At 40.5% G+C, this 72,089-nt stretch overlaps 3 protein-coding genes across 3 annotated transcripts; 1 reads left to right on the top strand and 2 right to left on the bottom strand.

The window, feature by feature from the left end:
* Positions 1-12,101: 12,101 nt before the first annotated feature.
* Positions 12,102-19,610, top strand: LOC149302361 (ras-related protein Rab-23-like). The gene is made up of 6 exons (XM_089482639.1): positions 12,102-12,256; positions 13,546-13,631; positions 14,374-14,530; positions 18,176-18,258; positions 19,119-19,211; positions 19,471-19,610. The coding sequence occupies exons 1-6, from the start codon at positions 12,102-12,104 to the stop codon at positions 19,608-19,610; spliced, it is 714 nt and encodes a 237-aa protein (XP_089338765.1).
* Positions 19,611-30,509: 10,899 nt separating this feature from the next.
* Positions 30,510-37,501, bottom strand: LOC149302360 (BAG family molecular chaperone regulator 2-like). Its single transcript, XM_089482705.1, has 3 exons — positions 37,377-37,501; positions 31,027-31,136; positions 30,510-30,913 (listed from the first exon to the last, which is right to left on the bottom strand). The coding sequence occupies exons 1-3, from the start codon at positions 37,499-37,501 to the stop codon at positions 30,510-30,512; spliced, it is 639 nt and encodes a 212-aa protein (XP_089338831.1).
* An 8,911-nt stretch (positions 37,502-46,412) lies between these two features.
* On the bottom strand, positions 46,413-71,565 carry LOC149302359 (E3 SUMO-protein ligase ZNF451-like). The gene is made up of 14 exons (XM_089482438.1): positions 71,482-71,565; positions 69,695-69,775; positions 67,513-67,632; positions 66,588-66,699; positions 65,267-65,417; positions 64,676-64,802; positions 64,302-64,450; positions 64,032-64,184; positions 60,577-60,793; positions 60,051-60,397; positions 52,277-53,595; positions 51,353-51,511; positions 50,886-51,016; positions 46,413-46,616 (listed from the first exon to the last, which is right to left on the bottom strand). Exons 1-14 carry the CDS (start codon positions 71,563-71,565, stop codon positions 46,413-46,415), a joined length of 3,354 nt encoding a protein of 1,117 aa, XP_089338564.1.
* Positions 71,566-72,089: the final 524 nt, after the last annotated feature.

Here is a 72,089-nt window from a genome sequence, read left to right as displayed (position 1 = left end):
CCCAAACCACGTTCATTTCAGGCCGGTTGTGCCAATAGACATCACTGTCGCCTTTAGCCAGTCTAACATACACCCATATCACAGTCACCCAAGGCCGGATGTGCCAAAAGACACCACCGTCGCCTTCAGCCAGTCTCTCAACCAACACTACCATGACCGCCTCAAGCTGGTTGCACCAACAGACACCACCGCCGTCATTAGCCAATCTCGCATACACCCAAACCACGTTTAGTTCAGGCCAGTTGTAATCACAGACACCACCGTCGCCTTCAGCCAGTCTCACATACACCCATATCACAGTCACTTAAGGCCGGATGTGCCAAAAGAACCCACCGTCGCCATCAGCCAGTCTCACAACCACCACTACCATGACCACCTCAAGCTGGTTGCACCAACAGACACCACCACCGTCTTCAGCCAATCTCACAAACACCCAAACCATGTTTAGTTCAGGCCAGTTGTAATCACAGACACCACCGTGGCCATCAGCCAGTCTCACATACACCCATATCACGGTCACCTAAGGCCGGATGTGCCAAAAGACACCACCGTCGCCTTCAGCCAGTCTCACAACCAACACTACCATGACCGCCTCAAGCTGGTTGCACCAACAGACACCACCGCCATCATCGGCCAATCTCACATACACCCAAACCACGTTCATTTCAGGCCGGTTAGGCCAATAGACACCACCGTCGCCTTCAGCCAGTCTAACATACACCCATATCACAGTCACCTAAGGCCGGATGTGCCGAAAGACACCACCGTCGCCTTCAGCCAGTCTCGCAACCAACACTACCATGACCGCCTCAAGCCGGTTGCACCAACAGACACCACCGCCGTCATCGGCCAATCTCGCATACACTCAAACCACGTTTAGTTCAGGCCAGTTGTAATAACAGACACCACCGTCGACATCAGTCAGTCTCACATACACCCATATCACAGTCACCTAAGGCCGGATGTGCCAAAAGACACCACCGTCGCCTTCAGCCAGTCTCACAACCACCACTACCATGACCGCCTCAAGCTGGTTGCACCAACAGACACCATCGCCGTCTTCAGCCAATCTCACATACACCCAAACCACGTTTAGTTCAGGCCAGTTGTAATCACAGACACCACCGTGGCCATCAGCCAGTCTCACATACACCTATATCACGGTCACCTAAGGCCGGATGTGCCAAAAGACACCACCGTCGCCTTCAGACAGTCTCACAACCAAAACTACCATGACCGCCTCAAGCTGGTTGCACCAACAGACACCACCGCCGCCATCGGCCAATCTCGCATACACCCAAACCACGTTTAGTTCAGGCCAGTTGTAATCACAGTCACCACCGTCGCCTTCAGTCAGTCTCACATACACCCATATCACAGGCACCTAAGGCAGGATGTGCCAAAAGACACCACCGTCGCCTTCAGCCAGTCTCACAACCACCACTACCATGACCGCCTCAAGCTGGTTGCACCAACAGACACCACCGCCGTCATTGGCAAATCTCACATACACTCAAACCACGTTTGGTTCATGGAAGTTTGTGCTAACAGACACTACCATCAAAATCAACCTATCTTACATTCACCCTTATGACGGTCACCTAAGGCCGGATGTGCCGAAAGACACCACCGTCGCCTTCAGCCAGTCTCACAACCAACACTACCATGACCGCCTCAAGCTGGTTGCACCAACAGACACCACCGCCGTCATCGGCCAATCTCGCATACACCCAAACCACATTTAGTTCAGGCCAGTTGTAATCACAGACACCACAGTCGCCATCAGCCAGTCTAACATACACCCATATCACATTCACCTAAGGCCGGATGTGCCAAAAGACACCACCGTCGCCTTCAGCCAGTCTCAAAACCAACACTACCATGACCGCCTCAAGCTGGTTGCACCAACAGACACCACCGCCGTCATTGGCAAATCTCACATACACTCAAACCACGTTTCGTTCAGGCTGTTTCTGCTAACAGACACCACTGTCAAATTCAGCCTATCTTAGATATACCCTTATGACTGTCACCTAAGGCCGGATGTGCAAAAAGACACCACCGTCGCCTTCAGCCAGTCTCACAACCACCACTACCATGACCGCCTCAAGCTGGTTGCACCAACAGACACCACCGCCGTCATTGGCAAATCTCACATACACTCAAACCACATTTGGTTCAGGCTGTTTGTGCCAACAGACACCACCGTCAAATTCAGCCTATCTTACATACACCCTTATGACGTTCACCTAAGGCCGGATGTGCCAAGACACCACCGTCGCCTTCAGTCAGTCTCACAACCAACACTACCATGACCGTGTGACAGGGCCAGGCTAGCTGGCTCATAGGTCATATGAAGTTTAGCCGGGTCACGGAGCACTTTTGTGTTCGGTTCTGTATCCCGTGACCCGGTAATATATTATATTGTGTTTATTGTGTAACCGGCCCAGAGACTGATGTGGATTCAGCTCCAGCCTTCAAAGAGACGATCCTATAATCTGGCTGGGGCTCTTAATCAGCAACACAGCCCTGTCTGCCCAGACGGCACCCGCACTACAGGGGGGATAACACAGGTGGGGGAACCCATTGTATCCCTTAATCCCCTCACCTGATACATCCCCTGTATACCAATATGGGAGTTGTGATGGGATGGGGGTGATGGGATTGGGGGCTGGGGTTTGTGTTCATTGAATTAAGGATATATATATGTTTGGTTTGTTGTGCAATAAACAGTTCTTCTTGGTTTACTGCGCATGGTGGTCTGGCTGATCTGTGGATAGCTGAGTGCTATCCGTATGAGGGACTGACTGGTGATTCCTCAGCCCTCAAACAGGGGTACCCAGCCTTGGGTACGGTGACCCTGTAACACTTGGGGGTCCCGGTCTGCTATCAAGGAAGGAAAAGCCGCAAACTGGCGACAGGGTCATGGTCGGTCAAGGCTCATTGATGCACGTGTGGGGCGAAGGCTAACTGTCACAGCAGGATATAGTGAAGGAACCGCTTGCAGAAATAAACGGGAGCAGGCAGGAGAATAGTAAGTCAAGCAAATAAGTTGTGCAGTCGGTAATCAGGCAAGGTGAGGATCAGGCACAAGTCAGGAACCAGGAAATATGGATAGGTAACGCAGGAATGCTAGTAAAGGCTTAGAGGCACTATTACAGGAAAGGTACAATGAGTACTGAGGGTTTAAATGTCCCTCCAGTAATTGATGAGTCAATAGCCGCATAGGGAGGAGAAAGAGAGGTTATAAGTATGTCTCTTTAAGATCCTATAAGGGCAAGAAGCCAGAAATGATACTATGCATGCGCAGTGAACCAGCTATGCGCGCTCTGTTCTGCTGGAGGTATGAAGAAGGGGATGCACGGCTGGCAAGCACACAGCGCGGCTGGAGTCCAGGAAGTCTGCTGACCCTGGATGGGTCCGGAGAGAGTAAGGTGAGGGTTCCTGGTTGGGAGGGATAGGTATGCACGATGGCGCCAAGGTGACACTGGCCCATGTGGTCAAATCCAACAGACGAGCTACTGCTGGAAAAGTTAGCCCTTTGCGGTCCAGAATATATCCGACAAAATATTTAACTGTTTGTGGTCCAATGTCGGAATACCGGTAAATTTTACTGTTTGAGGTCCAATGTCGGATTTACTATTTGACCACTAGGTGTCGCTATTATAGAACAATATTTTACAGTTTGTGGCTCAATGTTGGATTTCCTAGTGACCACGAGATACCGCTATTATAAGGAAGAATTAGCCATATTATTAGTACAGAGTGATTCTGAATGTGATATTAGTGAAGATGATTATAAAAAAAGTTTCATACAATGAAAAAATATAGAGACTTACATAATATATCTTTTTAGAATAGTATTTATTAATTGCTTTGTAGTTATAAGAATTAAATAAGTATAAAAATTAAAAGTGTGTGTGTGTTTTTTATTAAATTGGACCTGCTTGGCACACATGGTTAATGCTGGTTCTGATAGAAAGTTGTCAGAACACACAGTGCATCTGACCCCTGTCCAGTGCTGACCCCTGTCCACGGTCGAAAGCACCCACAATGGTCAACTAAGCCTAAGGACTGAACCACGGAGCAGTGGAAGAAGGTGGTGAACACATGGCAAAAGGATGCATTGATGGAGGCCCCACCTCGTAACTTACAGGACTTAAAGGATCTGCTGCTAACGTCTTGGTACCAAATACCACAACACACCTTCAGAGGTCTAGTGGGCCATGCCTTCTCAGGGCTATTTTGGTGGCAAAAGGGGGACGTACACAATATTAGGCAGGTGGTTATAATGTTATGACTGATCGGTATATATTCCAATGTTAGAACTGCCCCTTCGGTCTTGTTATGGTGTATGTTTCAAATCCTAAAAAAAATTGTGTCTGATGTTATTGAAAGTATGACTGGGTCTGTCAGTGTGTGTGAACATGCCCTTTTAAGTGGGCACTTTAGCGTGTGTCTGGGCATTTTATTGTGTGAACATTGGGTATGGTAGTGTGTGTCCGGTTATATTAGTGTTTGAACATGTCTTTTTTTGTGGGTAGGTTAGTTTAAGTGACTGGGTAGGTTAGTCACTGGACCACACTGAGTGCCACTCCTGTCAGCTAAGAACAGGAAACTGAGGCTACAATGTGCACAGGCTCACCAAAATTGGACAATGGAAGACTGGAAGAACGAGATGAGTCTCAACTCCAGCTGTGACATTTAGATGGCAGCGTCAGACTTTGGCGTAAACAGCATGAAAGCATGGATCCATCCTGCCATGTATCAACAGTTCAGGCTGGTGGTGGTGTAATGGTGGGGGGACAGTTTCTTGGCACACTTTGTGCCCCATAGTACAAATTGAGTATCGTTTAAATGTGAAAGCCTACCTGAGTATTGTTTCTGGCCATCTACATCCCTTTATGACCACAGTGTACATATCTTCTGATGGCTACTTCCAGCAGGATAATGCATGGTGCATTATCCTGGAAGTAGCCATCAGAAGACAGTTGGACAGTTTTTTTCCCCTCTATACACTAAATCATTTGAAAACTGCATTTTGTATTTACTCGGGTTATCTTTATCTAATATTAAAATTAGTTTGATGATCCAAAATATTTAAGTGCAACAAATATGCAAAACAGAAGAAAACAGCAGAGGGGGAATACTTTTTGCAGCGCACTGTATAAGTTCCAAGATTTATTGTTAGTTTGAAGAAATTCCACTTAACTCCAGTATTGCCCAGATGCTGGTTAGTTCTTATCACATTCAGACAATTGTCTAGTGACTTTGTGTCACTTAGTGACAGGTGCAGAGTGATGCCCCTGGAAGATATACATCCAAAATGGGCCCCTAAATAGAGAATGCCACTGCTTATCGAGAGCCCAAACCACTGCCCCTATTGCGATTTTATGCCCTCTCGTTATTTATCAAAGGGTCACTACCATGTTATTTCTTTACTGTCCTTTTATACTCCAAGCAGAGCCCCCATTACTGTATTATAGTTTTAGTTCATTATAGATTCCCCCCCTGCTTGTATTTGCAATTCCTTATCTCTTTTAAGGCCTTTTGATTTGTATCTGACTTCCTGGTTCCCCTGGATACCGAATGGTTACTGAATGATACAGCTGTTTTGTTTAAACATTCATCCTTCCTTATGCAGTTTTATAGGTCACCTTGACGATGATATGTTTCAGTAGTGATTATCATATGCTTTCTTGTTGCCCTTTAATTACTCCCATACACCCATAGTTGTCCGTATCTCTTTCCTCCAACTTTTATGTAATTAGAGACTCTCCTTTCATTATGATAATTAACGGAAAAAATCCAGTGTCACCAGCCAGAAGAATGCTATTCTTGACCAAGATTTATTGTCTTTGTAGCATGGAGAGCTTTCACTCTACTATTGTATACCGATACACATACACTGACCCCCAAGACAATCCAACCCTATACTCCTGACACACCATACACACTAACTCTAACACTGTACACCCAAACACCACACTGTACACTAATACACACTCACCATAACACCCAACACAGTATAACACCGTACACTGACACCCCACAGACACGCTCATTCTAACACCACACAGCATTGTACACTAACACTCATACACTCATTGTAGCACTATGCACCAGCACTCCCCTCAAAAAAACACCATACACTGACACACACAGGCAAACACTGTACACTGGCACATACTGTACACGGTGTAACTTGTACACTGTCACCCCCAGACACACACTTATCATAACCCTGTATTCTGACTCACTTACTTTTAACCCTGTACACTGACACACACTCACTTTATTTCCCCTTTCTCCTTATCTCTTTTCCTTTTAATTATCTCCCCCTTCCCCCATCTCTCTTCTTTCTCATTATCTCTTCCCTTTCTCACTGTCTCTTCTTTCTCTTTATCTCTCCTCCTCATTTTCTCTCTCATTTCTCTTTATCTCTCGCCTAGAATCCCCAACTTAAAGCCCTATGCAAGATCTCTAAAGAGATCATAAGGAGCCCCCTCAGCAGTCAATCTGTAAATGGCATGTTCCCTATCCTTACAAGAGGTGTGAAACCGGTGCACTCTTGCACACCACAGGCACAGTGCCACAACCACATACAGGCCTAAACCATAAACCAAAGTCTATATTCACCTGTTGATTATCCAGTATGGTTTATTTTATCATCTATACGTATACATATGCAAAACAGGCCAGACCCTAAGACACATCTGTAGAAGAACATTACTGTCAAAATGAATAAAACCGTGATAATGAGCCATTATGCATATATTTAATATTAATATGATTCAGTTTAACTCAACAAGAGTCTATGTGCCAGATGTTTAAACTCACACAGCCAGTGAGATGTCATACTTTTTCTCCAAACCTGATGCACCAAAGAGTGGTAAAACCCCAAAGAGGAAAAATAGTAAGATACAGATTTAGAAGAAGTATCTGTGAATTAAAATGCTAATTTTCTAAACCTAATCTAAAGGTGATGATGATGACACTCTCTGGTGAGGACCCCTTTTCTCTGAAGGTTTTTCCAGAAAATAACCAATTTTCTACCTGTACTGTCAGTTCTAGTCAGTTCTGCAATCTATCAAAACAATTCATTGGATAGAAAACTTTTGGGGGCACCACTCATCACCTGTCACCCAGTGGCACAGTTTTTACAGGACAGGTGTGGATTGGTGACAGGCATAGTATATACGAATCATAGATAAGCATTAGGAAGCAAATATTGTTCCTGGTACTCGGGAGCAGGCTGGCCTGGGGATCAGGGGCCAAAACTCTTCAAATTCACAAAGCTGTAATTAAGGTCTTCAGGTAAGGTAAGGATGACAAGTGGAATGGGGTGACGTGTAATAGGCATGATGGGAGTGATGAGTGATGCTGGTAGGTGTGAGGTGTTGTGTGTGATGGGAGTGATATGTAATGTCAATGTGTAACAAATGTGAGGGAGTCAGTTGTTATGTGTGGTAGGTGTGATATTTGATGTTGGTTGTGTGTGATAGGTGTGAGTATAGAGAAAGGATGCTTTTGTTAGTGTCGATGTGTGTGTTCTGGGTGTACTAGTTACGGGCTGGGTGGTACTCGGCTTTACCAGTCCCCCTGACCAGAAGGTGACAGCCCTTGCCAGTCCTTCTTTTCGAGGTCCTGCTTTGGGAATTGAGAAGTGTGCAATTGTTGATTTCCCACGCGTGGGTGATGCCACTATCCATCAGGGATCTCCCTTCCATAGGAGGTATTTCACTCCCTCACTGGCTGTATCTGCAGCTGGTCGGGATTCACAATCTCATCTGTGATAACAAGGATTCTGTTTCAGTCTCCACGATCATCCTAGCTGTCCATCGATTCGTTCGGCGTATCGGCTGCTCTGGTCTTACCTTTTCTCAGCTCTCCTCCCCGCAATTCCCCGGCGCTTGGCAACCGTGCGGCGCAGAGCGTGGGGCCGACGGGCATCTGGAGACCGGAAATCGTTGCAGCAAGCGGCAACGCAGGAGGTTGGGGTCTTTGGCTGCTTAAAGACAGTGCGGGGCCGGTATGTATTTAGAGATTGCTGGGGCTACTCGGGCGTGCTGTGTGGTACAGTATCGCTACAGTTCATATACAGTTACATGGCCAGTTACCCAGCGATAACCAAAGCCCAGTAATGGAGTGGAAGACCCAGTGACGCTCATATGGGTGGGCGTGTAACCCTCGGCTAAGATGAAATCTGGGACCCCTTTTACATTTGCTTTACTATGTGATTTGTGTTATTATTGCTAGGGCTCCGCAGCCATCCGCTTCCCTCCATTGGCATTCTCCTGTGATGTGGCTTTTTTGGGTCACCTGTTAGCCATCATTGAAGGGTAGCTAAGTGAGCGTACTTGGCGGTGTTGTCTTGGTGCTTGTGTAATGTTAACATGCAGATCAAATATGGTGAATGAAGCATTTGCTGGTAACGCTTATACATGAACATGTAAAGTGGGGGGAGCCTTCTACCCAAAACTTACAAATCTTTGTCTTTTATTATTGGTTATTTATCATATTCTGCAGCATACAATTTACCGATTTAATATAATAGGTGGTAAGCCAAAGGATAATGCGAAAATTCAAAGAATAATGCCAATCTAGTTTGCCCATTTTTCCAGATGCAAACCTGAATCAGCCCTTGGTCTCGGCTTAGTCAGGATAGCCATCTGCATAGCATATCTCATACATGTTTAAATAACATCACCTCTACCTCTTCTGCTGAGAACCTGTTCCACTTATCTACCACCCTCTCGGTAAAGTAAAATTTCATTACATTTCACCTTGATCCTTGACCCTCTAATTGTAGATTATGACTTCTTGTTCTAAGGTATCTGCCCCTTCTCGGCTCTTAAAATGTTACTGCAGCATCAACCCTTTTGTGATATTTTAAGAGATGAATAAGTTGACCGTACGGGCCGGTCCTCCTTGCTCTCTATATACAGCATGCTATACGTTGGATAGCGACTCGTCATGCACAAGGAACTAATGATGGAAAGAGCTCAGCCTGCATAGCTGTGCATTATACGAGCCAGCTCTACAGTTTTGTTATTTGGAGGTACGGATTTATCACTTCTTGTTCTTTCTAGACAGATTTATCCGGCCCAAAAAGTTGAGGCTTTAACGTTTTAAACCCCCATGTAATCTGTGTGTTTGCAGTAGCTGTTCTTTTTATGTATGGCTGTTATTCTTATGTTTAGAAAGCTCCTACGGGTTCTGCATTGCCCTGTACAGATGAAAGCATTCCGATTTGTCACTTATTGATTAGTTAGCAGAGTAGAAAAGTTGTGGAATTTTCCAGAGCCCTAAATGTTACCCAGGGGGTTTAAGACAATGTTTAAAGAAATTTCCACACAATTTGTACATAGTGCCCTGATAAGTTTGTAACTTAAATATCGAAATTACCCTCACACCCTTATATATAAATGTAGTTTCCTACCACGTACATGTTTCTCATATGCCCTTACATCCAAAGTACTGTTTATCTAATCTCAAAAAGTGAATTGTGTAGAAATAGGAATCAAGATATATTTGTCTTTAATATTATATAAAAGTGCGTTTGTTCTAAAACATTCTAGAATTTTTTATATACACTATATGGACAAAAGTATTGGGACGCCTGGCCATTACACCCACAGGGACTTTGATGACATTGCATTCTGAATACATAGATTTTAATATGTAGTTGGTTCCCCCTATAGAGCTACAACAGCTTCCACTCTTCTAGGAAGGCTTTCCACAAGATTTTGGAGTGTTTCTGTGGGAATATTAGCACGTTCATCCAGTAGAGCATTTGTGAGGTCAGGCACTGATGTTGGAGATGGCCTAGCTTGCAATCTCCATTCCAGTTCATTCCAAAAGTGTTCAATGAGGTTGAGGTCAGGGCTCTGTGTGGACCAGTCCCCCCCCCCCCAATACTCATCCAGCCATCTCTTTATGTGCCACTATATAGAGAAAAGTATTGGGACCCACCTCTTAATTAATGAAATCAGGGGTTGGGCCCCTTACTTCAAGTGAAGGGAAATCTTAATGCTCCAGTGTACCAAGACGTTTTGGACAATGCTGTGCTTCCAACTTTGTGGGAACAGTCTGGGAGAAGGCCCTTTTCTATTCCAGTGTGACTGTGCCCCAGTGCACAAACCAAGGTCCATGAAGACATGGCTGGATGTGTTTGGTTTGGTGACTGGCCCGAGAGAGCTCAAGAGATTGTATGTGATGTCCTGTTTTTCTTGGTAATCTCTCTTTATTCATCTGCTAATAAACGTGTGCTTCTTTATACATATTCAATAACTTAAATGACGTTACACATTTCATAGGGAAGTATAACGATGTACTGCCCTGGAGAATGCATTCCTAAGAGACAAACATTTTCTACTGACATCACACCTTTCATCTTAGCAGCTGAGGTGTTGAAGAGGTGACGGGAGGAGAGTGTGAGGGTCAGGTAATGTTTGTCATTGCTGGTCTGCATGCTGACCTCACCATGGAAACATCTGCTTTGGCAATCTCCACCTAGTTTCTGGTAACACTTGCTCACCTGACATTGTGAAACAGTTTTGTCTAATGAAGTGTCAGATCCACAGAGATGACCTACCCACCGCCATCCTTCTCCTGGGGCTCCAGGGTTCATTGTAAAATCAAATCTGAATATAAAGAGCCTTCTATGCAAGGCTTAATTCCTGGAATAATGAGACATTTTTACAGACGGAACAAAAGCCTAGAAATAGCTAGAGTAACAAACGTGCTACTGCTGTTATGTATATGTCTTGCATAGCAGGGTCCCTTTAAAACAGGGGCAGAATAAATGGTTTTTACGAACGCCTTGTGCAGATTTATGTCTTCTTTGTACAGTTTGGAAATACTGAAGTCAGATGTGTCCACGCCCTGAACATTCATGATGAACAAAAATATTTGCTGCATGAGTGTGAGACATCCAGAGATGTATCATTGGACGCTGCTCTTGCATTTTTAAAAAAAATCTCTAATAAAATGTATTTGCTATGTAATTATGCTAACTCTTTTGAAGTCACAATTGATATGCAATACACTCCCATATTGAACTGAATACGCTAAAATGTTTTTTTGGCCATATCGAGCAGTATTTGGATTTAGACATAGCTTTACACACGTTTATTGACCGCGATACTGTTTTTCTTATAATAGATGCAATTAAATTCTGATCCACAGGGGTACCTTGAATATTATTGCATGCATAGTGTTTTTATTAATCTATTAAAGTAGATTTGTATCTCATAAATAAACTAACGTATGATTGCATACGTTTGTAGACCCTGGGAGTCATAATTTTTCAGGGCCAAGTAGGTGCACGTTCTGAGATCAATATGAATTAACGCAATATTCAAGCCACCTGCTTTACCGTTTTAGGAGGCATGGCTATGGTTCCAGTAAAACTCACCAGGTTATGGGAAATGCATATTATGTTGACCTTTTTTTGACATTTTTATTGGATAGTTACAGCTTGTGCCATAGATTCTGTTCTTATTCATAAATATGAATACTTTTATGTATGATGTTTCAAGTTTGACACAATATTCCATCCCAAGTGTGAGTCATGGTGTTTACTCGCTTTATGCGTGAAGTATTTTCCCCCCCTAGAGCTTTAAGTCTCAGGTACTCACATGGTGTTAAGGAAGTTGTAAAACTCCATTTTCACACCTTGACAAACCACAGGGATTTCACTCTCTCCTGAGAAAAAATGAAGGGGAAAAAATGAGACATTTGACACTTAGTTTTTATCTTCACCCCAAGATGATTATCTTTGATACAATTCCTACTGAGCTAAAACAGTACAATCAAGTGGTAAACGGGTTTTTTCATGTAAGATGTAGCTTAGTCTTCAGTAATCGAGATATCCAATTACTAATGTCATTAGTATTAGTTAAGGGCGTGAGTCGCTCACCTCTGTATTATAGAAGTTTTTCTTTATTTTATTTAAGTCTGTAATAGACACTGCCTCATTAGGAACGTTTTATGTACCATTCTGCATTGCTTATGTAATTTGGTTGACCCATTGTAATGTGATATTTTGTTTGCAGCCTAACATTAGCATTCAGGGTTTACACCACTCTGCTGCCAACATGTTCGAGGAAGATATGGAAGTGGCCATCAAGGTGGTGGTAGTTGGAAATGGTGCCGTTGGGAAGTCGAGCATGATACAGCGGTACTGCAAGGGGATATTCACAAAGGATTACAAGAAAACCATTGGTGTTGACTTCTTGGAAAGACAAATTCAGTATGTATTGATGACTCTTAGTTTTCTGTTTTTACAAAATAAAAAACCGAAGAGCCAGCTCTTTGTTTTTTCCTTCAAGAGCTTGGATTGAGTTTATAGACATAAATATGTCAGCAGCAGTAAGAGTTGTTTAACTGTGTACAGAGGTGTACTATCGCCTTAGCTATCTAATGTCAGGATTGCCTTATTCTTTGCTTACTGGAAATGATCCATAGCAGTGTTGTGTGAGGACCCAGTAAGCAAGGGAAATGAAGTGCTCTTCTCCTAATTCACGATCCCCCCACCTGAACTAGGTCATACCAGGTTTTTAAATCCAACCTTGACCTGCTCGCACTGCTCTGACTTGTACAGGAATCCAAAATAAAAGTATGAGACGTTCACCATTGTCCTCCAAGTTGTTATGTAGACAGACTAAAACATTAAAGCCGTTACTTTTATTTGCTGTAATACTGAAACCCAATAAAGTACTGCACCGTGTGAAATGGCCCTACGTATGATGAATTCATCTTTAGGAACTTTCTCTGCCCTAGAATTATTTATTCTACGTGGCAGGTTTATAAGCCCAAAGGATATTTATCTCACTACACCACAAGGTTATATTTAGTATGAGTCATTTTGTTCTCAGCTTTTAGATTCCTGTTTTTGACCGTTTCATCATAGGACCATTTATGGTTTTGATTTTATAAAATGCATACCACTAATCCTACAAGGCTGTTGAGATACCAGTAGGTTTTCCTCATTCATTTCCCTGGATTTATTGGCCTTCATTATGTAATAAAAATTTACAGTGTGTTGAGAAGCTAATGAACTGATTGCTATAAAGCAGCGTTATAATTTTGTGCCATGTCTCTCTTGAGGGAACTTTGCAGGAAGTACCGTACCTTGTCAGTCTGAAGTCATTCCCCCAGCCCCAGCGATAGCATAAGTTAATTCCATCTTAATGGACCGTAAAATTTTGTGAAAACCAAAAAACATATGGGATGAGATCACACGTGCTAGCAGGCTGCTTATGCCCTTGGATGCACATCTCAAAAGGGGTTACTGTCCCAGGATTTACCGAAGCATTAATTGATACTACCTATACCATGAATTTCATGCAGACACTTAAAACAAGCCAATACATGTCCCCAAGGTTTACATTGAAGATGGATTTTTAATATTTATATGTGGCCTATTTAGACATGTCAACACTATGACTTGCGTGTATTCCGTGTAAAATGTAGGTTATGGTAAAAGCGACAGTTTTTTCAATACAGTATGATTAGCATTAGTCCTTTTTTAATTTCTAGATTAAATGATGAAGATGTGCGGCTGATGTTATGGGACACTGCTGGCCAGGAAGAATTTGATGCTATCACTAAAGCTTATTACAGAGGTAAGTCTGACACCTTAAAGGGGATGTTTTTAAATGGGAACCAATTATGTAAGGAAATGGGCTGTTTCATGTATGCAACATGAGTAAAATAAGAAGATTACAGCAAAGTGCCTCCAGATTGTTCCTCTGACAGCCTTGTAAGGGGTAGCTTATGTGAAAACACTTGTTAAAAGTGATGGAAGAGCGTTGATCGCACCTAGATCTTCACCACAAATTGATATTGAGGTGTCAACTTTGCAGGTTGAGTCAGTGCAAGAATAATTGTCATGTTGTCTCCCTTTTATGTGAAACATTCTGGAGGATAGTAAAGCCTGTCCCAATTCTTCAGCCGTTAATCCTACCTGTATAGGTAACTAACATGCCAGCTATGCAATGAGCTTCAATGGATTCTTTGTAAATGAAACGTACCCTACCATACTCTTCGTACGCAGAAAGTTAAATTCAGACCGAGCTCTCCTCTGTTATCTTCACCATAGAAAAGCGATACACATCGAAGCTTGCATAACATAGTCCAGTTTTACCCAGCTCTCGTGTACACCTCTTGGATGTTTTTCTTTCTTTTTTTTTTTCCTCTCAATGATTTCTGGCACACCCCACACTTAAACTGAAAAACTAGGAATAATATTGAAAAGAGTTCCAGTGTAGTAAGTTTAAGTTCAGTCTCCTTAAACTAAATTACAGCATGGTCACAATTTTACCATCCCAGCCAAACACTTAAGTATTTTTATTTTTATTTTCTCAGGTGCCCAAGCTTGTGTGCTTGTGTTTTCTACAACGGACAGAGAGTCCTTTGAAGCAATACCCAACTGGAGAGAGCAAGTAGCGGCAGAAGTCGGAGATATTCCCACAGTCCTTGTACAAAATAAAATTGACCTGCTTGATGACACAGAAATTAAGAAGTAAGTGTTTTCCTCCTGTCCAATCGAGGCATTCAAGTTATGCAAATAAACTATACTATAGAAATAGCTAAAGGCTATACCTGTGTTTTGGCCAAGACATCTTTATCCAGTGATGGAGATCTCTGCAGATATTTATCCATAGAGTTGACATCACTGGCATAATTGAACATGTTCAAGAGGTCCCATACTGAACAGTGCAGTTTAAAAAAAAATAAAATATATATATATATATATATATATTTATATATAAAAGATAATAAAAAAAAAAGAAAAAACCCTTACATCCCATTCCCCTAGCACAACATCTAAAAGGTATAACCCATTAAGCCAAAAGTATGAAAAATACTACCCTATAGGGTACTATGTAAAGGATGTTCTAGGCCTCCTAGAAAAGAAAAAAATATATGTGGGGTATTTCCGTAATCTGGAGATACAGCTAAACAATGTTGGCTGGGTTCTCTGCCTAAAAAATTGATAAATTTGGAGGGGATTTTCCATCACTATGGTATGAAAAGAAAGCGCTCTCTCTCCTCGAAAAAACAATATATAGTTTACATGGGTACACTATTCGCAGGAAAGGGGAATAATGGCTGAACCGACATACTGTAAAATTGTTCCAGGACTTACAGTACCATAAACCCCTAGGACTGAAGCGGTTAAATATCTCAACAGAAAAAAGCAATAGACCCAGCTTCTTGAAAATACTTTTAAGTAGGTAGTACATGGATCCATAAAAGGCTAGTATAATCTACAAAAGCTGTGTTGACCCTTGCACCATTTGCACACCTGGTGGCTATTTTGAACATTCACATTTTTGCTGTTCCTAAACATCTTACTTTTGTGTGAGATCATAGAACTAAACAAATGACTTTACACTTTGTTAATTCTGTTGAACAAGGTCCCTAGCCAACAAGTCCTAGAAACCACAAGCTATTGGAAGGGCACTGCTTCTTGTCAATATTTTCACAAGGAAGCCGTTTACAACCCTTTTGTGTAATAAAAAGTTACTTATTTATACATTAATATGCAGGTTGTACAACACCTGTTCAATCCTAAAGCATGCACATTTAAATGGCTTTGAATTACATTGATGCTATTTTTTTTCTCACATTGCCTTCTAGCAGTGGCGACTCTAGAAACAATATATAGGGGGGGCACACAAGATACCACAGTCAAACTGGGGGGGCATTCATAATTTCCAAAAGTAATGTGCTATGGAATTATACTTTTGTTATTGGGCTAAAATAATACTTGGTCATTCAACATGGGAAGCCTGAAGCCACAATTGAGTGCGACTAATCCTTGAAATAAATATTATAACAGAATAAAAACCTTTTCCACTAAATGATTTCAGGGCCTTGAACGTTTTGTCGTTTTGAACATTTTGTCCCCTGAAGTCACTACAACTTCAGGAGGGCACACATTCCAACACAGGCTCTGTCACACCGACACCCAGACACACACATCAGGACAGGCTCTGCCACACCGACAACCAAACACACACACACCAGGACAGGCTCTGTCACACAAACACACACACACACACACACACCAGGACAGGCTCTGACACACTGACACCCAAACACACACCCTAGGACAGGCTCTGCCACACTGACAACTGAACACACACACACCAGGACAGGCTCTGCCACACCAACACCTATACACACACCAGGACAGGCTCTGCCACACCAACACCTATACACACACCAGGACAGGCTCTGCCACACCAACACCGATACACACACACCCAAGGACTGATAACCAAAAACACACAAACAGCAGGACACAATCTATGTCACAGACATCTACATCAGGATGGATTTTTCACACTGCATTGTCGTTTATACCCCCCTTAGTGTTTTTGCCCCTTGTGTATTGATGCCCCTGCTGCCCATATATATTAATATTAGCCCCAGTTGCCGATAGCAGGTATAGATCAACACATTAACACACAAACCAAGCTTTACATGTATAGATCAACTGATATTCACTTGTGATCTCAGCACTGAAGGTATATATCAAATAAACAGAATCAGACATACAAATCCTGTATTCGCAGGTATACAATAATAGTATATGAAACGTAGCATTGCAGGTATTGATCAAATAAATACATGGAAACAGCATTGCAGGTATTAATCAGCTGAATAAGACATACAAACACTGTATTTGCAGGTATACATAAATAATGTATGGAAATATAAAGATACGGCTCTACAGAATAACGCAAAAACCCAGCTTTGCAGGTATAGATCAACTGGAATTCATATAAAAACACGTCATTAAAAGGTATATTTAAAAAACCCTAAATTACAGGCATAGATCACAGGTTGCGTCCACACTGCCCACACAGCAATCACACTCTTATCATACCCAGGCAACCAGTAAATGCTGGTACCTAGGCATGATGGGACTGTGCTTGCTGTGATTGCTGTTAGCAATCACACTCCTATCATGCCAGGTCAGCCAGTACATGCTGGTACAGGGTGGCTGTAAGTGATGTGCAGACCCCATACTGCTGGCAGCATCAATACACAAGGGGGGCAGCTAGCTAGGTTTCAGCTTGTACTGGCTGACTTGGCATGATAGGAGTGTGATTGCTAACAGCAATCACAGTCCCATCATGTCTAGGTTCCAGCACTTACACATCCATCCAGTAAATGCTGGAACCTAGGCATGATGGGACTGTGATTGCTGTTAGCAATCACACTCCTATCATGCAAAGTCAGCCAGTACATGCTGAAACCTAGCTAGCTGCCCCCCAGCATGTACTGGCTGACTTGGCATGATAGGAGTGTGATTGCTAACAGCAATCAAACTCCCATCATGCCTAGGTTCCAGCACTTACACATCCATCCAGTAAATGCTGGAACCTAGGCATGATGGGACTGTGATTGCTGTTAGCAATCACACTCCTATCATGCAAAGTCAGCCAGTACATGCTGAAACCTAGCTAGCTGCCCCCCAGCATGTACTGGCTGACTTGGCATGATAGGAGTGTGATTGCTAACAGCAATCAAACTCCCATCATGCCTAGGTTCCAGCACTTACACATCCAACCAGTAAATGCTGGAACCTAGGCATGATGGGACTGTGATTGCTGTTAGCAATCACACTCCTATCATGCCAAGTCAGCCAGTACATGCTGAAACCTAGCTAGCTGCCCCCCAGCATGTACTGGCTGACTTGGCATGATAGGAGTGTGATTGCTAGCAGCAATCACAGTCCCATCATGCCTAGGTTCCACTCATACTCATTCAAACTCATTCAAACACCCTCCCCACTCATTCAAACACCCCCTTACCTGCACTGCAGCTCCTCGATGCCGCTCACAGACTTCAGCAGGGGGCGCGGCCTCCCTCTGCTGGCTTCCGCTTCCTCTATGCAGTGCAGAAGGTAAGTAGCAGGGCTCGAGGTGCGGCCCGCGTAAGATCGGTTGCCTTGGCTGCCGATCTTACGCGGGCTGCACCCTCTCTCTCCTCCAATTAATAAAAATAAATAAAAAATAAAAAAAACGGGATTTAAAGTCGCATTGCGACTTTATTCAAAATTCGGCAGGGGGGCAACAGGGGGGGCAAGGATTAACCTAGGGGGGGCAATTGCCCCCCCTTGCCCCCCTGTAGCGACGCTACTGCCTTCTAGTGAGGAAGCAGAAGCTTTAGCAAAAAGATTGAAACTGCGATTTTACAGAACCTCTGTGAAAGAAGATCTAAATGTCAATGAAGGTTTGTATGCCCTTAATATGCTAAAGCCTTATTTAGTTTTTAAAAGTACCCAACCATTTCATTCTTTATTATTTTACATTTATACATTTATACATTTCTGGTTATATTTACAAAGTAATTTTTTATTTTCATTTTTTTTTTATTATTTCATTTACCTTTTCCCCTTGATTCCTGGTCTTGCTCAGGTAGGACGTGTGCTCGGTAATGACACTCTTGCTCCCAGCCTGTAAAGAAGTCAACCTACCACCCAAGAGTCCCAAGTGGTGGCCTGTGGCTTAACTTCCTTTGTTATTGGCTAATAACTCTGTGTGAGGGCTGGTGGGAGCAGTTACTTAATCGTGGAGCACCTGTTTTACGTGAGGGAAAGCACAAATAAATCCCATGGACTTTGGCTGCAGGGAAAGGAAATTTGTGGCAAAATGCATTTTTGTCTTCTGGTTACTTGTCCTTTTTTTCTTATTTTTATTTCATTTTTGAAAGCAATATGATAGGAATTGGTCTTTGAGACCATTTTTTTTAAAAATAATAAAGTTCTCTTGTAACCAGTTAATAAAGAGAGAGTTTATTTAATAATATTTTACATAAGCATGAGTTGTGTTTTTGATTTGACTATTTAAACTCATACTAGGGACTAAATCTATGAGGAGTGCAGCACCAGTAAAGGAATTTGAAGTTTATGTATAAAATGTGATTATGTTTCAGAAGTAAATTTTATCAATATAGCAACCAGAGGAATTTTCCTGCTAATTGGATCATTCTAGTACCACTTTCAAGCTTCCAAAAATCCCTTTTTATATGTACAGAACCTCCTTTGTTTCTTACATCTATCTGGTAATGAAAATGGTTTATTACTATTTCAGTTTTTAAGTATTTGGCTGATAAACACCTCCAAAGACTAAAACAACAAACTGCAGAAGACTCTGAAGTTGTGCATACAAGCAGCAACAAAATTGGTATGTATTCCTTAAATTTACATTTGTGTATATATATGAGAGAGGTCCCATTGCACAGTGTTGTGGAATATGATGGCGCTTTATAAATCAATAAATAATAACGTTGTAGACCTTTTATGTGTGGTTTTAATCCATGTTTCTAAGCAGTCAGAGCTCATGACTGGATGGTTCCAGTTTCTTAGTGACCTTAAAACATGTCGTTCCACATTTTCTCATATTATTAAAATAACTTCTTCCAACCAAATATCTCTCCATTTAGGGGTTTTTAACACAGCAGGAGGCAGCCATTCCGGGCAGAAATCGAGTGCTCTTAATGGCGGGGACGTGATCACTCTAAGGCCAAACAAACAGAGGACAAAGAAAACTAAAAGCCCTCTCAGCAGTTGTAACCTCCTCTAAAACTTTATCAGAAAATGTGAAAAGACTGCAAGTTGGGGACAATAGTGCAATCACGAAAAATAGAACAAACGCGGAACACAGCCACTCCTTGAGACACCAGCCAGTTTGCTCGCTGGATTCCACCTTCTACGCTACAGATTATGGGGAACTTTTCAAAATACAGGGGAAAAAACTGGAGGCTATAACTTATTACTCATCATGGTTTCCTGGATGAAGCATCAACAGAATGAATTTCCGTTTTCTCAAATCGGAAGATAGGTAAAACATACACATCCTATAAGCATGAGTATAAAATGACAGGGAAAAGTTGAAATTTTTATAAGGAATTAGAATATATATATATATAGATACTTTGTAGCAATGAATGTGTTCGGAAACATGGTAAGTGGGCCGTTATCAATGTGACTCACAATACATTTCCTCGTGTATCGGAAGAAACACAACTTACAGTCTTGAATGGTTCCAATCATTGGATAGAAATTTTACATACAAGAATGTTTTTAAAAACTTCTTTAAACACTTAAATATTTGTTTGCAAAGTCTTAGTTTTGTTTTAGAAGCAGTGCCCAGGTAGGGCTTTAAAACAGATATATGTGCATGGTGCCAAAAATGTACATCTTTTTGCTTTGAAACTAAGCTGCTACTAGAAGTATTTTATTTTTATTTAATACGTTTTTTTTGTTTGAGTATTGTTCAAACTATTTAATATCTAGTACAATTTCCATTCTAAATGTAAGATAGACAACTTTTTTTTTTTTTTCGTCTCGTGTCACAAATTAAGAAATTAAATTTCAGAAAATAGTTTTAATTCCCAAACATTGTTTAATGTCGTAATAGGTGTGATGATTATTGTAACATATCATTGTTTTAACAGGAAGGACTTTTTCTATTCATATTAATTAAGAAAGTAATGCAATTGGGTTTGTCAGGACAGTAGTAGAATACGCTACATATGAAGTGCTGTTCTAGGTCATCCTCCATGTTCCTAATCACACGGTTATGAAGATTTGCTGTATTTGCGTTATTCATATAGCAGGTATTCTTTCTAAAAGGTCAACATAGTTGGCAAATGTCAGGGACTGAGTTGTCGCCAGGATTGTTCCTAATTTATTAATCCGGTTTTGTTCCAGTTTAATTAATATTCCCAGATATTTCAAAATTGTATTCTTGGGCCTGTTCTTTTTCCTGGCCCTCTGTGAATAAACGGATCCGTTAGCTAGCCAAAAAAATGATTACTAGTAGAGTTACAATTATGAGACAAAATAAGAAATTGCAAAGGTTATATGGTACATAGAGACCAAAATATTGTTCCGAAGAGGCTATAGACAGAGTTGGGAAGTAAATAGAGACAACAGACTGAGTGCAAACGTAAGTGAAAATATTTGGGATATGGAGGGAGGATAAAGGAAAAATAGCTGCTTATCACATGACTACATTGTAACATACAGACACCAATTACATGGTCATACAGATACACATTAACTGTACCTGATTAGAGCAGGCTGAAAAGCTTTGTCCTTTATTTAAAAAATCATTTGAAAGTTGGGCTAATAAATCAGCTCGAGGATGAGAATTATACATTTGCCACCACTTTTGACCAAGGGTCCAAGTGGTCTGAATCTACCACCCCTCATGCCCAAGAATTAACCTTTAGGAATTAGGGTAAAAATTTTAAAAGGTCAGCAACCCCACTTACAGGGGAACCTTGATGTTACCCAAGACATGACAAGTACTGTAAAATTATTTTCAGCAAGTTGAACAACCCAGAGCTCCATGTGTTGCATTTGTGCATTCTGCTGTTCCAGAAGTACATGGGACTAAACTTGTTGGCGTCCCTCGACAAAGGTGAAGTCACGCCTCGCAACATAAACTGTCGGTGTTCTAATTCCCAAATTCTCAGCAAATCTAGGAGAAACTAAAGTAGCTGTTATTACATAACACTGGTGAACATTTCCTTCCATATGTATATCGTAAATAGATGGACAAAACACTATATAGACCAGATTCCTATCTTTACAAGGCTTTTGACACCAGTGACTGTTATTTAAATGCTATGACTTTTTGCCTTTTTTTAGAATGAATCTGGAATATGTGGCTTCATGCCATATGTATCTTAGAAATAATATTTGCGGTGTCGGCAACAACTCTGTGTATGCTTCCCTATTGTTATGATGGGGTTTTTTGTTTTTCTGTTAAAAAAAAAAATAATGATAATAATAACCTAAGCTTTGACGGTATACAGAGCAACAGAAAAATGCTTAAGGCTTAGACAAACCTCAACTCAGGTGCACTTTAACTACAGAATTTACAAAACCTATTTAAGAATGTTTGGCACGACCATCATATTTAACGTCGGACCCATCAGATATTTTATATACGCACAGCTTTGTGGTCGCGCAGAGAGCAGAAATGACAATTGGGAGGTTCAGATGCGGACACTGTGGGTGTCACTATTGACTGCATAATAACTATTGACTTCATTTGGAAAAATCCCTCGATTTGTACTGCACCATATTAGACCTTTTTGTTACCCTTTAAATATGCTGTCTGCATGCAGGGAAGGAGGTAAAGGAGCACGTTTAGGACAACCCTTCTCTGAATTGAAATCCTGGGTGTATTCACTTTTGCTTTAACATTTCAGAGTGGCTGAAACTCTGGACACACATAAATGCACATACTTTAACATACTGTCTTTACACCCCTTTGTACATTCTGTTGAAGCACCTATCTTATCTTGCGCATTGGATCAACATATCTGTGCCATCTTGCCCCCCTCTAGTAACAGGCAGGCAGCGTTTTAAAGGGATGTAAGGCTCTGTTTTAATATCAAGGTTTGGCAGTGGGATCTTAGATCCAAACCCAGTGTTTGTTTTCTGTGGGTTACATCGGAATATTTGTTTGTCATATTGTATAAATAAACCATTTTGGCAAATTGGACTATGTTGGTATTATTACTTGTTCTGTTTTATGATACAGTGATAAAAATGGCCTTGTAATAAGCCTTAGTAACCGATCTATACGATCAAAATAGTGGTTTCCAAGGTCGCTCAGAAAATATTGTCGAATTCAGTTCCATGACCAATGCGCCAATACAACCTCTAAGGTCAGGTCCTTTCTACAAGGTTCTATATAAAGCTTACATACAAATCTTAATAGTGAGGTACAGCACATTACTTAATAGCTAGTTCTTAGCTGTTAAGTCCATTACCTATTTAATATTTGTCACCAGCCTTGAACTACTTTGTTGTAAAAAAAAAAGATAGTGTCTTCTGTCCCAGAAACTTCAATGATATAATTATGCAAATGTCTTCTGTCAATACTCTGAGCGGAGCCTTAGCACCAGACAATCTGTATTTGTGTTTTTGTATATATGTATGTATGGGTAAGGATAGGAATCGGATAGGAACAAAAACAAACGGTGGAAGTTGTGATAACCTGTAGCATGCACAAGATGGCAGTATATCATATGACAATTACAAACTGGAATCCAAACCCGAACAATGTGCTCTTCCACCAGCACATCTTTATTGCTTTATCGATATATATATATATATATATATATATATATATATATATATATATATATATATATATATATATAAAAGTCTGTGGTGCATTACCCGTACACAAAAAAGCTACCAAAAAAAATAAATCATGCGGTATGATAAAAAAAATGTATTTTAACAAAAACAGTAGATAGAGTAAGTTCTGATCCATAAGGGTGTACGTGAAGAGTATCGATCCAAGTGTGGACAATAAAGTGGATAGTACATCAGCCGTCCTGAAGGGTTAATTTTTGGTTTAGAGTATAAATATCAGTGTCCTACAGCCCCAAGTGTAATTGTATTGTATACATAAACAGCATGGTTTATAGAGTCGAGAAAATAAAATGGATTATTCTTTTTTTTTTTTTTTTAAATTCACCGTTTATTGAGCAGTGTAAAATACAGAGACCATGAACAATATGCAAGTATAAAAGTAGATGGTAGCAGGTAACATACCAAACACAGATCCAAATGAGGGTGAACATACCATCAAATAACATAGATGGCACAGACGATATTATTACATAAAGTCTCCTGTGTGTAAAAAGAAAAATGGATGCCACCAGGTCGATCCAGCCCGGCCACAAAAGGCAGAGAATCGTGGAAAAACCAGCAGAGGTAAGGTGACAACACATTCTGCATACATCAAATAAACGGAGCCGAAAAAGGAAAATAAACAAATATAACAGAACCAAAAAACAGCTCCACAAGCAGTTGCTCCGGATAAATATGAATACATAAAAGAGGTGAGACGGTAAAAAGAAAAATGTATAAGGAGGACACATGCAACAGAGTAAGGACCTGCGTCGACCATCCCTACCCGTCACCCGAAGAGTGTAGTGAGCCGTCGCGACTGAGCATATTTAGTGAGGGGAGCGCGGGGGAGTAGTAGCCGTGAGGTACTGACCCAAAATGTCCCTAAAATCTGCTGAGGCAACAAATTCATGCCACCAGAACCAGCGCCTGGTATGCTGGTAACCCTTTCCCCTGGACGTCCAGACTAACTCCTCCATTTGTTCAATAAGATTTACCTTCTGAAGCCACACAGAAATTGGCGGGGGAGCGGATGTACGCCAAAACTTGGGTATCACGGCTTTGGCCGCATTGAGGAGGTGTATGGTAAGTGTGCGCTTGTAAGCTTGAGGCGCAAGTGAGGTAAGGTGTAACAAAACTGCTTCTGGTTTATCCAAGAGATCCATGCCACCCACACGCTCCACCACCCGCAAAACCACTCGCCAGAAGGACTGAACTACCGAACATTGCCACCATATGTGGTACAAAGTCCCCCTGTCGGACCCGCACCTCCAACAAGTATCAGAGACTGAGGGGAAGAACCTATGGAGGTCCACGGGCGTCCTGTACCATCTCGTCAAAAGCTTGTATGAGCACTCCTGAATCCTGCTGGAGATGGAGCCCCGATGAATAGCAAACAAAACCTTATCCCAGTCCTGAAGGGATGGTGAGACGGAGAGATCCCCCTCCCACATGCTCATAAAATAGGGCATAGAGCACTGACAAGAGATGCGGAGTCTCTGAGGTAGAGGAGCATAGCAACTCAAAGGACGGGACAGGAGGGGGCCCCTGGGAATAGACAGCACAAAGTGCCGAGTCTGAATGTAAAACAAAAGTTCTGCCGAAGACAAGGATTGCTTACCATAGAAGGTCTCGGCCGACACAAGCCTATCACCCACAAACATGGAATGAAAACGCTTAATACGCCATGGGAGGGAAGGCTGCAGAGGAGACCGGTGAACAGACATACTAAGGGGGAAATTCGGGTTAGGAATGATCGGATAGAGGGGGCACGGACTGGAGGACAAAACGCCCTCCTTCACGACACTGGCAAACACACGTAAAGTAGCGCAGACAGTAAGCGAGGACCTAGAGACAAAGTGTTTTTTAAAATCCAGTAGCCAAGGAAGGCAAGAAAGAGGGATGCCCACCAGCAACCCCTCAATCTCCAACCACTGCTTAGGCACCGAGATGGACCACTCCGTAATCCTACGGAGATGGGCCGCCCGCCAGTACTTCTCCAGATCTGGTAACCCCAGACCACCTTTAGATTTAGCTCTAATTAAGTGGGCATGGGAAAGTCTGGGCGATCTAGAGCACCAGACATAGGAACGAAAGAGACGGTGGCATTTCTTAAAAAATAAGCGAGGAAGAAAAATAGGTAAGGTTTGGAATAAGTATAAAAACCGGGGAAGAATATTCATTTTAATAACAGCCACCCTGCCGAACCAGGAGACGTGTGTGAAATCCCACCTCCGCAGGTCCGAAGACACGGCCGCAAGTAACGGGGTGAAATTCAGCGAGAAGAGAAGGGAAAGATCCACGGGAATCCGCAAACCTAGGTAAGTAAGGGCCTGATCACAAATCTTGAACGGAAAATCACGCTTCAAATCCGCCAACAGATCCGCTGGGACGTTACAGCATAACATCTCGGACTTAGAGAGATTTATTTTATAATTGGAGAGCGCACCGAAGGTTCTCAACTCTCGAAGCATGTGGGAGAGGGAGTCCAGAGGGTTCAAATTAATACAAAGCATGTCATCAGCATATATTGCCAGTTTGTGTTGGACCCCAGCCACAGGAATGCCAGATATAGAGGTGTTCGCCCGGATAGCGTTCGCCAAGGGCTCCATCCCCAGCACGAAAAGAAGAGGCGAGAGTGGACAGCCCTGCCTAGTGCCATTCGACAGGGTGACCTGATGAGACACAAGCCCATTGACCTTAATCAACGCCGTAGGGTTATGATACAGGGCCCTAGTCCAACACAGAAAATGCCGTCCGAGATGCAGTCGCTCCAGGACACGAAATAGGTAGGGCCAGGCCACCCTGTCGAAGGCCTTCTCCGCGTCTAGCGAGGTCAAAGTAAGCGGAAGACATGTACGGTTAGCCAAATCAATAAGGTCAATAACTTTCGTGGTATTATCCCTAGCCTCCCTGCCGGGGACAAAGCCCACCTGATCGCTATGGATAAAGCGGGGAATATAAGGTGACAATCGCATGGCCAAGATTTTAGCAAGGAGTTTAATATCCGAATTGAGTAAGGAAATGGGACGATAACTACTACAAATGTCAGAGGGCTTATTTGGTTTCAAAATCAAGGAAATATGAGCCATGTTAGATTGGGGAGCAAATTGGGAACCCGAGGTAAGGGAGTTAAACGTATTCACTAAATGTGGGCCCAGGATAGGTAGGAACTTCTTATAATAGGTAATGGGAAGGCCATCCGGCCCTGGACATTTTCCCTGTTTGGTGGATTTGATAGCATCCCTGACCTCCTCCAGCGTAATGGGGCGAGGTAGATGTTTATCCAGATAAGCGTCCAGAACTGTCATAAAGTCAGGACAGGACTCCTGAACAGAGGGTAAATTATAAAGGTCCTGATAAAACTTGCGGAAGCAATCCGCGATCTCAGGGGTGGAGGAGACATGAGTACCCTTGGCAGTGCGGATCCGGGCTATAAAATGTTTGGCCGTCTGAGTCCTAAGAGCCCTAGCTAGCAGCTTACCGGGCTTATCCCCATATTCATAGAAGTGTCGTTTAGTCAAAAGAAACTGTCGCTTAAGGCGACGGTTTGTGAGAGAGGCTAATTGGGAGCGCAGAGAGTCCAGCTGGATCAAAATAGAGGGGTCCTGGCGGGATTTATGAAGTGCTTCCAAAGCAGCTATTTTCTTAATTAAGTCAAGAGTAGCGGCTAACGCCACCCTCTTAAGCCGAGAGCCAATTTGTATAAACTTTCCCCGTACCACCGCCTTATGGGCCTCCCAAATGGTGGGCAACGACATATCAGGGGTAGAGTTCTCAGAAAAATAGAGGCGTAAATGGTCAGAAACCTCTGAGGAAAGCACCGGATCAGAAAGAATATTTTCATTCAGACGCCACACCCATGGCCGGACAGGGAACGAAGCAAGCTTAATAGTCATAAAAACCGGGGCATGATCACTGAGTACACTAGGGCCAATAGAGGAGGCGTGGAGAGCGGAGAGGTGATGATGAGAAAGAAAAAAAGAGTCAATACGGGTATAACGGTCATGAAGGGCAGAGTAAAACGTGTAGTCCCTCGTAGTAGGGTGTTGCGTCCGCCAAACATCTATAAGCTGTGCCCTGTGGAGCAGTCTCTTAACCCGGTTGATTTGAGTATGTGGGATAGAGGAAGTACCAGATGAGTTATCAAGAACCGGGAGGAAAGTCATGTTAAAGTCGCCCCCTAAGATCGTCATGCCCTCTTGGAAATCCATCAATTGTTTCAAAATCATAACCAAAAATGTAGACTGGCGACAATTAGGAGCGTAAACATTTGCAAAGGTAACCCTATGGGTACCCAAAAACCCCTTAACAAAAATACACCTGCCTTCGGAGTCCTGCCAGCTATCCAATTTGCGAAAGGGTAAATGTTTGTGCAAGAGGATAGCCACCCCTTTAGATTTAGAATCCGGGTTACTAGACGTAAAAGAGGTGGTAAAATGTTTATTAGTCAATTTGGGTTCCTTAGTGGCTTTAAAATGTGTTTCTTGAATAAAAGCTATTTTGGATTTGGTGCGGCGAAGTTCAGTAAACAATTTGGATCTCTGTTCGGGTTTATTAAGGTCCCTGATGTTGAGGGAAATTAATGTAATAGGATCAAGAGCCATATGGACGACGTCTGGCAGGACTGCGCGAATACATGAGCAACGTATAAGAATCACCAATAAAAATCAGCAGGAGCAACAGTGTCGGAGCAATAAACAAAACAACAAACAACAAACAAAAACATACTCTTATTAAAGCAACAAGAGCTGGATGCCGTAGCATCAAGGAATGAGCATCATGTCCAAAAGTATGGACATAGACCAAAAGGCAGAGGCCGGCAGGACCCTGCATGGTAAACTCTGGGGGGGGATCACCAGAACCCATGGTACATACAATGATTATTCTTAATTTTATACAAATACGAATAAAAGGAGCACATAAAAGAAAATCATAGAAAATTACTGCTGCTGGAACAAAAGTGTATCTCATGTTGGGGGTATGAAATCATTGCGTAGGTGCTCACAAGTAAGCTCCCTTCCACAGTCCCTCTATCTCTTCATCTCTATTTACGGTCCATCTCTCGCCAACCATTTCAGTAATCCATTTTGCTTTAAAATACATGGACAATGTCCCATCTTCACTGTATGCAGAGATCCAATATTTAAAGTCAGCTATCCTGCCAACTACTCCCAAAATGTTGACATGTATCAACTGAAACATTTTGAAAAAATAAAATTTAAGCAGACCTTAGTGGTTTTATTATGACATAATCAGGGTTACGTTTGGCAACCCTCTACCCAAAGTCTGAATAGGGCCCACAGAATACAAATAATGTAACTTTCCATCATACAATATACACACAAAATAACGTTTCCTTGACCCATGTGTGGTCAAAACATTCAAGATCTAGGCATGTATTACCCTTGGGCCAGCTTACTCACGTAAGTAGTGCAGTTAAGAATGAGTGTTGAGGCATGGTACGTGTTAATATTCTCAAGAACCTCAGTGTCTATACTTTTGAAGGTTCCCTTGTATGGTGAAGATGCGCCATGGCAGTGCTTACATCTCTAAACACCCTGGGCTTTCTGACATCTCTTTCAGCAGTTCTTAGCTGTGTGATCATAAAGCATCAAGTTCCAATTTTACTCTGTTTGCCTTGTGTTCGGGGTGAAATTCCTAAGCAGTACATTGTTCTTATAAGGGCTATATGCCATTCTCTAAATGGGCCAATCAGAACTCATTCATTGATTAATGGAAACTTGTTTTAGGTGACAAACCCACTACTGGACTTTCTGCCACAATTGCAGAGAAGCCACTACGACGTCCTTTGACATTACTATTTTACTGAAAAATAGATTCTAGAAGCCCATTTAACATTTGCCCCTTGGTTTATTTTGTCACATAAAAGGAGAGGGTCTAGCTTTGAAGGCGACATACTAAGATATTTTGGACAATGTTATGCTTCCAACTTTGTGGGAACAGTTTGGGAAGGCCAGTGCACAAAGCAAGGTCCATAAAGACATGGTTGGATGAGTTTGGTGTGGAAGAACTTGACTGGCCACACAGATCCCTGACCTCAACTCCATCAAACACTTTTGGGATGAGCTGGAACGGAGATTGTGAGCCAGGCCTTCTTGTCCAACATCAGTTCCTGACCCCACAAACGCTCTGCATGATGAATGGGCAAACTATACAGATCTGTGGTCATCATTTGGAATTCATCAAGATAAAATACCTCATGACTGACTCAGAGAAATTTAGTGTTCCCATAGTACACCAGGCTGAAAGTTGAAAATAGGGACCAAGACTCATGTCTCTGCTGATTGTACCAAAATTGTCCTTTCCTTCTCTATACACCAAGACAGGCATAACAGATGTAAACTGCACCTTACTTTGGGTCTGTTTTTATAACTTGTATTACAGGATACCGCTGATATAATCAAAGGTTGAGCTCTTAACCCATCAAAAGTAAGTTTACTGGCACAACATATATAGGAAACCATAAATATCAGTTTTCCAGAAAAAACAAGAGGGCGCTGGATACATACCTTTCTGTTTTGTGTATAATCAGCAGAATATTTTCTGTATTACTAGGAACATAAACATTGCACGGCCTTCCTTACTATTCTTTTAGGCTCCATAATACCCAGTATTACACAGTGAAAGGCACATAGAAGAAAAATGATGAAAGGATGGGCACTCAATATTCTAGACAACAAAATTGGGTGCAAAAGGTTATAAAAGGTATGCCTCATCATAATTAAATAATCCAATAGATCATCAAACATACACTACACCCCAATAATACCATACAGTTTTATAATTACAGTTATTACAGGCACTTCTGTGATCTCCCAATGTTTTGGTAACCACCCTCTACCATTTATAAGAGACTGATTGCAGTGGGCTACTGACACTTTGGGGTCTCAGGCTCTTTATTCAATGATGCATATGGATGTGTAAATAACGTACACACATTTGGCGGTCACAACCCACCCCCAACCCCCTCAACATAATTGAACTCCTGTTTCTTAACCTGTTTTTTTGTCATAGCAAAAAATGCAATCTCTTAAGTGAATAGAGGTTAGATATCCAGAGTTTGTATTATTAAAAAAAATCCATGTGATTATATCCATGTAATTCAGTGAAAACACATGTAGAATGAACATATTAACAGAAAATGTAAAGCACATATATCGAAGAGGTGGACTAGACAAATATACAATTATTATTGCATGAAAAGATTTGAAATAAATGACTACATTAACTGAGCTGTCACCAGAATGTCTGCATTCTCTTTTCTGTGTATGCGCGAGTGAATGTTCTAATTGTGACATTACACGTTATTGCTATTAAGAGAATTCAATGCTTTTTTCTGCCTCTGGTGCTCTAACAGCGTAATGGACTTCTCTGAACTGTCTATGTTCCTGATAAGTGTTTCCGGCCTTCTCTTTATTTTCTTCTGGTCCTCTAATGCACATCCAATAATGATGGACTGAAACTTCTGGTCGACTGGCCCAGGAGGAACATCTGATGTGCAAGCTGCATACAGGGATAACAATTGCTTCTTGCCATTTTCCAAGTTTTCCACCACATTCTTGGAAATCTCATCAATAATGGTGGTGGCTTGCTGCAGAGCTGAAGCTTGTAGTGGGCTTCGAATCGTTTCTAAGGAGACTTCAACAGTCAAGGTGCGATTCATTAGTCGACCGGCTGTTATCGTGAGTTCCTCCCTCTCACCTTCAGAAGAGTTTAAAAACGTTTTTTAAGTATATGTTACAATAGTACCATTGTCTAATTGTAATTTAGCAATAAGAGTGTTTGATAGCAGTTTAGGTTTATCTAGTTCTTACCAACACTGATGTTCCTCATGTCCTGGCTGTTCTGTATACTGTGGATTAACTCTATCAGAGTTTCTTTTTCCACCTCCAGTGTAGATGCTGCATCACGCAAAGCTTGTACCCTAAGAGAAGAAGAAAAACGCACATTACACTTCTTTCGCTTCCATTGTTATCAGTTCCATTAGTCTTTCAGCCTGTATCTGATACCTGGATGTAATGGGCTGGTTAATGTTCTTCCACATATAGCCATTTGGGTTACTAGACTAAGAAGTAAATGATGTGACAGGGAAATTGGCAGATATCTCAGCCACACGACTGCGACTCGTAGAAGCTTTATGTCAATATTTTCTGTACCAGCTGTCCCATGTAAATTACTCTCGTGCATAAGGTCAATCTTTCTGCTGCACCACAGGTCAAATCTGTGCATCTGTTCATTCATTTCAGTAAAAAGACATGATGATGTCAACTGTGCAGCCATTAGGGGATATATCTGAATGAGTGAGGAGCAAATCCTTTACATGCATGGAATGGAAGCGATGGAGAGACTCCTCTTTTTGCCTTACTGTGGCAGGTGTTTGGGTGGCTTTGCTTCCATAGTGTGACTGGGAGTATTCTGTTATATTATGCATCAAGCTCAAAGCGAACTATAAATGAGCAATCATGGCAGTCCATGTCATGGCAAGAGAGTACGTAGTTAACATACTTTGTGTCCCTTTTTGTATGTCTGCATTTCAAAAAGTGCATGAAAAGCCTTGCAAGTTTTTGGCATTCGTATCTGGTGCACCATGTGTCTGTAGAAGTGTTGAGCACTGTTGGTTTTACTCTCAAGTTTTCCATCTATTACATAGATTATCGAGAAAACTGTTGAAGTCATCTTGACATCATGTTTATGGTTTAACAAGACATATGCATGATCCACACACACTGGCTCAAGGTAACATCCTTCTCCGCTGCTCTGTCTTTTCTCCTTATTGTTTCCCGCTGGTTGGCTTAATTTGGCTCTCCCCTCTTCTGCAGAAATGCTTCTCTTACTCAGATGATCTGTCTGCATTATTCTGGCTTGTTCCCAGTATTTATGCAAAATGACCGAGCCTCACAAACACTATAGGTTTGTGAGGCTCCATCCTGTGGCAGAAAAGGCCAGAATAATGCAGCATACACCCAGGAGAAAGGGGACCAGCAGAGAACAAGAAGGAGAAGAAGACAAAGAAGCAGTTGTCGGAGAAGGGAGAGACGCTGAGACCGAGAGAGACTGTAACAAAGAGTGAGTGCAAGTGATTGACAATAATTCAAAAAAAAAAATGCTCTCTGAATTTTGTCTGAACTGAAAGGGTAGGAAACTAAATTCGTTGTCCGAAATGAATGGACCAAAAACAAAACTAAAAATATGTCCGAGTTGTTTTTGCCTGGTCACACATCTACAAGGCATCACAATTCCATCATGTAACTATGTAACACAAGTGTATTAGATTTCTATATTGTACTTGTAACATGCCTTCTAAACAATATGTACACTTAAAATAGGTCCGGGCATTTTCAAGCACAGCAGCCCTTACATGAGGGGAGTGGGAGAAGGAGCACAGAAGGTAGGCTAGATTAGGCCGATAACAATGACAGTGAGCAAGCCCAGATCTCACATACAACCCAGGAGCGTAACTAGAAACCACTGAGCCTTGGTGCGAAAACTGTCCCATTGTCCATTTTCACACACTTATACACAGACATCCACATACACTTGAGTGTACAATGTAGTGTGTTAAGAGTGAGTGTTGGGTTCACGGTGTTAGAGTGAGTATGTATGGGGGCATCAGTGTATTCTCCAGAGAAACTTACCAGGAAAGGTTAAATGATCTTAACATATATCGCCTGGAAGAAAGACGTGACCGGGGGATATGATAGAAACATTTAAATACTAAAGGGGATCAACAAGATAAAGGAAGAGAGTTTATTTAAAAGGAGAAATACTACCACAACAAGAGGACATAGTCATAAGCTAGAGGGGCAAAGGTTTAAAAGTAAAATCAGGAAATATTACTTTACTGAAAGGGCAGTGGGTGCATGGAATAGCCTTCCAAAGGAAGGTAGATGTTTATATAGTGAAGGCATTTAGGCAAGCATGGGATTGGCATATGGCTAAGCTAATTAATGTATTATATTAACTAGTGATATGCTGGGATTTAATGCTCTAGTTATTATTTGGATATGCCCTCCATCCCAGCTGCAATCTCTAACAGATATGATTTATTTATTGTCAATTTCATCTGAATAGATATATTATGGTAACATATAAGTTTCTTTTCTGGCTTATCAGAAAGTATTTAATGCATTTTTAATGACATTATGTACAATGCTATGCTTCCAGGGAACAGTTTGGGGAAGGACGTTTTCTATTCCAGCATGACTGCACCCCAGTGCACAAACAAGGTCCATGAACACATCAGAGTCTGACCTCACAAATGCTCTCCTGGATGAACGGGCAGACATTCCAAGAGAAACGCTCCAAAATCTTGTGGAAAGCCTTCCAAGGAGAGCGGAAGCTGTTATAGCTGCAAAGTGAGGACCGACTACATAACGATGTCCATAATTTTAGAAAGGGACATCCAACAAACTCATAAAGTTGAGATAGTCAGGTGCCCACATACATTTGGTCATATAGTGTATATTAAATGTGCAGCTTCTGCTTTGACAGTTGAAAGGAATGATTTTCTGATTTAGGAGCTATTTTCTGGTAAAACAACATATACCCATCCCCCATCACCGAAATGGGTTTGCCACAGTAGGCAAGTCTGTTACGTGAGTCATGCTTTTTACATCCATTATGCTTTCGTACTAGCATCCTTCCTTGGAAAATGTAGATCACATCATTTAAGCGGATAATGAGAAAAGAAATGATCCCACCACACCCATTAACTCTTTGACTCCCGTTACTGTGTTAAGGCCCCATGCACTGTACATGATCAGACAGGTGGGGGTACTTAAGTATTATTCTTGCTGTTGCTCCACCGACTGTACGTTTAACAGACAGGAAAAGTTTCAGGCATTTAAAGAGTCATGGGATTTGTAATCCAGTAGCATCTGGTTAGTTCTGCACCAGTGCGTGAAATGACATGTCATACATAGCACTTTCATTCAAATTTTCCATGCTTCAAGAAAACCCATCAATTGCCAAACCACCCAGACGTCTATCCTAAACTGCTGACACCTACTTATTAAGTCTTAAAGAGCGCAGCACAACTGCAGGGCAATGTGATCCAGAATCCCAATACTCATTCTTTCCGCTGTTCAGCCCCATACGGTAATCTCTTCCAAGAGAAAGGTTATATATGTTACAAGGTAAAATTATAGAAAAAAGTAAAACCAAACGGCAGCCATGATAAGGAAGTATGTAGTATACAAACTTACAAACTTACTATATGGTAGCTTTCACGTGAGTACTGTCCCTTTAAAAGCCTACCTAATGTGTGTATCATGACATAATAATGCACTCCATCGTAACACAGTGAGAAAGGTATGACTGGTGGCTCATTAAATCCTTCCTTTTATTTAATTGTTCGTAAATATTTTTATTACACCAGATAATCAAAAAACAGTGGAAGTCAATGCCGCCCCTCCTGCAATAGTCCAGGGCAGATGAGGTCATGGAAGGTCAATACGTTCTACAGTGACACTGCTGGCACCCATCAGAGGACACGCATGCTTGGCGGCAAATAAGAACCGTTCACTCCATCTTGTCTGCCATAAACTGATGCTCCACTTAGACGGGCATGTGGTGTCATGTACACAATGCTATGGAAGCAGAGTTCTCCATCATGTGAGATCTGACCCAGCGGTGTACCTGAGACCCTGTTCTTTCAATAGGGCAATCCGGTCCCCCACATACACTACCTTATTATTACAAGCTCCTTTAACACCCAAAGACAAACTGGAAGAGTGCAATGGTGGCGAGCCTACAAAAGAACTCTGTTAAAATACTGAGTGGTATAGGAGCCAATAGGTAACGAGTATCGATGCCAAAAGGCACAGATCAATGCCATTAAAATCAGACCATTTAACAGGCGGTCACAATACTTTCTCCCAGCCCCAAAGAGGAGTTGTTAAGAGTTAAGAGATCACTTAGGAACACAAATCCCGCTATCAGTCACGTAGTCTGCTGGAGTCTTCTAAGCTTTTCTAGCTACTTAGCACATGATCCAGGCAGCCGGAAATGGATCTGTTTCACTGCAGATCTGAACTGCCATGAGGAATGGTGTTAATGCATGTCACTACGTAAAGCAGTATATATATATATATATATATATATATATATATATATATATATATATATATATATATATAAAATCTCCATTGTGCTGAAATGCCTGCCACAAGATCATTTTTCTGTTGGCGATGCATTGTAATTAAGGTCACTCAGAGAGAAAAGAGGGCCATCTGTTATGTTACTTGTCCGCTCAGAAACACTAAAATAGCAGAGCTTTCCTTATGGGAATTAGAACCGGGACCCGGCCACGCCAGGCGCTTACGTCTGACCGTACAATGCAGATGAACACAGGAGTCCCTTCTCAGCTGTGCATTTCACTCACTGCACACAGAACATTTCAAATAGCCGGAGGTGACAGCTTTGCTTTGGCCGGGTGTTTGGAGGACAGGAACTATACCAGGGTTTAGAATCAGAATTTTGATGTCATTTTGACATCTGTTTCACATAACAATTTTTATAAATAAACCAATTTTCTGTGGTTTCTAGTGACTTTTAGGGCTATAGAACGCTGTGATACACACATACACAGCAAACGTCAGAAGGGTTTGTGTGCTAAAAAGGGACTGCCTCTCCTAAGGAGGGACACTTGGGAAGTCTGATCCTGTGTCTTTGTCGTGTCCGCTGCCAAATGGATGCTGCCCACTAAAATCAAAGATAGCCTATGTGTTCATATCCTGACTGCTGGACCTCCATATATATGACATCATTGTGACAGCAGTATTGAGTGTGTGACATCATCCACCAGGAGACTGAACATTCTGCAACAGATGCACCCAAGAGAATAGCACTTTAAGATGATAGACAGTGAAAACACCCCCTACAAGGAAAGGCGATGTTGTAAAGTTGCATATATTTATACTTTACATACTCTTTTTTACATATATATATTTACCCCATTAGTACCGGAAAAATCATATGTAGAATATTTTTCCTGAAGACCCAGATATTTATCAGTCCTTGCTCTTATCTTTCATGATAACTCTATGCTATAAGAGCCTCTTCCACTTCTGATGGGAGGCTGTTTTAGTTTTAGATTATGACGTCTTGTTCTAACATTTCTCCATTTTTGAAATAAACGTTCCTCCCGTACTTTGTTAAATCCCATTAAGTATTTCAATGTCTCTATCACATGTTTTTGTGTACAGGTTCACGCTCCCAGGTCACCTGCCGTTACTAAACTGGGAAGTCGTCCCGCATGCCCTGAGTTAGTATACCCTGACGCAACAACAGCTATGGTGTTTGCCATGAGGTCTTAGCAGTCTCTTTTAGACGTTATCCTCGGGATGATTAAGGACAATAACCTGGTTTTTTTTTATTCTGTTCTAATTGTTAAAAACCTGGCATCCAAGTGGCTGCTGTGCTTCCCAGCGATGCCAGCCCCAGGGATGTCTCTCGTGCCAACAATTCCACTGGAAAGCATAACCACTGGGAAGAAACCCCCGCATGGCAATCCCCCCGTACTTCCCACCGCCAAAACCCGGAGCAACAGAAACATTGCTGGGAACTTATTGGTGTCGTTCTCTACAGCCATTTTTTGTCACAGAAACAGACCCTAGATTAGAACCATCCGGGCCATAAAGTCTGCCTCAAACCTCAATTGGGCCTTTATCTGGTTTTAGATTCAGGATAGCTATATGTCTATCCTATGTATGTTTAAATGTTGGTTAACCTCTATGTGTTGACTACTGCTGGGAGGCTGGTCCACTTATCCACCACCCTCTCAGTAAGGTAGAACTTCTTACATTACATCTAAGCCTCTGATCCTCTAGTTTTAGACCTGGAGCTCTTGTTCTAACATTTCTTCTCCTTTGAAATACATTCCCTTCTTCTACTTTGTTAAATCCCTTTAAGTGTTTAACTGTTTCTATCACATCTAATCAGATCTGTACATTTGGAGATCCCCCTTTGGTTTTCCCATCACTCTTCTCCTGCCTTGCATGTGTTGTGTGTCCAGGGCATGTGTCATAGTATATGTGTAACACATACAGTATCTGTACATCAGCCCCCCAGAGGAGCCGGTGACGTCACCTGTACCGGCTATCTGAAGAGGAACAGCTTTGGAAAGAGAAGTAGCTCTACACATGAGAGGTGAATGGGTTCCTACCTGATTTCCAGCTCATCCAATGTCTCCAGCAGATGGCTGGAGCGGGCTGCCATGGACAGTGACCTGCAGAACTTTCCTCCATTCTTCCCATCCGAGGCTTTGGCCTGGATCTTGGCTTGGGCCATGGCTGTGCTGTCTCGGCCGGTGTCTCCTGAGATGTCTCCGGACACGCTGTCTCCTCCGCTCCGAAACACTTAATGAAACGTCTCCTAACATGGGCTGGGAGGATCCCTTCCCCGCGAGTCACGTTCCCTGCCCCCTGCCTGCAGCACACGGCTGCCCCCTCCGCCTCTCTTTAACTCTTTCAGTGCATTCACTACGAGCACCGGCGATCTACCTGCTGCTGCAGCCTGATGTATCTTCTACATGTGTGTATATATACAAGTTATATATAAACAAGTTACATGCATTGGGCGTCAATACACGTGGGGTGTGCATTTACACTGGGCATGTAGTGCTCTGTGTGCAAATTAATAACCCCATAGAGATTCGCCTCTATAATATTATGATGTCATGTGAATGATGCTATGTTGCTTTAAACTCAATGGTGTGCATAGCTGTTCTATTTTAACCTTATTAAAAACCTTTCTGTAAAATCCTCATTAATCTGGATTTTTTTCTCCTGCCCCCCCCCCCCCCCCCCCCCCATGTTCTGCAGTGCTGCCCTTCTCCCTGAAAGTACTCTGGTCTTTTACAAAAGCCTCTTAAATCACAATTATATATTCCGCTTCCACCAGCACTGCGGTCAGAGCCGGCCTTAGGCGTTGTGGCGCCCTGTGTGGACTGATCCTCTGGTGCCCCCCCACTACCCCCCTCTCTCTGCCCCTTCAAACTACACCCCCCCTTACCTTGTTGCCAGAGTCCTGCGGTGAGAGCGGGAGGCATCCGTCTTCTCACTCTGCCGCGGTGCCGGCATTTCATTTTGAGCGCCGGACTATCGGACATGAGATGCTGGCACCGCGACGGAGTCACGTAGAGTAAGGGGTGTCGAGCGGTTGCTGAGAACTTTACGAGCAACCGCTCGGCGCCCCTGCCCGGGACCTAGATTAAAGCATCGTTTTTTGTTTTTTTTTAAACTTTAACATGAATGATGTTAAATAAAGTTTAAAAAAAAACAAAAAAAAAAACTATGTTTTAAGTTAAGTCCCGGCCAAGCACCCCTGCTACCATGGCGCCCTGTGCAGTCGCACAGGTCGCACACCCCTAAGGCCGGCCCTGACTGCGGTTTCTGCAGCCAGTTCTACTTTCTGTACGGTTTCTAGGTATATTTCTATTACCGTACTCTGCGGGTCACACATTCTGGGGCAGACTACTTCATATCATACGATATCCGAGCATTCCACATCATGCGTGTTTCACTAGTATGTCAACTTGAGATCTGGACGTCAACCATATCAGCTCTGCTTCTTAAGGACAATCATTAGAACACTTTGGTTGTTTATCTTAATGAATCACAATTAAGGAATCTTTGCAGTGGGCTAATAAAGGGTTAATATTTGAAGGGTGTACTTTATGAAGTTACAAGGGATACATCCAGGGGTATACCAGGTAGTGATATGCGAGGACCTTGATGAGCCAGAATTGCTGGCACCAGCCTACTACCGCCTGAGTGCTTAGTGGTGCAAGTGTAAATAATGAGGATAGTGTGTGTAAGTATGTTAATGAGAGAGTGTGTGAGTAAGTGTGAGTGTACTTCTGTCAGTACATGTAAAAAAAAAAAAAATATATATATATATTGACACACGTGTTTGTGTGTGTGTGCGCACATACATGTTACAGCCTTATATTGTTTTATTATTGGTCACCGATTTTATTATATTGATCCCTGGCCAGAAATTGAGATTAGCATTTATGGCTAATCCAGCAGCGAACAGGTGTGTGATACTGATTATTATCTTTTATTTATATAGCTCCAACAATTTATGCAGCGCTTAATACAAAACATATATTCAAGGGGTATGAGATGACGAGAAATGACAGACTAAGACAAACTGATACATCAGGTGGAGAGAGCCCTGCTCGCGAGAGACACACACACACATTATCTAGTGCATTCTCAGTTTATAAACTGTTGGCTCTAAGTTTTTTGTGTTTCTTTGTCCGATAACATCCTACTCCCCTCACATTCCTCCACAGCAACGGCCATTATGAATCCTGGCAAGTCTGTTAGTAAATCTTCACGGCATACAGTATGACTAAATGCATTCACTATTTTGTTAGTTCTTGCACAGAACGCACCCTTGAATGCCCAACGTAAATTCACAGTAGACTGCAATGGCATTATCTTCACATGAACCCATGCACCTATTCTTCAGACTTCAAACATAAGTCACCCACATTACTGTATAATTGTTCTGCTGCTGTTTTATCAATGAACTTCTCCTCTCGCTGTTTTGAGTGGTTGTCTGTTGCATCCAGTGCAGGGGTCATAAACAAAGAAAATACCCTAGGTGAGTGCCACAGGTTAATAGCCCACCAATGGTGTCGGAGGAAACAATTATCTTTATTCACTGCACCGCACATGGTATGCAGGGCCAGATAATGTAACATGCAGCACCTAGAGCTCTATTATTATTATCTTATATTTATATAGCACCATAAATTAATACAATACATTTATTCTAGGGGTCTGGCAAGACGAGAATCGTCAGACTAAGACAAACCGATTACACGGCCACTAGACAAAAACATGGTGCTCAATGGTAATTAGTATTAGGCAAAGTAAACGATACAATACATCTTATATTTCACAACATCAAATGGTTTTAAAATATATTTATTGCTTCTTAATATAACAAGTCGTTACCGGGTACATATATACAAAGATCTAAAACAGACAATTAAATGAACAGCGACAAAATTTTGTATTTAACAGAAATGATCAATACAGTCAACTAAGCAGCAAAGGAGCCAGAAAGTAATCTGAACATGTAAAAATATACATCAAGCAACACAAATATTAAATATACTTTCTTCAGTATTTTCAAGTAGAGGGGGAACACAGCTCCTGATTATTCACCGTTATTCTATATTATATTCAGATTAGTGCAGTGAGATTGTAGATTTTGGTGCTTGCAGGTCAAAATCAAAGCTAGTGCTATTTATATATATATATATATATATATATATATATAAAACTAAACAGCTGTTAACACAGTGACCGCTCTGGGTATGGGCATTCAAAAAAAAAGGAAACAGAAATCTCAGCAGCAGTAATGTTATTTTTGCCCTAAGAGAACTTGAAAATCTTAATCTATTTTCAAAATCGACCCATCTTCAAGGCTTCTTCTGATGGCTTCTTTCATATCAGTGTCTGCAGAAAATAACAGGAAAGGTAAGGAAATGTAGTGGGTTCCCCAGTTAGTCGGTATTACTTGTTCAGCCCAGTTAGCCCATTTTGTCATTCTCTGCAAATACATGGCATAGCTGCTATTATCCAGTTCCCACGCATCGCATATCTACACGGACCTGTCCTCATTAAAAGAAAATACGGTTCCTTCACTGAAGTCATTCAAATAGTAATCAGCTTCCACTTTTATATTTATATGTCTTATCAAGAGTTACAAAGAGAACGGGATCTTGCACATGGAAACTGGGGATGCATATTCTTACAGAACATCCGTGTACATTGGGTTCAAAAACCGATCACAACAAAAAACGGTTTGACTGTTCCATTGATCGTAATAGAAAAAAGTCAAGGCCAGGATGTACAAGAACTTTGTGTAACATAGCGCTATTTCACAACGTTAGACTACAGACCTTACAGAATATCATTTTGTGATTTACACCTTTATTGGACAGGCATTTGATTCTGACCATGATTAATATGTTTAGTCACTTGTGCATCACCTATGCATTTGCCTACACTTCACATGCAGCACGTATATGCAGTGTACATATAAGCACTACACTGCCTCTACACTAAACTCTACTTCTAATCCATGGGAGGATCAATACGTAGAAGTGACAGCATCTCACAAGCTTGCCACAAATGCCTTCCATCACATTAAATGTGGATGTAGTCCTGGTTCTACCAATCGGAAACCACATACTACAAAGAAAGATTAGCACATTCTACTAAAGAATCATGTAATCAAGTTGTTACAGGTTCATAGTGACATCACCATCTGACATTTATGAGAATACTAACATTTGGAAAATATATAAATGTCTACACTGCGGTATAGCCTATAAGTGTATTGTTCCTTTAATCCAGTATTTCTCAAATGAGGCGGCCATGCAGCTTGGCTCAGGATAGTGGGGCTAATTAGTGGATGTGTCTACAGCCAACGCCAACAACTCTTTTGTCCATGTCTGTCCCAAGTCCCTTATTATTACCAGTAACTCCCAATTTGTTAGAATATCAGTTCGGAAGCACAAAGCAGTTGTCCGGACAGTGAGTGAAGGAATGCAGTCAGGGGGTACTATCTGTTCAATTACTACATTCTTACTCTGAATTAGCCATCCCTTGCTGACAAAACTTATCAGCAATAAGTCCTTGCGCCCGCTAATTAAAATGGGTGCTCTCCACGGATGCGGATAAGGCAAAACATGCACACTCGCACAAAAATGACTTTAGAGGGATTCCAGTGTCAAGTAACTCAGCGCACTTAAAAAGGATGCCCATGGGGGAAAGAAATTCTCCTTGAGAATAAAATAGTGCTGTATACAGGAATGTGTGTTAGCAATGATAAAAACCTGGTTTTCTCAAATTCTGCTCCAATAAACATTCTTTATCTGCAGAGTTGGAATCTGCTATTATTGTTGTTCATGTGATGCTTTGGGTGACTTTCCCTGCCCAAACACCACACTTAGACAGTTCTTTATGGCAATGATAAAGACCAGCTTGTACAATTATCCCCTTAACGTCCATTGACAGGTCAGGTACGTCACAAAAAATGGTCACTTTACGACCTATAACGTGCCTGGCATGTAATTTTAGATTTCTTCGCTTAAACGGTGTTGCTGTAATGCCTCGATGTCGAGACATTTAGCAACACCGACATCAGCATCATGGGCCATGTCTGGCCACTCCCCCCAAAGATCACCTCCTATACTTCAATGATGTCGCTGAAATGCCTCGATCATGACACCGCTCACCACAGGGCGCGCTGTGATTTTGCCACTCGTAAGATGGCGGCGCGTCCTTTTTAAAAGGTTGAATACAGGTACTGGATTATGGGTGTTTGTCTAATAGATTGGCCTAAAGTTACGAATATGCACTAGTTTTTTTTTTTTTTTAAACAAACCAAAGCAACAACAAAAAAATCTGAGTTAGAGTCACACAGACTAATAAGTAGAAGCACTCTTTACACTAGCTGGGAAAATGGTATAATTCATCCTTAACCCCTTAACGACAATTCCCGTACATGTACGGGGTTGCCGGGCAACGTGTTAACGACAATGCCCGTACATGTACGGGCTGCCGTTAAATAGCTGCATTGCCGCGATCGCGGCTTTTTCGCCGCGATCGGCGGCTTTGCAGCATCCACGGAAGCCTCACAAGTGAGGCTGACCGTGGATCCGGGGAGGGCAGCCCTCCCCGGAAGAAAAATGGCCGCCGCCGCACCGACCATCAAAGATCGCGGCGGCGCACGGCTAAAACTGCTTAGGAAGCGATCGAAATCGCTTCCTAAGCATAAACTATGTTGCTGACATGCCTCAGTATCGAGGCACATCAGCAACACTACCCCCCTACCCCGATCGCCTTGTGATTGCTCCGAGGAGCAACCACAAGTGCCATCCTGTGAATGACGTTGCCGTCATTCACAGGATGGCATTAGCAATAGATCTGAGTTCAGAGGGTCTATCCAGACCCTCTTGAGAACTCTCGAGCTCCTCCTGCAGGTTGAATGCAGGTACTGCATCCAACCATGCAAGGTCAATAGAGCACAGCTCACTAATGAGAGTGACTAGTTAAAAAAAAAAAAAAATTTAAAAAAATAATTGGTCAAAAATGTTTTAAAAAAATTTAAAAAATATGGTAACATGTAAAAATCCCCACTGTCACCAAAAAAAAAAAAAAGTTTTTAATAAGCAAGTCCTAAAATGCTTTATCTTTAAAAAACATTCCAGCATGGAAAGAGTTAAAATATTGGCATTACAAATGCCCATAGGGTGTCTAGTATTAAAAAATATATGATTTGATGGGGTAAATTGAAATGGCCGGCTTCAAAGATGTCCCAAATATATCCCAAAAATGGGACATGGGGCAGATATCTAAATGGCAAAAAAATACACACCTCACAAAGGCGGCCTTTTACCTCCCAAATAACCCAACAAACCCATGCATGGGGGGTATCACTGCGCTCAAGAGATGTTACTGAACACATATTGGGGTGTTGTTTGACATGGACATACACCAGGAGCGATAAATTTATACCTGGAAGCACAACATGTGTGAAAAAAATACAAAAAAAATTTACTACCATAAAGTTTCACAAAGGGTGGTGGTAAAATTAGTGCATGGAAAGGGTTAAAATACCAGCATTTCAAATACCTTGGGGTGTCTAGTTTTTAAAAATATATGATTTGATGGGGTAAATTACGTTGGCCGGCTTCAAAGATACCCGAAATGGCACATGGGGTGCAGAATTACCAGATTTGGAAAAAAAGGTTTTGAAATGGCAAAACGCTACCTGTACTTATTGCCCCATAACGTGCAGAAAAAAGCAAAAAAACATAAAAACATTGGGTATTTCTAAACTCAGGACAAATAGTAGAATCTATTTAGCAGGTTTTTTCATTAGTTTTTGCAGATGAGTAAAAGTTTTCTGTTTAAAAAGTGAGAGAAAGTATTTTTTTAACAAAAAATCCCCATTTTTTATCATTTTTTTTATAGTAAATTAGATGATATGATAAAATGAATGGTATCTAAAGAAAGCCCTGTTTGTCCTGAAAAAAACAATATATGTGTGGGAGCACGAAATGAGAAAGAAGAAAACCACAGCTAAACAGTAACACTGAAAAACGTTAAAAAAGCCATTGTCCCACAATATACTACGAGTAAAAACCCCTATTGTCCTTAAGGGGTTAAACTGCCCAGCGTACGACTTTTCTAAATAACTGCGCATCTCAGAAAACACTTGTGTGATTAAAAGTCTCTTTGGTTTCACAGAAAAATAAAGTTACCCCAAGAGCTAATCATCTCTTAGATTGGTGACCAAGGAATTAACCAGAAAAGAAAGGGCTCTTTTAAAAACCACCATCTAGCATAAACACCATGAAGCTCTAGAGTGCCACATATACTGACTAAAAATATTCCAACCAGACCGGCATTTACGCCATCCTCAAGTGTAAAGGAGTGCGACTCACAAAATCCATTAGCCGAAATAAAACAGACTACAATAAATTACCTGATAAAATTCCAATATGACCACAGATCTCCGATTAATTAACATAACATTTTGTGAATACCGACAGAGTATGAACTCCATATTAATGAAATGCTTCAACCCCCAAAATGAAGCAGCAGCTACTTTGGGATACATATTCATTCACTTAGATGCAGTAAGTCCAAGCAAAATGATCGTGTATTAAAAAAGAGGGGGGGGGGGGCGGAGTGCCATGTTCTGATAAATGTAATGTACAAGTAGTACAGAAAATGGAGATTCCTCTATGACCTCCACTTTCTCTCCTGTTCAGTTTTAATTATTTTTTTATGAATCCCAATCTTTCACATTTGGCTATAGTTACATACTTATTGAAGACCCAAACAATTTTAGCTCCCACACATTTTAATACATTGGACTTATTTCATGAAAGGAAGTGGTTTTACCACCACAGAACTAATGGAATGGTCCAATCACCAGAACCACTTTTCCATACAAAAAATAAAAATACGAATACACAAAAAATAAACATCAAACACACCTTCATTGTGTTCTACGTCCATGGCAGCATCGCTTGTACCTGGAGAAATTAAAAGACAAACCAAATCCTGGTTTCAGAGACCATTACATTTTATTTTGGTGAAAAAAAAAAAGAAAAAAAATCCTATGAAACCCAGGTGAACAAGATTAACTTTATCATCGAACCGGTACAGTTCTGCAAATTACAGTTAACATGAGGTGATTTACTGAGCAAGCTCAGCCCTTTTTCCATGATACAGCAACTGGGGTCGACGTTTGAAAGTATAAGTTGGATAAGTTGAATCCTCCACTGCAGCCTCCTAGTTTAGTGACCTGACAAGTATCCACAAATCCCATCAAATAGAGGGAATTTCTGGGAATGTACAGGACTGCTGAGCTAATCAAACATGCTTACATGCGTTTCCTTTGTTTGCACATGCTTGGCTGAATACATGCACACATTTACCAACCCCTCAAAGCTGGAGAAACTAGCTTAGAGACATCTGTATTCAGTCATTAGCATTCAAGCAGAAGAATTGTAACAATATTTTCCAGTCAAAGACATGAAATGTAGAGACCTTTAGGGAAGAGAGACCTCTTAAGAGCACCAAAGCCAATTGAGTGCTCTTGTACGCATTGTTCAAGGTTTAATAGTAAATGTACTTTACATTAGTGAGAGGCTGTGGCTTCTTAATCCCTCAGAGGTCTGGAGCAGCCAAGTAGAGCCTTCCATGCATGTGCACAGGCGTCTCAAAGAACCCCATCTACAGCATTCGCCAATCAAGCTCTGGAGCATGGAGTATACCCACATGCAAAGAGCCAAACACATATACGCAGGCTCTGAATAATCCCCCATGCATTTATAAAAGGAACTCATCATATACATTAAAGTGCATGCTTTAACCATCTCACTAAAGAGTATTATGCTTTCTTACCAACAAGACCCATAATGCTAGGACTTAAATAACTGGAACTGAAAAATATAGGGACTAGTTTTTCATCTTTTGGCAAACTAGTCCACATTAACTGCACTATTTGGTTAAATGGATATTCCAGCCATCGTAGGCACCCTCCCCGGGGCATCAACATCGGCCATATACAATATCGCGAAAACAAAAACACACACATGTGGAAAGTTTGATTTAATTCAGATGGATTTGTAGTATTTTGATTTGAGACATGCAGTTCACCCCGGCCTTTCACCTGGAGCAGTATCAGATATGCTGTTTAACAAGGCACACATCATGTCTCCTTCCATATGATGAGGGTTAAGGATGTGAAAAGGTCTCTGGGTCGTCTTAAATTGGTTCTCAAGCTCCAGGAAGCCTTTATCCCCCGAGAGAATGGTGAAAGGCATTTGTTTTGGTAGCTGTTCATCTAAACGACCAGCCTAAAGTGTAACAAAAAATATGTGAAAAACATGTTTTCGAGAACGTAGCTACAAACACTCCAAGACATCTGAAAAGTTATTTAATTCACCTATTACTTCAGACAACTGAATATCAACGAAAGCATTCTTTAGACACATACATATAAGTTTCAAGCTTTAAGTATTCTTTATAAGGCAGTGCAGACCAACTACTTGGTACAAGTGCAGATACAGTAGCATGTTTACTTAATATCCTGGAAACTACAGGAATAGGCTGCTGCGATTAAAGGAATACAAGGTAAAAAAATAAGGTGAATGCAGATAAGACATCAATTGGCTTGACCAGCAGATTCCACAGAAAGATGTTGTCTGGGAACAAGGTGACAGAATATCTGCTCCTGGTCTGTAAATGTTTAATTAAGTTTCTCCTGAGGTTGATATCATGCTGGAGGAGAAAGTGGAAAATACATGTACCTCCCTATGGAGAACTTCTTTATTCCTGATCACGAGAAAATCTTTAACATACATGAGCCAAATAACACAAAAAGGTTCTTTAAAACCTGACCTTCAAATTTGATCCTCAAAACCATGACATGCAACTCCAATTACTACATGTTACCCCCGACAATTTAAATGTCAACCATGGCATACCAAAACCACACAGCTTCTTTAGAAGTGTTGCTGCACACCTGAACGCTACTTCAGAAAATCAAAATCCAGCAAAGACTTTACTCACTATAAATTCATGCTTCACACCTACAACTCTGCTCTCTCACTCGCCAAACAGCTCTACTTCTCCACTCTCATATCCTCCGTCTTCCAACCCACAACGACTTTTTTCTACTTTCAACTCCCTTCTCTATTCCTCCACACCCACACCACAAACCTCTCTCACTGCCCAAGATCTTGCTACCCACTTCAAAGAGAAGATCGAGACTATTGGAAAGGCCTCTCTTCCTTACAACTCCCTCCTACACCACTCACCCCCACTCCTACTATACTAACTGCCTTTTCCCCTACAACCGAAGAAGAAATTTCTTCCTTCCTCTCACCCAACAACCTGTCCCCTTGATCCCATCCCTTCACACCTCACAAAGTCTCTATGTCCATCCCTTGGTCCATCACTTACCCAACTATTTAATCTCTCTCTATCATCTGGAACTGTACCATCTGCCTTCAAGCATGCGCTAATCACACCCATTCTAAAGAATCCTTCCTCAGATCCCGCCTGTTTGACTAACTACCGCCCTATCTCTCAGTTTCCTTTTACACTCTAAGCTGCTTGAAAGGATTGTGTAAAATCGCCTCACTAGCTTCCTCTCCTCTAATTCCCTCCTTGACCCTCTACAGTCTGGTTTCAAACCCCTTCACTCTACTGAAACAGCTCTAACAAAAAAAAGTCTCCAATGACTTGCTCTCTGCCAAAGCAAAAGGTCACTTCTCTATTCCAATACTACTGGATCTCTTTGCTGCTTTCGATACTGTTGATCACCACCTTCTTCTAGACTCACTTGCTTCTATAGGCATTCGAGATACAGCTGTCTCCTGGATCTCCTCATATCTGTCTAACCGTTCCTTCTCTGTCAACTTCTCTGGCAAGACATCGCCCCTTCAACTTTCGGTTGGCGTCCCCCAAGGTTCAGTCCTTGGCCCTCTGCGATTCTCTCTTTATACTTCCTCTCTTGGCAAACTAATCAACTCATTTGGCCTCCAGTATCATCTATATGCAGATGACACCCAAATCTACCCGTCATCTCCTGATCTCTCTCCATCTCATGTCCTGTATTACCAATTGCTTGTCTGCTATTTCTTCATGGATGTCACGCTACCTGAAACTTAATCTTTCTAAAACTGAACTCATTATCCTCCCTCCTTCCATCTCCACTCCACTACCTGAATTCTCTATCACCATTAACACGACTATCTCTCCTACTAACCAGGCCCGATGCCTTGGGGTCATCCTTCACTCAAACCTCTCCTTCCTCTGTCACATTCAGTCCCTCGCCAGATCCTGCTTGCACCTAAAAAACATCTCTCGTATCCGCCCATTCCTCACCCAAGAATCCACAAAAACTCTGGTTCATTCACTTATTTCCCATCTTGACTACTGCAACACTCTTCTGGTTGGCACTCCACTGTCGCGACTCTCTCCTCTACAGTCTATCCTAAATGCCGCTGCTAGGCTCATCTCTTCCTTGCACGTCGCTCCTCTTCTGCTTCCCCCTCTGTGAAATCTTCCACTGGCTCCCAATTACCTTTAGAATTAAATTTAAAATCCTGGTACTGACATATAAGGCCATCCATAATACTGCTCCTCCATACATTTCTGACCTCATTAGCAAATACTCTCCTACTCGAACCCTACGTTCTTCCCATGGGCTAAGGCTCTCTCTCCTCTTCCTTTTCCCGTCTACAAGACTTCACTCGAGCTGCCCCATATCTCTGGAATCTACTCCCAAGGAACCTTCAGCATTCACCCTCCCGACATTCAAGAAACATCTAAAAACCCACTTCTTCAGAGAAGCTGCACCATGTTAGCTGCTAGAACTTCCTTGTCATCGATACAACCACCACACTACCTCTCACCCTTTCTCTGTGCCTTTAGTTTGTAAGCTTGTGAGCAGGGCTCTCCCCACAAAATGTATCAGTTTGTCTTAGTCTGTCAATTCTTGTCATACCCCTTGAATTTATGTATTGTATTAAGTGCTGCGTAAACTGTTGACGCTATATAAATATAATAATAATAGTACAATAAACTACAGGTCCTTGTTGCCTCTGCAAAATTAGGTCTTAAACGTTTACAATTAAACAAGGCAATCGCTCCACCACCAATTCCAGGCAGAATTCCTGGATGTGAGCAAAATCATAAATATCAAGTCTAGTACAAACAAGCATGAAAACAAGAAAGAGAAATCCGCTTGTTAATCTGCCTGCAGGTATACAAGAAACAAGATCCTATTTATACCTTACAGAAGTATTCAAACTTTTGAGAACTGCCATGAAGAGCTACTTGTTGTCATGTCATTTCTCGAGGAGTGATCGCTGCTTTTCTCTCTGCCTCTCACCGACTGTTTTTAGCTGCTTCATTAATCTATTATAGACCAATCAGCTGTCTTTCTACAACTATCCGATGTTTTACATTTAGGCTCAAGAACCGGGGGTAAGAAAAAAAATCTTAGTGCAGATCCATAGATATATGGTAAAGATAAACAAAAAATGAAAAAGTGGATATAGATGATCATATTTAACCACACAACATCCAAGCTGGCTATTTTTTTTTTTTTTAAACATTTTGGGTTGTTCACTGCACATGTTCCGAACATAGTCAACGGTAAAGTAAGCAAAATGATAAATATATGTAAAAGAACTAGGGCTGCAACTAACGATTATTTTCATAATTGATTAGTTGGCCGATTAATCGGATTAAAAAAAATGGAAATTTTTAATTTAAAATTTAATAAAGTAACGTAGGATGTTAAAAACAAACGGCAGAATAAAAAAAACTTTGATAAAAATGCATTTCTTGTTTTTATTTCCTAACCTGCCCCCCAGTTATGCACATTTGAGCCCAGACTTGCCACACTGCCCTCCCCACATATGCCTTATATACCCTATATGCCTTATATAGCCCCAGATATGTCACTCCGTCCTCCCCAGGTATGCCGTATACCCCCCTGATATGCCATAGTGCCCTCAGACTTTCAGACTCGTTCACAGACACAATACTTTTATAAATAAATACAGGGTTAATCTTCACTGCCCCCAGGATTTAGATTCCCCTTAGTATGCCCCCCTTTACCTCTAACTGCACCTTAAGTTAATTAACCCTCAGTCCTCGGCATTAAATTAATCCTGGAGAGAAGACCCCCATCAACCACAACTGCCCCTAAATTAACTATAACTGCTCCTAAATTAACCCTAAACACCCCATTAACTACAACTGCCCCTAAATTAACCCTAAACACCCCATTATCTACAACTGCCCCTAAGTTAACCCTAAACACTCCATTAACTACAATTGCCCCTAAATTAACCCCCACCTCCCCTAACTTTCAGCAGCCCAAATTTAAAGTTTATACTCAGTAGGAGCTGCTGCTGTGAGTCACAAACGGATTATAAAACGAGGGGAGTTTTTCAGAGCATTTGCTCTGAAAAAACTAATTTTATAATCGATAAAAATCGATTCAACTAATCGATAATGAAATTCATTGCCAACAAATTTCATTATCGATTATTATCGATTTCAGCGATTAGTTGTTGCAGCCCTAAAAAGAACGACTGTTTACTTACATGCATGCAAATGGCAAAATCGGCAGCATCTTTTCTATGGCTGCAGCGGGGGTGAAGGAAGAAGGAACCAGTGTCGGAAAGATAAGTAAAAAGTTTGCATTTCACCGGGGGTTTCCACTGGTTCTTCCCACCTGGAAAGACATGAACAAAGACTAGTTTTTTCTCCAGCACATTAATATCTGACAAATGGAAATCAACAACAAGTGCCCTTTACAAACAAAAAAAAAAGCGCCAGTTCACGAAAGCAAACATTATTACTACTCAATTACACTGGAAGTCAGAACTAATAGTTTAAATGGCTGTTATACCTTTATGACCATTTTAATGATTAATGCCATGTTTTAGAGGTCACAATTTTAATGGCGGTACGATCGCACAATATATGCAACCAGTGAACCGGATTACACCGTTGCCTCTCAAACGTAGCTGCCCAGGTATAATATTCGGTTACTGGCTGTAGGTGTTACCTTGGAAGCCCCAGACAAACGTTCCTTGGTTAAGATTTCCTGGTAGATGAGTAAAAATATTTGACCAGTTGTCCAGATCAATAAATATAATGTGTGTCATTGTCCGCAGGAAGTCCAAATCAGGCAAGTCGTTCTCTTTTTCGCCAACACCCGGGAAAAAATAAATATATATTTATCACTAGCGTGGATATACACATATATCAACAATAGCACACAGACTTATATCTTCCTCTAGAACAGTGGGTCTCAACCTTCCTAATGCCGCGACCCTTTAATACAGTTCCTCATATTGTGGTGACCCCCAACCATAAAATTATGTAATTACATATTGTGAAATGTGTTTTCCGATGGTCTTAGGCGACCCCTGTGAAAGGGTCGTTAGACCCCCAAAGGGGTCGCGACCCACAGGTTGAGAACTCTGTCAGGGCAACAGAGTGGGTAATACAGATTTTTAACACAGAAAAGATGCTAGCGTGTTATTTGTTCAAGCCACATGCTTTGTTTTCCACAATTCTATATTGAAAGGCTTTAAATAATTTCACTGAAGATATATATTTATATACAGGTCTGGATTTCCTGAAAGAGCAGACAAGGGCTTTGGACTGCATAACCCTGATGAGGACCTAGGTGATCACTGCGTCAGTGCCAATGTTACCAGAAACGTGCACTAGAAGTACCCCTAAATGAGGATGATGGAGGTACGGAAGAGCACAATTTTTCTAAATTTTCCTCAATGGGACTTTGGTGTTAAATCCACAATAAAATGCCAGATTGGAAATCCTGAAATGTCAGCAAATTTGTTACAGCAATAGAAACTGAAAAAAATTAGAAACCCAGTAGTAAACCAATTGGTTTTATGTGCCCTAAATAGCTCTTTTTCCCCAAATATCTTATGCCTTATCTAGTCAATCTGTATTATAATACCTGTATCCATTCTTTGCACCTGTGCACATTTCTTCTCAGGTGAAGCGGTCTCAGACCCTCTGCTGCTTTTCCTTCTCTGCCGGGGATGGGCCACCTTGTGTGAGTTTGGTTTCACACATGCACCACTGGCTGTGAATTGAAAGACATTGTGCGGATTCTCTAAATTCCCATGACAGCTTTGAATTTTGGGTTTCCGAAGGAAACAGTGCTTGTCGTGATAGTGGCTTTGAGCACTCTTCGTGTCGGCGAATGACTTGGTACATGAGCTGCACTTCACAACAAAATCCTTGTCAGTAAGAGGACTGTCCATCTTGCAATTATGTTCTTTAAAGTCTTGAAGCGATTGGCCTGTTACTGCACAGATACAGCAGCTGTACCAGAGATGGCCTTTCTTCAACAAGCCTTCCAAGCAACGACCGTTCTCTACTTTTCTGACCTTTTTGTTCGCGTAGGAATCCAGACATCCACAAGTCAACCGATCTCCATTCTGAACTGGGTTTTGTACTGGATATTCTGGAACTTTGGCAGGAGCATGGATTTCATCTGGAACAAATGCATAGTCTGAGCTGTGGAAGCCCTCATAGTGGTTATGAAAGTCCACCTCCTTATCAAAATAGAGATCCTCACATAGGCCACAAAAATATCTAATTTTTATGTTGCCATCATGTTGCTGCTGACTGTGTCGATACAGGGTCTCAATTTTGTGGAAGTGCTTTTTGCATGTGTCACAGCTATATTTGTGAAACTGATGGATGTTCAAAGATTTGCAGTGCTGTTTAACAGTCTCTTCAGAGTCAAACATCTCCTCACAAATGTGGCACTGCCATTTCCCTGAACATGGCCGGCGGGACGTCGATGCTGTAGCTCGTGATATGGGTGGACTCTGTGTGGTCGTAGATGTGGATGGAAGGGACTGCTCCTCGGTGTCTTGCTCAAAATAGTAGGAATGCCCTCCATGGTAGTCAGTCACATGCAACATCATGTCCTTGAGCCCTGGAACCTGAGTGTTGCAGGCTTTACACCAGTAACGGAAGTTATTCAAGTGTGCCCCTCCATGGAATCGGCTCATGTGAAGATGAATAATTGACAAATCCCCAGCAAGCTTGCCGCAGACCATGCATTTGTGGCAAATTGTGTTTTCCTCCATGATGTGCTTTTCTACTTCCGGTTCAGTGGCAAACTTTTTTAAGCATTCACAGAACCACGCGGTCACAGTCATCACAGAACTTTCACCGCTCTCTTTTTTCCCACGGTATCCATTGAGGATCATGTTTTTCGTGTCTCTTGAGCGCTTCATTAAAGGCGTACTTGGTCTATCACTTTTTTTTTTTTTTTTTTTTTAAATTATTCTTTATTAAATTTTCCTTCTTTTATAAGACATAAAACAAAAAAAAAACAATTAGACTTAAACACATAAACAATCATATTCTTTCTATGACATACATAGACATGAAGGTAGTTAATACATTATCTTTATACCCCTTACATCTGTAGTATACTTAATAAGAATATTTGAAGATACATATCTTCAAATAATAATTTAACAGATTCGCATCATTTACCTTCTACATACGAAATTTACACAATGCCCTATATAGCTATCCATATGAGACCATAGAGTTCTGGGAGTATCTAACTTCGAAAGCTTAATATTATAGTAGGGTTAAACATTAGGAGTATTCCCCTCTAAGAAATAGAGTAATTCGTTTGGTTCCATCCAGCCCAAATTTTAATATAGAAATCTAAGTTATTCCGGTAGAAATATTTTTCGGATATTGATTGAACTTTTATTTGATTGGAAATTTCTTTCCATGGAGGGATTTCTTGTTGTTTCCAAAAGCGAGCGATACAGATTTTACATGCCAATAATATATTAACTAATAATATTTTATTGTATTTCGAAATTTGAGGTATATCTAAATGAAACAAGAAAATCTGTGGAGTAAGAATTATATTAATCCCAGTAGCTAAACAAAATAAAGAAATTACTTTTTCCTTAATTGGTTGCAGATAGTCGCATTCCCACCATATATGAAAGTGATTTCCAGTTGTTCTATAACATCGCCAACATAGATCAGTCGTATTATTAGATATTTTATTGAGTCTGGATGGAACCATATACCAACGATGCAGCAACTTATAATACTGCTCGTGAAGATTTAAGCAGTGAACTGCTTTCCTAGTATGTTGCCAAGCTTTGTGCCAGTTTTGTATTGGAAACTCTTTCTGTAAATCTCTTTCCCACAGTAAGATTGTTTTAACTTTATCGCAGGATGAAGACGAATTTACTAATAATTTTAATATTTTGGATATCATATTTGTTTGAGGTGGTTTCAGAAAAAAGTCATCCCATTTATCTCGTTTTCTTAATAGATTTTTTAACAAAAAGTTTTTTATACGCAGATATGAAAATAGTTCTCTATTTGAAATATTATATCTAAATTGTATATCCAAGAATGGTATCACTTTTTGGTCCTCCATAATGTCGCCAATATTGGAGATTCCACAGCGAGTCCATTCATGGATATTCAAATCTTCTAGGTATATACAGAGAGTTTCAATTGGGGAAGATTCAGATAGGATTGAAGATAATCCATATGTTTTCCGAATTCTACGTAAAGCTTTAAGTAGATCTTTCACTATAAAACTAGTTATACCCAATTTTTTAATTATGTTCTTATCGAGCCAGATTAAATTAAATGGGTTTATTCCATTACATAAAAATTTCTCTATTTTATACCAACCTACATTATATTTATTTTTTAGGCTCCATGCTAAAATGTTTGAAATTTGTGTAGTATCCTGTAATCTATATAGGTCTGGGTAGCCTAGTCCTTCTTGGGAGGTACTCTTCCTCAAGGTATTTTTTGGGATTCTGGGTTTCTTTGCTGCCCAGACAAATGAAGAAAATAGCTTATCAAAGGCTCTCAATATAGATTTAGGAATCGTATATGGTATAGATCTAAATAAATATAAGATTTTTGGTAATAAATATGATTTAATAATATTAATTCGACCCATCCATGATAGTTCTAATTTCTTCCATTTGTTAGTTTGATATTTTAATTCCTCCAGTAGCGCATCAAAATTAAGTGAAATTATATCGAATATATTCTTAGTTATTTTAATACCCAGGTAGTCCACCGTTTTCTGAATTTTTATCGGATTAATTTTTTTAATGAAAAGTTGTTGTTGAGTTTCATTCAGATTTAACGTAATCACTTGGGTTTTAGTTAAATTTATCTTATAATTAGAGAAAAACGAGTAGTTCTTTATCTGTTCTAAAAGAAAATGATATGACTTTGTAGGAGAAGACAATGTTAGTAATACGTCGTCTGCATAAAGTATTATTGTATGTTCCTGTGCACCAATTTTTATACCATGGATCTCATGTGACCTCCTTATAGATGCCGCAAACGGTTCGATGGATAAGGCATAGATAAGGGGTGCTAGAGGACAGCCCTGACGGGTACCATTACTGATAGAAAAAGGGTTTGATTCAAAGGCTACTCCTTTTATCATGGCCGTGGGGGTAGAATATAACGCCATGATTAGTTTTATAAATCTAGTGTCTAGACCAAATACTTGTAGAGTCTTTCTCATAAATTTCCAACTAAGCCTATCAAATGCTTTTTCTGCATCTAATGCAAACACAGCAGATGGGATTTTTTTCCGATCAATCTCTTCAAGTATATTAAAGACTCTGCGGGTATTATCTCCTCCTGATCTACCTGATATGAATCCTGATTGATCCGAATGTATAATATTTGGAATAATTTTTTGAAGTCTAAGAGCCAAAATCCTAGAGTACATTTTAACATCTAAATTTATTAAGGAGATTGGTCTGTAGCTAGTAACTAATGTTGGATCTTTCCCTGGTTTTAAAATTGGAGATATCGTGGCCAACAGCATTTCAGGTGGAAATTCACCACAATCCCCTATTTCCTCAAAAAGTCTTTTAAGGATTGGTAATATAATTGGTTCTAAGGTTCTAAAAAATAATGCTGAGAATCCATCGGGGCCTGGTGCTTTCCCCGATGGTAAACTACGTATGGCCTCTTCAATTTCGGTAAGAGAGAATGGTTGAGCTAATAAATCTGATTGATCCGGCATAATTTGTGGAAGATCTAAATCTGCTAGATAGGAGGATAATGAGAATTCTGAAACATTTAAATCCTCTAAATTATAGAGTGATTCATAGTAAAGTTTAAAGGCATCTCCTATCTGAGCTGGGGATAAGCAGGTTTTACCATTAAAATTTATTTGTTTTATTCTACAATTTTGATTTTGAGTCTTAAGCTTATTAGTTAAGTCTCGCGATATTCGGTTATTGCTACAATACCACCTTTGCTTTAATCGAGTCAGAGCGGCATCCGTTTTAATTTGAAGTTTTCCAATTATTTCTGTTCTAATAGAGTTTATTATATTTATTTTAACTTCGTTAGGATTAATCTTATTATCTCTTTCTGCTTTTGCTAAAGCAATATATAAATCAGTCAGCTTTTTCCCCCTTGTTTTTTTAATCCAAGAAGCTTTTTTAATTAAATGTCCTCTTAAGTAACATTTCATTGCGCACCATAATGTACCCACTGATGTCTCTCCCGTATCGTTTATTTCTAAAAATTGCTTGGCAAAATTGCAAAGCTCCTGCTTATTTGTTTCTAAGCTTAATATTTGTTCATCTAGGCGCCATCTAAATCGCTTCTTATAATGGGGATTATCTAATATTTGTATAAGCACTGGTGCATGATCTGACCAAGTAATATTGCCGATCTTTGATGAAGAGCATCTATCCAGAGTTAGTCCTAACATAAAAAAAGTGTCTATTCGTGAATATGTTTTATGAGGAGCCGAATAAAAAGTGTAATCTGACTCTTCTGGGTGCATTGTCCGCCATACATCATAAAGATTATGTTTAAATAGAGATGCTGTAAAAGCTTCAGCTCTTTTTTCTAATTTATCCTCATATAATTTCGTTTTCTTTGATGATTTCCTATCAATCTTTAGATCTTGAATACAATTTAGATCTCCAGCTATAATGATTAAACCCTTTGCTATCTTTTCCAAATCTTCCATTGAGTCATTTATAAATTTAGAGGTACGCTCTGATGGGGCATAAAGCGCCATCAATGTGTAGGTAATATCATTTATCTTACAGATTAGAATTACCCGTCTGCCTTCTTTATCCGATTTATGGAAAATATACTCGAATTTAAGTTTTTGAGATATAATAATTGCTACCCCTCTTTTCTTTTTGTTAACCATAGAAGAAATATATATATATGGATATCTACGAAATTTCCATAGGGAGGATTGATGTTGTTTCCAGTGAGTCTCTTGGATAAGTGCTACATCTATATTTTCTTTAAGTAAGAGCTCGTACAAAAAGGATCTTTTATAAGGTGAGTTTAACCCTTGCGTGTTCAATGTCATTAGATTAAGAGTCATAGTTTTATTTCAAAAAGTCTTATCCGATCGACCTCAGAAAGGTCTATATTTAACATATCGAAGTAGTACTCCCAGTAGGAGTTTTCTCCAGGTCTCAATGATAGGTCTATAGGGCACAACATAAACATAAACCATAAATCAAACATTACAAAATACACAAAAAACATTAAAACATTCATACTATCTCCAACCTTCAGAAAAAGGTCGTTAATCGACCTAACTATGTGGAGAAAAAGTCCCTGTACCATCAGGGCGTTTAGGGGCGTGTACCAACTTTTTTTTAAAAGTAAGGAGAGAGAGAGAGAGAGAAAAAAAAAAAAAACAAAACAAAAAAAAAAACAAAAAACAAAAAAACAAAAAAAAAAAAAACGTACATATATTTAGCTATACACATACACATATATATATTATATGTGGATTATACTTTACTTAGTTGAATAAAATAGTGGTCTATAAAGTGCATTTTAGATTTCATATTGTCTCAACCAATCTTTCTTTCTTTCAGTGTTATACAAATCAGTACTTATAAAAGTCTCCTTAATATTAGTCCCTTTTAATATCATAACTTACATACGAAGTGATATTGTGTGTGTATAGTGAAAACGCCAACGAGCATATGAGAAAAAAAAAAAAAAAAAAAAAAAAAAAAAAATATATATATATATATATTTTACTTATATTTACATAATAATATACTTAATTGAATAGTAATTAATAAAGTGATGTATATAATTTCCATATTATCTGGATCATTCTTCCAATGTGATACAGTGCAGTATCAATTAGTGATTGTTAAATTATAAAATTATCCTTAATATTAATAATAATTTAATTAATTGAAATTCCCAATAGTACCAATAATATAGTGTCTATTTACATAAAATTTGTGTATATATAATATATAACATGCCTGTAAGATAAGTTTGTGTATAGAGTGATATTGTGTAATAAAAAAAAAAAAAAAAAAAAAAAAAAAAAAAAAGAAGAACAGACTAATAATATGTAATATATAACATCAACTCTCCAGAATCGTGACAGAGGATTTTAGTTTAATAAGCCCCAGTTGTTTAACTTCAATTTCAGCTGTTCTGGGTCTAAGCAGGTATAAATTTTTTCTTTGTATGTAAATCGGATTTTTATAGGAAAACCCCATACATATGGTATATTATTTTCTCTTAAACATGGTGTATATTCAGCAAATTTCTTCCTATTCAGTCTTGTAGTTTGTGAAAGATCTGGAAAAGTAGTTAAGGAAGCAAACTTTTTATTTTTTTGTGGGTTCTTCCTCCATTCTTTAAGAAATTGATCTTTTATCGATAGATTAGAAAAGGTAACAATAATATCTCTTTCGATATCCTTTCGTTTTAGATTAAAGGGAATAGGAAGTCTATAGGCATTTTCAATTGGTAGCGGGCCAGAGTTTTTAAGATCTATATACGTTGCTAAAAATTCTTTCATATACTGTTCAAGATGAGTTATTTCCTCTGGGACTCCTCTAATTCTCAAGTTTTTCCTTTTAGAGGTATCTTCTAAATCAGCCAGTTTATATTCCATTTTCTTAATCTCCGTATTTAAATTTCCATTTTGAATTTTTAAGTCTTTAACTGTTGACTTAGAGGAAATCTCTTCATTGTGGTGCAGGAGTGTTGATTTTAAAGTAGATATCTCTTCTTTATAGTCTCTAAGGTTGTTATCTAAATCGGACTTTATTTTCAGATATAATGACTCCAGAGCCACTACTAGATCTTTTTGAGATATATAGGCTTGTTGAGGAAAATCTGTTTCTTCCAAACCATGATCTAACAAGGATTTATCCGGTGAGTCAGAAAGGCTTCTTTGGCTGCGAGGAGAATAAAAAGTACTAATAGATTGCGGTTTTTTGGATTTATTAATATTCTTTGATTTATCGCCTTTATCCATTTTGTCTATTCTCTCAGTCTTATCATTCTTAGGTGGCATAGTGAATTATATCACTTCAATGATGGATTCTTCCGGCTTTTGTTTTAATGATAATACCAAATATAAGATATACCAGATTTCATTCAGTATTCTTACATTCTAAGATTGATCAGCATGTTCAAGCATGTTCAAGTTATTAAGATTAATAGCTTATAATACATCAAAAAAAAAAAAAAAAGTCCAGCATAAAAAAACACAGAAAAATTAATATATAAAAAAAAAAAATAATATGTTTTCCTATCAAATCATCAAATCTTCATATTCTTTATTTAGATATACTTGCTGTGCACTGGTGGGGCCTAGACCCATATGTTTGGTCTGCTATGGTCTGGTGTGGTGCCGCTATGCAGCTCTGCAGATCTTGTACCAGGTTTCTGGGCCTATCCTTAATAAAATCTCCCGCTTTGCGAGGCACGGGTCAAGATTCCCGGTATCCACTCCTCGAATTCCGGGTTCCGAGAGCTCAGGGGGTCCACCTCCTGATTCCCGAGGGGTCCTCTCCCGGGCTCTCAAAGTTCCGATGGTCCGTTCCCGGATCACGAGACTCAGCTCCCGGGTATCGGTCTCCCAGTTCCGGGGATCAGCTCCCAGTCGGGTGGTCCCCGAGTTCAATTGTCGGGTCCCGCTATACGGGATGCTAACTCCGGGTTGGAGGACAACAGGGCAGTTCCCGGGTCTCGGTTCGCGGGGATTCAGGCGCTCAGGTAGGTAAACCTCCGCCAAACATGCAGCTCAAAGCCCGGGACACGCCCCTCGTAGACGCGTACGTCCTACGTCATTCGCATCATCACCCCCGCACAGATCGATGGTCTATCACTTTTTAAGGTTCTTGTGAGCAGTGGTTTCAATCTAGCATTTGATGCAGATAAGCAAAAGTCAGCCACAGTTCTCACTCCTTCGTTGAGATAACAAAACGCCAGAATTGATTCTTCCATGTTAGTGATGATTTTCCCTCTGTGTTTAGTCTTTTCGAAGTGTTTTGTTACATGTGCATCACTGTTTAAGACTTGCCTACAAACAGCACATAAAGCTTTAACTCGAAACACCGCTGCAACTTCAGCGATGCTCATTTCTGATAGCGAAGCCGGCCCTGCATTGCGACACCGTGTCCTATTTTTAATACAGAGAAAGGAGGGAATGGGTCATATTAATATTCAATTGGTCACCTTGTTCTCAGACCCTTACACAATGTATTTATAAGTTTAAAAAAAAAGTATTAGAAATATCCCTGAATAGCCTGAATATAAGATGACCCTAAAGGAAAAAAAGTTTAACCAGTAAATGTTTATTCATGTAAACTATTTTTTTTTTAATAAAAGCTATGATTGAGAAAAAAAAAATTGTTTTTATTTCCTTGTATTTTCCAACCTGTCCCCCAGCTACGCACATCTGCCCCCAGGCTTGCCACTCCAATATGGCACTGTGGCCCATGATATGCCTTTTAACTCTCTATATGCCACTGTGCCACATGGTATGCCTTTTGACCCCCTATGTGCCACTCTGCCTCCAGAAATGCCTTATACCCCTATATCCCATTCTGGCATTTAGAGGGTTAAAATGCATATTATGGGGCAGAGTGGCATATAGGGAGGTATAAGGCATTTCGGGAGGCAGAGTGCTCAACTAAATGCCCCCTTAATGCCACTCTGATCTCTGACAGTCGGGGAAGGTCTACGCGACGGACGCAGACAACCTCCGCTGCTAGTCACACCTCCTTCCGGCTGCAGCGGACGTTGTCTACGCGGATCACATAGACGTCAACCCGCTGCACGGCAATACAGCAGGAAATTGGAAGCACCGGTAACTGTGTGTGTGTGGGGGGGGGGTGTTAAATGGGGGGGAAGGGACAGGAGGATTCAGGTCCCCTGCAGCAGTTCGGGGGATCTGGATTTAGTCTCATAATCAGACCTCTATTTGAGGTCTGATTAGAAGACGACCCCGATTAGAAGACGAGAGCAAATACGGTAATTAGAGCGTTGCTACATTCAGAAGGGAATCCTTTAGATGCCGCATGCGGGGTCTGTAACTAGCTGGCTGCACATTGTTAGGTCAGTCAGTACGTCAACGTGCATGCTGCAGTCTGACAGAGCCATCACACAACGATCAAGGGGGTCTCTGGAGGATCCCCCTGTTATAGAGGGAAACTCCACAGTGGAACCCTCTGCTGTACAGGGGATCTCCCCGATTGCTTTGCAGGAGAACCCAAAAAGGTGACATCACATAATAGAAATGCCGGGCTTCATAAAAGATTCCAATGTGGATCTCTGATAGAGTGCAGTGTAAACGTATATGTACTAACACACTGTATGAAGTTTGAAGAAACACAAGTGATGCACAACTAGTAATATTTTCTCTAGAACATATTTGTTATATTCAAGGTATTGTTTTTGCCTATTGGCTCTAGCTGTCATTGTAGTTTGTCATTGAAAGACACACAACTGTAGCAAACAACTTATTTACATATTTTTATGCAAATTGGACTGAGAATTAACAGGAATTAAGGGGAATTAATCTATGCAACTCTGTAGGTTTCTACTCTACTATTTTGAGTATCAAAAACCTCCTTAGCGCACATTGCTTTTTACCCTACCTCCAATATAAATATCCAGCATATAAGGAAAACAAAACAAATACACTAGTGTAGTGTTAAGACACATGCGGTTTAATTGTACACTAAAATTTTATTTCTTCAATGGCATGGAGTTCCCAAGCTTCAGATATAGGGCTTTGGTAGGCTTACAAGTGCTGTTTGTGCTTTAAATTAAGTATTGTGGACATGTGCTGCAGATATGGTTGAATATAAAGCTTCAACCATATTTTATTTATCATGTCATTTGTGAAATCTGTCATGCTTCCAGAGAATACATACACTCTACATGTAGGTAGGTAAGCTTTGGTCTCGTTCATATTTATTTTTTTCTGCCAGGAGAGCCTGCCATGTGACAAAAATTGATGAGTTGTTCAATAGCAAGAGAATGAGCATCTTTAAAGGGTGTGCTTATGTCAGGGGAAAGGATGCAATAAAGATCTTTTACAGTTTTATTTGTGAAACGTCTAAGGGGAACAGCACCTTTAATAGGATTACTTCCAGATTATGCAAATATATATTCTGGCGCTTTCGCACCAGAAAAACGTGGAGCGCTAATTTTTTTTTTAATATATAACTCACCCTTTATAAGTAGTCGCTGGGTGGTAACATGCAATGAAAGAAAAAAACAGAAATACAAAAAATAATAGTGCAGTATGTCTGTATATATATATATATATATATATATATATATATATACACATATATACACACACACACCGTATTGGCTCGGATATAGGCCGCCCCCGTATATAGGCCGCACCCTAAAAGTTTGGTGGTTTTTTTTTTAAAAAAAAAGTTTTTTTTAATAGACATGCTGCCACTCTGTCGCCCCCCCCCCACCCCCCGGGATATGCTGCCACAGTCCCCCCCCCCCCCCCAACTCAGCGGATGTGCCGGCACCGGAAGTTGTATACGTGTATTGCGTAGATGTCCCCCATCGGCCCCGCGAGACAGTCGAGAATCTGCTCTGGTAAGTCTTGGGAGCAGGGGTAAAACGCATCATGCGGCTCCGAAGTGCTGGCAGGGGAGGCTGTCTGAGTGTATCAGAGAGTAGGATGCAGGTCCCCTGCACCACTCTGGGGGATCTGTATCCAAACCCCGCTGCCTGCCCGGGCACTAAACCGCGAATATAGGCCACACCCCCACTTTAAAGACTTAAAGTGGGGGGGAAAAGTGCGGCCTATATATATATATCCTACAGAGTGAGTACTCACAATTTAAAATCCCAGGATGCAGTTAAATCACCGGGTATGTCATCACGTCGTATCGCGTAGACGGACGTGTGGGCTCCACAGATGATGCCCACACGTCCGTCTACGCGATACGACGTGATGACATACCCGGAAATGCTCTCGTGAGCATAAAAGGACTTACGGACTCCCAGCAGACAGCACTGAAGATTTGAACATTGGATTTTTGATGAACGCACCATTTGCAGTCCACTTGTGAGTGGTACTTGTATTCACATTTTATACTTTGTTTTTTACATATTGCACCATTGTGTTTTATTTTTGTTTTTCCCTCATGTACATGCTCTTTCTGTCATTGTATTTTCATCATAGTATTGACAAATTACGTGAAGGTTCACATATAGAGTCTTTAGTCTTGCTTCTGAAGTGCCTAATGCGTTACTTTACATCTGGTTTTATGCTGGCCCATTAACTACATTTTTTCCTGGGCTAATATGGCTATATTCATTTTCTTTTGAAGTTTCACATACAAACAGGCAGTAAAATCACCACGGTCTGTGACACTAACCTGAAATGAGCAGTAAGGTCCATGTGAGAGCGCAGTTCACCGCGACAAGAAGTACAACATACCCGATATGGGACATCTTTACAAAGAGCAAGTAAAACTTTCTTAGCATAGGATGGTAAGGGAATGGGGTACGTGGTAGTCTTTTCACCTGTGCAAAAATAAATAAAAAAAAGTGTGTATAGATAGATAGATAGATAGATAGATAGCAGTGCTGATAAAGTGATATTCCCAAGAATATTGTCAAATCAGTAATCTTCAACATACCTACAAAATTTGAAAGCTCTCCCCACATGATTCTGCAAAGCCATGTGTTGCAGACATTCATCTCTTAGGTTAAAAAGCAGAAAACATTTGGGACATGCAAAACATTGAATGGTTTGGGCCGGAAGGTTTTTTTCATGGCCATCAGCCAATTTTGCCTGAAAAACAAATGCAGACTAAAAAAGGACACAGTAACATTACAGAGATATCTTAAAACAATAAGAATCATGACCCTGGAGATAACTATTGCACTCTACAACACAAACGATGAACTCTGAATACATGATTGGTAGACATCAGTGACAAGAAGTTGGGACGCAATCAAATGAGGGCATATTTTTGCATTATGAAATCCAAAGAGCCCTAAAAATGCATTCACTCACCTTTTGACAGAGATGGTCTGTATATCCTTTCATAGATGGAAATCGCAGATAGCACAAAACACAGGCATAAGAAACTGCAGGAGCTCCGTGAAGGGTAATGGATGGATCACATGGTGAATGGTCAAACCTAAAAGTAACAATATCCACTGATATGCGATAGACTGAAGACACCAAGGCCACCTGTCAACAACTGATCTTTACCAAAGAGGACATTTGCAAAGCAAAACCTTGACTAACATTTCTATTTTACATATAGAAAATTATTTTGTAATATAGATCAGGCAGAGACAAGGTTCAACTGATCTACCTGTAGACTTATGCAAAGAAAAGTATTCAGCAAAAAGTGTACAGCCCAGTAGCCGATAAATCAATACAATCAGAGAATTATTAATTTCATGCATATTTCTGTCTCAAAGAAATACACATTTTGATATGCACATACCAACCCAACTCCATAACAATGCTCGAGCAGGCAAAGTTTTCTTTTCTCCACAGTTAAGTAGGAACGTAAGCCAAGGAAAGGCAGCGTTTATACATTGATATTGTAAAGGAGCGTGTAACAGAACTGCAGAGGCTGAAAACCACATTTACCTTTTCAGATGGCCTAGGAGTAGCTGACCATTGTCAAATTTTTTATTGCAATGCATTACCGGGCAGGTAATAGACCTGGTGTTTGCCGGTGCTCGCTCACTACATGCCAACACAGGTCTTCGGCTTGCGCTTACTGTACCTGGCCTGGGACCTGTATTAATAAAGAAAACAGTTTGAGACTAACATCCAATCACAGATCAGGAAACTGATAACATTTTTTCTTAATCTTTCAGAAATATTAAAAAAAGTAGTTAATTTTGTCTAGTTTACGTTAAGTTAATAATCACAATTGGGGTATTTTTTTCCAATTGGCTCTAGTGGTGTGCAATTCATCTATGCATAATCATACACTATAATGTCTTCCAAAAGAAAGCCCTGATTGTCCTGAAAAAAACCCCAATATATAAATTTGTGTGTGTTTACTGACAATGGGGGACATTACGGCTGAACAGACATAGTAAAAACATGACAGTTGCTGTTGTCCCGTAGTGTAAGGTAGTCTTGGGCCTAACATTATATGCTGGCACTCAGACTCAGTCAGCATGCTACGGCTGAGAGAACGCCTATGGAGGGGGCTTTCCTGGAGGTTGTGCTCGCCACTGCCGAAAGTACCAACCTTCTACGCGATGAAAACCCAACCTTCTTACAAGATGAAGAGGAAAAAAAAAAACTTCTCATGTGTCCACTAATCAGTTGCCAAAAAACGGCACCAACTTGTAATGAGTATCCTTTTCCTGACAGCAAACATTTAAAAGGAACTTTGCAGCTAATCACACCAGTGTCCCAAGCAGCCACACAAAGAATGCATAATAAAATACTAAAGTACTATTATGCATTATTTAGCTGGAAAAGAATAAAGCACACAGGGCACTGTTCCCTCTTGTGCAGAAAAGCCAACCACTTGCAGGAAAACCCTCACATTGAAATCAATAAAACAGTGGACCTGGCTGGGGGTGAGCGTGGTACCCATGGGCATTGGCAAGCAGGAAAGGTGCATATAATGGCCGAGCCATTCCATTAATTTAATGGCGCTATTAGATTGTCAGTGTGACTTTAAAAAGGGGATTATTTTACATCAAGAAGCTTCTGGGTTAGCAGACTGCAGATTTACACTACATGCCATGGAGCATCAAACGCCACTAGTCCGAGAGGACGGCCCCAAACTAGAAAAACAAGAAATATTTCCCTGTTGTGGCTATTGCGTGCACACCAGGGTAAAAATGTTTAAACTGGGCATAAAATTCTCATTCCTTAGGGGCACTACAGACCATTAATTAATAATGCTAATAAAAAGTTTAATAAGTGTGTACAGAAAGCGTACCTGGTACTTTCAGCCACTGGTTGACACAGAGTCTCGCAGCATCTATCCCTGGATGATCCTTGATAAATTCTAGTTCTTGTAAACCATGAGCATGTTGGTGGTGTATTTTTTCCTAAATATAGGGAATACGTATGGCCATTAAAACAGCAATCGCAAGGAGAAAGAAAGTATGGGATTGTAATCAACTGTGTAAACAAATGTGGCATATGGCATTTAGCCAGTTCTTAAATGGTTCTATACATATACAGAAAGGCACAGTATAGAATTTAAAGCTCAGGAAGGAGGAGATGCATCTTTGGTAAGGCTTTTTAATCACAATATTAAAAACTGAAATCTTCATTGCTGCTGGATGGCTTCACATGCATAGAATTAAATGTTCTACAAATTAACACATTCACATTTTACACAGAAAGGAATGATCTCACTGCAACACAAAACATGTGACATGCACTGAAAGAGCACATGTAAGCAAAAACGTAGAAAGAGATTTAAAAGCTTTACGCAGTTTACTGCGGAGCACAAAAATATTCCGCATATATACACTTCGTTAAAACAGCCTGAAAAAAAAACAAACAAAAAAAAACACACCCTTGCATGTACAAGTAGAATACATTTTTGCAGATGAAAATCTGTTGTAAAATTGCAGGTAAATGGTTTTTTTTCTAATTAAGGAATTGTTTTCTAATTGTGGGTGGATTCTAATTCCATTTCACATTATAGCAGAGTTTCTATTAGGTGCCCAAGGCCACTGTAATGCAGACATTGCACTGCAGAAGGTTGTTGGCTGGGAAATCTCAGTCGACACAAATGTTCCCAGTTAATTAAAAATCAGCTGGCCACATTGATCAACCAGCGTGGAATATAGGAAGATGTCAAACGTCAAGGAATATGACGGGCACTCCTCAATTCGTACATCTGAACTCACCTGGAATGCTTTGTTTCTCTCCTCCCGCTGTTGTTTCTCTATCTCTACGTGGCGTGCGAGACGGTCAAGAGTTGAAGAGACCCTGTCCTTCTGATGATCAATGTGGTCCTTTACTCTGGTCTGGAATAACATGCATTAAATACACTTAATGATTAAGCAGAGGACGAAAATTACAATTCTGAAGTAGAAGTTTTAGAGAGGAGGTGTGACCCCATAGTCAAGAAGAAGATTACAAGTCTGCTGGAAAACTGCACTTCCAGTTTATTGCCATATCATACTAAACTGACCTAATCTGTACCTGAAAAATTAAAGATCAAGGCCTGGCAGAAATAGTGCAATCACAAGAAATAGAGAATCACAATCGGGAGATAGCCTTAAAATGTTGTGATGGGAGTTTTTCTATGGCTCCTTAAGCATCGTGCAGCTGTTCTCTCTTTGATATTTCTATATTGTCAAGCGCATACAACACTTTCTTGGACCTCTGTCCATTTAGATGAGGATGAGCCGTCACTGGTTTGTTCTGAGAGTAATTGTTATTAATTTAAAGCTCTGCTGGAACGTGAGACAACATTGTCATGTCCGGCTGTTGTGTAGTGTATTCTTGATCACAAGCCTCCCCTGCATTGCTCCAGTAGCCCCAAAGCTAAATATATGATCTTTTGTCCTCTTCTGTACAATAAAGCGTTTCTGTTCTTTAAAAGCATGTTTCAGTGTTAAGGGATCTGAACAACTTTATTGACGTAAGGTATGTTCCATCAGCTTACACTTGGTGTTGAAAATGTGATCCTTAATTAGCCTATTTACCAAGTATGTTTGCAAAGTTTTGTTAATTTCTGTTAAGGAAAGAGAGTACTGGGAAGTCCCAGCATCTGCCAAGGTCGGTGTCTAGCTCCAGACTCTGGGAAATCAAGTGGTGGAATGCAATTGCAATGTTGAGGAACGGTAGCTTCATGACCCTGTACAAGCTGCTGTACATTTGGATTTATCACAGACCTCACCAATGGAGCCGACGTTCACTGCATACGTGGATTGCATATGGCAGACGCTCCAAAGGGTGAAAAAACAAAATGGATACACATCAACTTGAACTGTAGCCAGATCCAGACAAATGTGCCATTGTACAGAGTATTGTTGGAGATGAGCAAACCAAAAAACATATACAGGCTAATAAATTAGCTTCCTACCTTATCTACATACTGCATAAATGACAATGGAGGAAGAAAAAGGGTAGATATGATACAAAGGGAGAAGATAAGTGCCCACCCTATAGTTCCGTCCCAATCAAAACAAATGGCACAAATTGCAGATATGAAACCAGGGGATCAACATCCATACTTAAACATATAGAGAAAAGAGACTAGACCAAAACTATTGACCATTTAGTTAGATACTGGAAGGTTAGGAGGGTGACACACACACTTTTCAGGTACAATGCTGAATGCAAACAGGGAAAGGTCCAGCTTTCTTTTTCTTCAAGCCGAGACCCTATTCTCAGACCTACATTGACCCTTGCAAGATGTCCAATCCCACGACTGACTATTCATACAGAATCTGGGTATTCTATTCTCGGCACTGCTACAAATACTCGGGTTGAATTTCCTGTGGCAATTCACATCCAGACAACTGTCAAAATCCATGTAAAGATGGGTGGAGGAAAATGATGTGCAATGGGTGTTCCACATTCCCTATAACCTGCAAGCTGTGGGCCTTATAAAGCTTGTGAACAGTATGCCGAGAACACAAATACCCAAACTGACAGTAACACATCTTACAGGGGTGGGATCAGGCAGTCAAAGCCCTTAAGAGGACGATAGTGTCCCAAACAGCATCCACTTATTAGGCCCAGCAGTGGTAGTAAGGACTAGAAATGAAAAATATGGAGAGGACCGGGACCTAGAAATACTCATGGTCCTACCATGAGTTCTGGTACGCAGCCGCAAGATGGAATCGGAGTGTCCCTTTTTGCAAAAACATAAAAGACAAGTGTCCGAAGACCAGGCACACAATATATTGCTCCACTGCACAAGCTTTTAACTAGAACAACTGATGACATTGCAAAAGCTACTGAATATAGAGAGGAATAGAGCCATTGAAGGTGGACTTTTGCTGGATTGTATTAAGTTTCTTAATATTTAATGTTTTGGAAAACCAGATAAGGAAAAGTGTGTGTACTCACTGGAACATGGTAACTTGTCAACACTATATCATCATCATCACTACTGAGCAGATTTACGCATTCCAGAACCGGCCTCAAAGGGGCCTCCTATAAACGAAAGAAGAGTCTTTTTACAGACATTTCACTTTGTTATAAGAAGTATTAAAAAATACTAAATATGTTGCATAAATAAGAGAAATACACTTTGTTGACAGAAAGCTATGGAAACATAAGAATAAAACCAAATCATTTCAGAAATCAAATATTTAAATTATTTCAGGGATCAATAGAATTGAACATTTGCCCTCGGGATACATGAATTTATCCACTGCATATTAACGTCTGTCAGTCAGTGGGGTGGGCAGCCCATGCAGAGGCATTAGAGCACATTATGCAACTTCTCCCAAGATACAGATATATTTATGCACAAGTATTTTCCCTTAAAAAAAAAAATCATACATTTAATGCCAACAGAGCTCATAACATCAATGGAATATAAACAGCTTTTTGCATTACATACAATAACTCATTAAACACAAACATTTCCTAACGAACTTTGTTGTCCCCAAGCGTCTTACCAATATTCTGATGTGGATGGGTGCCACGCTAGTAAGTATTTTATGTATTCGGTAATGTCACTAGCAAAATAATGAGGTATACTTAAAAGGGACACAATACAGAATAGTAAGGTTGTGCACATAATGAAAGGCACCTTTTATGGTCAAAGAAGCTCAATAAGAGCAAAATGTGACTTAGAGACACAAGAGGGAGAAGTCACTGCATCCCCGAAACGGCGGCTTCCTATGCTGCTTGTTGGATAAACAGTATCTGTCCTGATGGCACCTGACCAGAGTATCCAAGCTTATATGTAATCAGTACTATTTAGTACATCTATCTATACACACACAAATATCTTTTGAGCCCGGATTTGTAAGGCTTATAAGAATGGGAGCGTGACACATGTAAGGTTTTTTTGGTGGATTTTTCCTCCTATTGCAAAAAAATATTATACAATATTTTTCTCTTTCTTTTTGGCACTGGGCTTTTGACACTGTTTGAAATACGAACATCTTACAAGTACATCTCTCTTGAACCAATCTCTCTCGTGCTCCCTCATTTTTTTTGCACTTGTTTATGTGTTACACCTAAATGTATACACTGAGTTTTTTCTGCAATTTAAATAATTAAAGAGTAACAAAATATTCACAAATATTTTTCACTCGTAGCGTAGGCGTCCTCCTATACACTGAGGATTATGTTACATAAAAAAGTAAGGGTCACCATTAACAGAAGGATAGATCTACATTCCGTGTTCACAGATCTTATAATGGGTTGCCCCATCCCATGTCAGAATTAGTGGCTTGCCAACCATAGCGTATGACAGCAGAGCCCTCCATAATGTAAATGGAATGAATGGGAAGATCACTGAGCAGCTCTCCTAGTTGGCCCACTCCAGAACACATCACTGCTCTTCTCACTGAATAAGCTATGTATTATAAAACGACAGTTCAGCTCTTTCTACAGATGAAGCTCATTGGTGTTCCTTCATAATATAAATTAAAACCAGAGCTGTGTCTTTAGGTTGAGATATCTCAAAACCAACTAAAAAAGGCCAAGCTGTCCCCACGTAATGCACTGGCAAATCAGTTACTATAACTCATCCAACAAAAACTCAAATCTCAATTAAGGAGCACACTGTAACACAAAAGGAGATGCAAGACGACAAGATATCCTTGTCCAGAAAAAAGTCAACAGCGCACAACCGAGAGCTGAACTGATGAAATATTAACGACCAAAAGCAACTGGAAACTTACACTGACAAACTCGACCTCGTCGTCAGTGCACTGACTACCTTCAGGATTTGTTGTGTCATCTTTACTGGGGACAGATAAATCCATTATCTATGAGAAACAGAGATGTTCATCAGTTAATACAGATACTATTGCTTAGCACGGTACAATCTAGAGGTTATAGAACTTCTTTAGGGTAATGGTGCAATGGTTTATTAGGATATAAAAAGTCAAATAGAAACATATAATTGATCTTTTTACTAGTGCATTAAAAGTGGATATCACCCCCAAACAAAAAAAGAGCATTTGCTAGCAATTAGAGGACTACAAGTGTGAGGAATATTCAATATTTGCAAATCATATGACATGACATCCAATTCTGGCTTCTTGCACTGTTCGTAGGCACGAAGGTATAAGTTCAGAGAGCTCTGTGCTGGAGAACCACACATCTGCTTTCCCTTGTGGGCTGGTAGAAGATACCTGGTAACTGAACACTTTCTATGGTATGTTAAGGCAACATCGTGTTTAATAATTTGTACCAAATGTGCTGAATAACTTTCTCCCAACCTTTACATTAAGCTACTCACAGTTGGTTTCACAATAGGCTTTCTCCTCCAGCATGCAGGTTTGAG

The sequence above is a fragment of the Sceloporus occidentalis genome, unplaced genomic scaffold (genome assembly GCF_023333645.1).
Source record: "Sceloporus occidentalis isolate IW3139 unplaced genomic scaffold, rSceOcc1.0.p SCAF_19, whole genome shotgun sequence".
In the NCBI taxonomy this organism is placed as follows: domain Eukaryota; kingdom Metazoa; phylum Chordata; class Lepidosauria; order Squamata; family Phrynosomatidae; genus Sceloporus; species Sceloporus occidentalis.
This window is presented reverse-complemented; position numbering and strand designations above follow the sequence as displayed.

Excerpts from the sequence above, each read along its gene's own strand:
- LOC149302361 (XM_089482639.1), top strand. The coding sequence starts at position 12,102 with ATGTTCGAGGAAGATATGGAAGTGGCCATCAAGGTGGTGGTAGTTGGA. Across the intron at positions 12,257-13,545 it reads TTCTTGGAAAGACAAATTCA|ATTAAATGATGAAGATGTGC; the intron begins GTATGTATTGAT and ends TTTAATTTCTAG. Across the intron at positions 13,632-14,373 it reads CACTAAAGCTTATTACAGAG|GTGCCCAAGCTTGTGTGCTT; the intron begins GTAAGTCTGACA and ends TTATTTTCTCAG.
- LOC149302360 (XM_089482705.1), bottom strand. The coding sequence starts at position 37,501 with ATGGCCCAAGCCAAGATCCAGGCCAAAGCCTCGGATGGGAAGAATGGA. Across the intron at positions 31,137-37,376 it reads TTGGATGAGCTGGAAATCAG|GGTACAAGCTTTGCGTGATG; the intron begins GTAGGAACCCAT and ends TTCTTCTCTTAG. Across the intron at positions 30,914-31,026 it reads CATGAGGAACATCAGTGTTG|GTGAGAGGGAGGAACTCACG; the intron begins GTAAGAACTAGA and ends ACTCTTCTGAAG.
- LOC149302359 (XM_089482438.1), bottom strand. The coding sequence starts at position 71,565 with ATGGATTTATCTGTCCCCAGTAAAGATGACACAACAAATCCTGAAGGT. Across the intron at positions 51,512-52,276 it reads GGTGCAAAGAATGGATACAG|TTTTCCCGGGTGTTGGCGAA; the intron begins GTATTATAATAC and ends TATATATTTATT. Across the intron at positions 51,017-51,352 it reads GTTTGTCTGGGGCTTCCAAG|GTGGGAAGAACCAGTGGAAA; the intron begins GTAACACCTACA and ends ATGTCTTTCCAG.